Source organism: Aulostomus chinensis, chromosome 9, assembly GCF_037954235.1.
Source record: "Aulostomus chinensis isolate RoL2024-O1b breed Wild chromosome 9, RoL_Achi_v1.0, whole genome shotgun sequence".
NCBI classification, from domain to species: Eukaryota; Metazoa; Chordata; class Actinopteri; order Syngnathiformes; family Aulostomidae; genus Aulostomus; species Aulostomus chinensis.
The window spans coordinates 925,110-994,199 of record NC_141328.1 but is presented as its reverse complement, the minus strand read 5'-3'; the positions used below and the strand labels follow the sequence as shown (position 1 = coordinate 994,199).

The following is a 69,090-nucleotide window of genomic DNA, read 5'->3' as shown; positions in this document are numbered from 1 at the left end:
TTGAAGTGATTAACAATATCCAAAAGTTAAGAGTCCTAACTAAATAAGAGTTACTACGGTAACCTACCGTTGTCATGGAAATACTGTTGTACCACGTCCACCAGCCAATCAGCTTTCTGCTGCCCGTACACACCACCAAACCCGTTATCCACCGCAATCTGGGGGGGAAAAAATCTGACATTTATACTGCACTTGTCCCACCTTAACCCATTCACTATTGATGCCCCGCCCCCCTGCAAGGCCGCCTCAGACACGTAGCAGAAGGCTTTTACCCAGAATCCACCTCGTAGTCATGTTTCAAACTGACCAATCGAGGATGAGCGACGACGCCATGCGGAGCATTGGAGGGCGGCCAAGGCCTTGAGGAGTGCCTGGTTACGACTGCTGAGCTGGGACGCAACGTTCCGATCGAACAGGTGATCGATACTCATGCTGAGATGTTTGTCTGTGCGTCGAAGAGTCAAATATAAAACTCAGTGTCTCATTTGTTTAACAGGAACCACGAAGCAACGTAGCACGCCTCCTGCTGAGGGTCGTGGGGGGTGGAGCCTATCTTTCCTGTCATCAAGCAAGAGGCAGAGTCTCCCAGACACATTGAAAACAGGCAAGTTATTCACACCTGTGAAACAATTTCTCTCCAGGTAGCCACACCTGCACGTTACGGTTCTGCTGGAGGGAGCCAGCGACCCGGAGAACCAACGAAGGCCCAACAGAACCCTATCAGAACCATTAACCACGGGGCCAACACGACGCCCCATGACCAAGACATTAATTAGGCTGAATAACACCTGCGGGCGCCAGCAAGGGTGGTGGCAGATCATCAGGGAAACCCACCACTGGACCCAGATCCTTCCAGTCCCACCCACGACACGGTCACATGATACAGCTCCAATACTGACATAAGCAGGGCGGACTCTGAACGGCGAGGACACAACCGCTGCGTCCAAAATGCCACACCAAACCCCACACGCTCCGAGAGTCGACTGAGGTTCAGCGGTTGTAGTAAATCCCGATAGTACGCATCAATTCAGACAAACTACTCAGACTACACACACCACTTCCTGCTGCTGAGTTGTTACCATGGCAACCACTCCTATCACCGTAGTAGTAGAAGTAGCTGTAGTTGTAGTAGTAGTAATAGCAGCAGCGGTAGTAGTAGTTGTAGTAGTAGTAGTTGCAGCAGTGGTAGCAGTAGTAGTAGTAGTAGCAGTAGCAGCATCAGTAGTAGTAGCAGCAGTAGTTGTAGTCGTAGTAGTAGCATCAGTAGTTGTAGTCGTAGTAGTAGCATCAGTAGTTGTAGTAGTAGTTGTAGCATCAGTAGTTGTAGTAGCAGCCGTAGCAGTAGTAGTTGTAGCAATAGCAGTAGTTGTAGAAGTAGTAACAGCAGTGGTAGCAGTAGTCGTAGTAGCAGCAGTGGTAGCAGTAGTAGTTGTAGCAATAGCAGTAGTTGTAGTAGTAGTAGTAGTAGTAGTAGTAGCAGCAGTGGTAGCAGTAGTAGTAGTAGTAGTAGCAGCAGTGGTAGCAGTAGTAGTAGTACTAGTAGCAGCAGTGGTAGCAGTAGTCGTAGTAGTACCAGTACCATCAGTAGTTGTAGTAGCAGTAGTAGTATCAGTAGTTGTAGTAGCAGTAGTAGTATCAGTAGTTGTAGTCGCAGTAGTAGTATCAGTAGTTGTAGTCGCAGTAGTAGCATCAGTAGTTGTAGTAGCATCAGTAGTTGTAGTCGTAGTCGTAGCATCAGTAGTAGTAGTTGTAGTAGTAGTAATAGCATCAGTAGTTGTAGTAGCAGCAGTAGTAGTTGTAGTAGTACTAGTAGCAGCAGTGGTAGCAGTAGTCGTAGTAGTAGTAGTACCAGTACCATCAGTAGTTGTAGTAGCAGTAGTAGTATCAGTAGTTGTAGTAGCAGTAGTAGTATCAGTAGTTGTAGTAGCAGCAGTAGTAGTTGTAGTAGTAGTAGTTGCAGCAGTGGTAGCAGTAGTAGTAGTAGTAGCAGTAGCAGCATCAGTAGTAGTAGCAGCAGTAGTTGTAGTCGTAGTAGTAGCATCAGTAGTTGTAGTCGTAGTAGTAGCATCAGTAGTTGTAGTAGTAGTTGTAGCATCAGTAGTTGTAGTAGCAGCCGTAGCAGTAGTAGTTGTAGCAATAGCAGTAGTTGTAGAAGTAGTAACAGCAGTGGTAGCAGTAGTCGTAGTAGCAGCAGTGGTAGCAGTAGTAGTTGTAGCAATAGCAGTAGTTGTAGTAGTAGTAGTAGCAATAGCAGTAGTTGTAGTAGTAGTAGTAGTAGTAGTAGTAGCAGCAGTGGTAGCAGTAGTAGTAGTACTAGTAGCAGCAGTGGTAGCAGTAGTCGTAGTAGTAGTAGTACCAGTACCATCAGTAGTTGTAGTAGCAGTAGTAGTATCAGTAGTTGTAGTAGCAGTAGTAGTATCAGTAGTTGTAGTCGCAGTAGTAGCATCAGTAGTTGTAGTAGCATCAGTAGTTGTAGTCGTAGTCGTAGCATCAGTAGTTGTAGTTGTAGTCGTAGCATCAGTAGTTGTAGTTGTAGTAGTAGCATCAGTAGTAGTAGTTGTAGTAGTAGTAATAGCATCAGTAGTTGTAGTAGCAGCAGTAGCAGTTGTAGCAATCGCAGTAGTTGTAGAAGTAGTAACAGCAGTGGTAGCAGTAGTAGCAGTAGCAGCATCAGTAGTAGTAGCAGCTGTAGTTGTAGTCGTAGTAGTAGCATCAGTAGTTGTAGTCGTAGTAGTAGCATCAGTACTTGTAGTAGTAGTAGTAGCATCAGTAGTTGTAGTAGCAGCAGTAGTAGTTGTAGCAATAGCAGTAGTTGTAGAAGTAGTAACAGCAGTAGTAGCAGTAGTCGTAGTAGCAGCAGTGGTAGCAGTAGTAGTTGTAGCAATAGCAGTAGTTGTAGTAGTAGTAGTAGTAGTAGTAGTAGCAGCAGTGTTAGCAGTAGTAGTAGTAGTAGTAGTAGCAGCAGTGGTAGCAGTAGTCGTAGTACTAGTAGCAGCAGTGGTAGCAGTAGTCGTAGTAGTAGTAGTACCAGTACCATCAGTAGTTGTAGTAGCAGTAGTAGTATCAGTAGTTGTAGTAGCAGTAGTAGCATCAATAGTTTTAGTCGCAGTAGTAGCATCAGTAGTTGTAGTCGTAGTAGTAGCATCAGTAGTTGTAGTTGTAGTAGTAGCATCAGTAGTAGTAGTTGTAGTAGTAGTAATAGCATCAGTAGTTGTAGTAGCAGCAGTAGCAGTTGTAGCAATAGCAGTAGTTGTAGAAGTAGTAACAGCAGTGGTAGCAGTCGTCATAGTAGCAGCAGTAGTTGTAGTAGTAGCAGCAGCAGTGGTAGCAGTCGTAGTATTAGCAGCAGTGGTAGCAGTAGTAGTAGTAGTAGTAGCAGCAGTGGTAGCAGTAGTAGTAGTACTAGCAGCAGCAGTGGTAGCAGTAGTCATAGTAGTAGTAGCATCAGTAGTTGTAGTAGCAGTAGTAGCATCAGTAGTTGTAGTAGCATCAGTAGTTGTAGTCGTAGTCGTAGCATCAGTAGTAGTAGTTGTAGTAGTAGTAATAGCATCAGTAGTTGTAGTAGCAGCAGTAGTAGTTGTAGTAGTACTAGTAGCAGCAGTGGTAGCAGTAGTCGTAGTAGTAGTAGTACCAGTACCATCAGTAGTTGTAGTAGCAGTAGTAGTATCAGTAGTTGTAGTAGCAGTAGTAGTATCAGTAGTTGTAGTAGCAGCAGTAGTAGTTGTAGTAGTAGTAGTTGCAGCAGTGGTAGCAGTAGTAGTAGTAGTAGCAGTAGCAGCATCAGTAGTAGTAGCAGCAGTAGTTGTAGTCGTAGTAGTAGCAGCAGTAGTTGTAGTCGTAGTAGTAGCATCAGTAGTTGTAGTAGTAGTTGTAGCATCAGTAGTTGTAGTAGCAGCCGTAGCAGTAGTAGTTGTAGCAATAGCAGTAGTTGTAGAAGTAGTAACAGCAGTGGTAGCAGTAGTCGTAGTAGCAGCAGTGGTAGCAGTAGTAGTTGTAGCAATAGCAGTAGTTGTAGTAGTAGTAGTAGCAATAGCAGTAGTTGTAGTAGTAGTAGTAGTAGTAGTAGTAGCAGCAGTGGTAGCAGTAGTAGTAGTACTAGTAGCAGCAGTGGTAGCAGTAGTCGTAGTAGTAGTAGTACCAGTACCATCAGTAGTTGTAGTAGCAGTAGTAGTATCAGTAGTTGTAGTAGCAGTAGTAGTATCAGTAGTTGTAGTCGCAGTAGTAGCATCAGTAGTTGTAGTAGCATCAGTAGTTGTAGTCGTAGTCGTAGCATCAGTAGTTGTAGTTGTAGTCGTAGCATCAGTAGTTGTAGTTGTAGTAGTAGCATCAGTAGTAGTAGTTGTAGTAGTAGTAATAGCATCAGTAGTTGTAGTAGCAGCAGTAGCAGTTGTAGCAATCGCAGTAGTTGTAGAAGTAGTAACAGCAGTGGTAGCAGTAGTAGCAGTAGCAGCATCAGTAGTAGTAGCAGCAGTAGTTGTAGTCGTAGTAGTAGCATCAGTAGTTGTAGTCGTAGTAGTAGCATCAGTACTTGTAGTAGTAGTAGTAGCATCAGTAGTTGTAGTAGCAGCAGTAGTAGTTGTAGCAATAGCAGTAGTTGTAGAAGTAGTAACAGCAGTAGTAGCAGTAGTCGTAGTAGCAGCAGTGGTAGCAGTAGTAGTTGTAGCAATAGCAGTAGTTGTAGTAGTAGTAGTAGTAGTAGTAGTAGCAGCAGTGTTAGCAGTAGTAGTAGTAGTAGTAGTAGCAGCAGTGGTAGCAGTAGTCGTAGTACTAGTAGCAGCAGTGGTAGCAGTAGTCGTAGTAGTAGTAGTACCAGTACCATCAGTAGTTGTAGTAGCAGTAGTAGTATCAGTAGTTGTAGTAGCAGTAGTAGCATCAATAGTTTTAGTCGCAGTAGTAGCATCAGTAGTTGTAGTCGTAGTAGTAGCATCAGTAGTTGTAGTTGTAGTAGTAGCATCAGTAGTAGTAGTTGTAGTAGTAGTAATAGCATCAGTAGTTGTAGTAGCAGCAGTAGCAGTTGTAGCAATAGCAGTAGTTGTAGAAGTAGTAACAGCAGTGGTAGCAGTCGTCATAGTAGCAGCAGTAGTTGTAGTAGTAGCAGCAGCAGTGGTAGCAGTCGTAGTATTAGCAGCAGTGGTAGCAGTAGTAGTAGTAGTAGTAGCAGCAGTGGTAGCAGTAGTAGTAGTACTAGCAGCAGCAGTGGTAGCAGTAGTCATAGTAGTAGTAGCATCAGTAGTTGTAGTAGCAGTAGTAGCATCAGTAGTTGTAGTAGCATCAGTAGTTGTAGTCGTAGTCGTAGCATCAGTAGTAGTAGTTGTAGTAGTAGTAATAGCATCAGTAGTTGTAGTAGCAGCAGTAGTAGTTGTAGTAGTACTAGTAGCAGCAGTGGTAGCAGTAGTCGTAGTAGTAGTAGTACCAGTACCATCAGTAGTTGTAGTAGCAGTAGTAGTATCAGTAGTTGTAGTAGCAGTAGTAGTATCAGTAGTTGTAGTAGCAGCAGTAGTAGTTGTAGTAGTAGTAGTTGCAGCAGTGGTAGCAGTAGTAGTAGTAGTAGCAGTAGCAGCATCAGTAGTAGTAGCAGCAGTAGTTGTAGTCGTAGTAGTAGCAGCAGTAGTTGTAGTCGTAGTAGTAGCATCAGTAGTTGTAGTAGTAGTTGTAGCATCAGTAGTTGTAGTAGCAGCCGTAGCAGTAGTAGTTGTAGCAATAGCAGTAGTTGTAGAAGTAGTAACAGCAGTGGTAGCAGTAGTCGTAGTAGCAGCAGTGGTAGCAGTAGTAGTTGTAGCAATAGCAGTAGTTGTAGTAGTAGTAGTAGCAATAGCAGTAGTTGTAGTAGTAGTAGTAGTAGTAGTAGTAGCAGCAGTGGTAGCAGTAGTAGTAGTACTAGTAGCAGCAGTGGTAGCAGTAGTCGTAGTAGTAGTAGTACCAGTACCATCAGTAGTTGTAGTAGCAGTAGTAGTATCAGTAGTTGTAGTAGCAGTAGTAGTATCAGTAGTTGTAGTCGCAGTAGTAGCATCAGTAGTTGTAGTAGCATCAGTAGTTGTAGTCGTAGTCGTAGCATCAGTAGTTGTAGTTGTAGTCGTAGCATCAGTAGTTGTAGTTGTAGTAGTAGCATCAGTAGTAGTAGTTGTAGTAGTAGTAATAGCATCAGTAGTTGTAGTAGCAGCAGTAGCAGTTGTAGCAATCGCAGTAGTTGTAGAAGTAGTAACAGCAGTGGTAGCAGTAGTAGCAGTAGCAGCATCAGTAGTAGTAGCAGCAGTAGTTGTAGTCGTAGTAGTAGCATCAGTAGTTGTAGTCGTAGTAGTAGCATCAGTACTTGTAGTAGTAGTAGTAGCATCAGTAGTTGTAGTAGCAGCAGTAGTAGTTGTAGCAATAGCAGTAGTTGTAGAAGTAGTAACAGCAGTAGTAGCAGTAGTCGTAGTAGCAGCAGTGGTAGCAGTAGTAGTTGTAGCAATAGCAGTAGTTGTAGTAGTAGTAGTAGTAGTAGTAGTAGCAGCAGTGTTAGCAGTAGTAGTAGTAGTAGTAGTAGCAGCAGTGGTAGCAGTAGTCGTAGTACTAGTAGCAGCAGTGGTAGCAGTAGTCGTAGTAGTAGTAGTACCAGTACCATCAGTAGTTGTAGTAGCAGTAGTAGTATCAGTAGTTGTAGTAGCAGTAGTAGCATCAATAGTTTTAGTCGCAGTAGTAGCATCAGTAGTTGTAGTCGTAGTAGTAGCATCAGTAGTTGTAGTTGTAGTAGTAGCATCAGTAGTAGTAGTTGTAGTAGTAGTAATAGCATCAGTAGTTGTAGTAGCAGCAGTAGCAGTTGTAGCAATAGCAGTAGTTGTAGAAGTAGTAACAGCAGTGGTAGCAGTCGTCATAGTAGCAGCAGTAGTTGTAGTAGTAGCAGCAGCAGTGGTAGCAGTCGTAGTATTAGCAGCAGTGGTAGCAGTAGTAGTAGTAGTAGTAGCAGCAGTGGTAGCAGTAGTAGTAGTACTAGCAGCAGCAGTGGTAGCAGTAGTCATAGTAGTAGTAGCATCAGTAGTTGTAGTAGCAGTAGTAGCATCAGTAGTTGTAGTAGTAGTAGCATCAGTAGTTGTAGTAGCAGTAGTAGCATCAGTAGTTGTAGTAGCATCAGTAGCAGTAGTAGCATCACTAGCAGTAGTAGCATCAGTAGTTGTAGTAGCAGTTGTAGCATCAGTAGCAATAGTGGCATCAATAGTTGTAGTAGCATCAGTAGTTGTAGTAGCAGTAGTAGCATCAGTAGCAGTAGTGGCATCAGTAGTTGTAGTAGCATCAGTAGTTGTAGTAGCAGTAGTAGCATCAGTAGCAGTAGTAGCATCACTAGCAGTAGTAGCATCAGTAGTTGTAGTAGCAGTAGTAGCATCACTAGCAGTAGTAGCATCAGTAGTTGTAGTAGCAGTAGTAGCATCACTAGCAGTAGTAGCATCAGTAGTTGTAGTAGCAGTAGTAGCATTAGTAGCATCAGTAGTTGTAGTAGCATCAGTAGCATCAGTAGTTGTAGTAGCAGTAGTAGCATCAGTAGCAGTAGTGGCATCAGTAGTTGTAGTAGCAGTAGTAGTAATTCAGAATAGCCTACTCAGCACTATCATCCATCAGAATCTCTGTACCTGTAGCTTTTGTAACTTCAGTGCCCCGTCAAGTGACGACAACACAACGTCACATACTCTCGGAGTGACGCCAGCGCAACACCTACCGAACACCGTCGCATTGCATTGTGGGAGTTTTCTGCTTGACTCGTGTCCATCAATGCATGCTAAGCCATTTCTCCAGAGTAAGTGTGGACAGCGCGTACTCGTGAGTACACACTGACGCGCACTGTTTCTGCCCCTCAGGAGGGCGGCGTGTGGCGTTTCGGACGCGTTCTTCCAACTGCTTGTGCCATCTTGACGCGTCAAGCCGTCCCCTCCGGTATCGATCAGTCGCCAATCACATTTCTACTGCAGTTTATCTGCTCGGCGTGACGTCAGCAGGTAAGCTGGTCGGTAGAGACGCACGCGATAAGCCTGCTAGTATTAGCCTGTTAGCTTGTCTCGTGTAAGCGGTGAGGCTGTCGGCTTTCCTTGTGTGTGTGTGTGTGTGTGTGTGTGTGTGTGTGTGTGTGTGTGTGTGTGTGTTTGTCCACCTGGAGAACCGGCCAGGTGTGCAGCACCGCTCTCACTCCTTCCTTGAAAAGCTCACGCGATGCCGCGGAGGCCGCCATGTTGGATGTGACAGACGTAAGCAGTCGAAAGATGAGGGACCAGCAGGAGGAGGATCAGACTGGAGCAGCTGATCACGGAGGCGCTGTACGGCGTTTTCACGACTACGTTCATCACGTTTCAGTCAGTGACGTCAGACCCACCGTCGGTTGATAAAAGGCGGCTTGTTGATGACAATGCTGGGCCCTCGACTTACCTGAGAGCGATCGATGCAGAGTTTGATTTGTTGCTTCTTCCTTAAAGCATCGATTCAGTGGAACACACATTTATGTTTGGTAGCCTGGAACTGTTTGAATGCGGTGTTGACGTCACTGACGTGGTTAAACGTGTTTACAGACACTCAAACAGCACCGTCATGTGGGACGCGCCCAGGAGGTGAAGGCGTGAAACAGGGACGCCTCATGTCCCTTCACTTGAGCGCAGCCCTGGAAGTGTCAGTCAGAGTGGTGACTCGCCAACCGGCTGCTGACAGCAGTTTTCTTGAAAGAGCGACCAGATCCCTGAAGTTATCGACACAATCGATTGTTCTTCCAAGGCTTAAAGCTGAACCTTAAAAATGTGGTTCATTAGCGCCCCGTGACTCTGTGCTGACAGCTCGTGATGTCCAGTGAAACCAGCCGTGAGACACTCAGGTGCCCGTGTTGACCAGGAGGACGCCGCTTTAACGGAGCTCAACATCTGGAACCAGCTGGACAGATGCAAACCGCTCTGAAACCTCTGGTCTCAAAGGACTTCTCTGTTCCTGCTCCAGCCGTCCTGACAAAAATGGAAAGTCTCTCCAGATTCCTGGTCCCAGCCTTTTCTCTGCCTGAAGAAGCGATCAAACATACGAACCAGGTGACTTCAGGAACGTCCGGAACCGGAAAACAGAGGAGGAAGTTGAGTTAAAGGAGGGAGGACGGAGGTCCCAAAGCCACTGACCTGGAATGTGTCAGCGCTGCTATTAAAGTTATTTGGTGACGATCATTTAGGACGAGTCAAACCAACCCAAATGGATAAGGGGGGGGGGGGGGGGTTCCTCCTGGAACCTGATTGGATCTTAGAAAGCTGCCCATCAAACTCAGCCTTCCATCAACGAGAGCTTCATTCCCGAAAATGGCCTCCAGATCCACCTGAGCCCTCCGAGGACATCAGTCAGGAGCCGCAGGTTCATTCTGGAGGGAATAAATCACTTTTTATCCAACTGGTCAGAGACAGGAATCTGGTCAGAGATCTGGTCAGAGACAGGAATCTGGTCAGAGATCTGGTCAGAGACAGGAATCTGGTCAGAGATCTGGTCAGAGACAGGAATCTGGTCAGAGACAGGAATCTGGTCAGAGATCTGGTCAGAGACAGGAATCTGGTCAGAGACAGGAATCTGGTCAGAGATCTGGTCAGAGACAGGAATCTGGTCAGAGATCTGGTCAGAGACAGGAATCTGGTCAGAGACAGGAATCTGGTCAGAGATCTGGTCAGAGACAGGAATCTGGTCAGAGATCTGGTCAGAGACAGGAATCTGGTCAGAGACAGGAATCTGGTCAGAGATCTGGTCAGAGACAGGAATCTGGTCAGAGATCTGGTCAGAGACAGGAATCTGGTCAGAGATCTGGTCAGAGACAGGAATCTGGTACTGCACCAGTGACTTTTTATATCTGTGATACTGACGAAAACTCGGGAGAGGAACAAAAATACCCTCTGCATTTCTACCTGCGTTGCCATGGCGTCGCTTTATTTCCTCCTGGCGTTCCTTATTTCTGATTACCTAATTAGCATTTTTCTATAAACATGATTAGACATTCCAGCCTTGGGTTGCTGTTGATAACCCTCGTGGTCTCAGCGCTCCGCTCGTCCCACCTGACGGATGGATGGTTTTAGTCTCACCCTGGAGCCTCCGCAGCGCCACCACCAGGGGGCAGCAATGAGCCATAAATGTCCCGGTGAGAAAGAAACTGCAACTCTGCTTCTTAGTGATCCCTGTGTGTGTGTGTGTGTGTGTGTGTGTGTGTGTGTCTGGTTTTAATGAATTATTTGATTGTTTCAGCTTCTAGTAGCTTTTGTCCCTGGTTCCACCAGCGTCGTGGCGCTGCGCCCTCGTCCCTCCATCAGTGGTGCAGATCTATTGATCAGGTGTCAATCAGGAGCATCCGATCGATTATCAGATCACAGACTCATTTGTTTCAGGTGTCATCCTGCTGATGTCACGCGTCATGTGATGCAGGTTCTTCATGTCATGAAATATAATGAATGAAACCTGAAGCGACATTTTCACCAGTCGGTCTTTAATGAAACACAAGAAGAGAAAACAAGGACAGAAGGACGCACCCTGATTGGATGAACGATGGATGAGACACTTGTCTCCACAAACTAGGGCGGCCATATTTTGATCACTGACACCATCCTGGAAGTTCCCTCAACGATGGCTGCGCATCTCAACACCTAATGTTTGCCTCCTGTTGGCGGATGGAGAGAAAAACCCAGGACGGCCAGGACAGGACACGGAACCAGGATGTTTGGTCACTCGAGCACAAACACATCAGCGCCAATCGACGGTTCAGGTATTGGTGATAAGAAATCAATCAAACCCTTGAAAACAGGGCGACAGGATTTTTCTTTTATTGAGAAAAGACCGCACTTCCTGTCCCCTGCTGGGAGGCTACAGGCTCGATTTGATGCTTCAGAGGTTTAAATGCTTCCAGCAGGTGCGCACGGCCTACTTCAGCTGGTTGGGTTTCAAAATAAAACTCAAGTCTGTGTTTCGTTCAACTGAATGTCTTCAGTGTGAAAGTAAAACAGGAAATCCTGTCGCTGGTCACAACTGGAGCTTCTCAGCTGCAAAGAAACATCAATTCATCAAATCAGATCAATTTATTCCCATCAGCTGATGTAGCCGCATGGTTAGCATCAATGTGCTAGCTAGCTGATCCAGCTAACAACCACCCTGAAGCATCAAGTGCAGGAACGTCGTTTCTATGCCAACCTGAACAGCAGTGAGGTTTATGAATGTCGAGGTTCCAACAGACATGCCAGACACATGGAAGCGTCCCAAAACACCTGTTGTCATGTCAACATTCCTGTAATACCTGTTTCTCACTAGAGGGAAATAACAACCTGCCAGATTTTCAAAATAAAAGTCCAGAGAAAAGTTTATTTTTTGGGATGTATTGTGTGTGTGTTGGGTTGAGTTAGTGTTACAGTGAACCATGCAGTCTTCATGGTGATGATGTCATCAGATGCTGTGCAGGGATTGGTCAGCGTCAACCTGAGGCAAGAGAATAAACCACAGTGAGTGACGAGCCGTTCACACATCAGTAAACATTTAAAGGCGAAGTCTCCACGGTCGGTGTGATGTCATCATGGGCAGATTGTCCCTTTAACTCCTCCCACTCTTCACGGTGGATGTCATCATCATCATCCTTCCTATCCAGCAGCCAATAACAGCAAGTTTACGAACCATCAGATTCTGACTGAATAGATTCTTCTGTTCGTCACTACAACCGACACATGACCTCACACCTTGACGGCGGGATTCCGACGCCTGCTGGAGAACTTCGGAGCTTCGTCAGCTCAAACTGAAAGATAAAACTGGATCTGTCGTCTCCATGGAAACGTGTCTTTTGACATGTCCCACATGTTGAGTTCAGAGAATCGTCACATGAATTATTCATGGTTGATATCTGAGACGGGTCATTTAACACACAGCTGCAGACACACATCCTCCATCATCGGCAGCTTCCTGTCTGAAACGCCATCCAACAGGATATTGGAAATCAAACCTCCGTCTCGGGTTTACTCTCCCTGCTGATGCGCCCGATGGTTCGACTCCCTGCAGAGCAAGGCAGCACGGTATCAGCGAGGACGGAGAAGACCATTACAGCAAACTTGCGACCTCTGTGACACCCTGCGTCGACAGGAACTCGAACCGGCGGCCTGTGGCGACGCTGCTGCAGAGCCAAACTCTTGGCTGCTGCCTGAATCTTTAACAAGCAACTGAAATATTCAGCAACTCCTCCAGAAATATCTGCAGCAGCATCCAGATGTCAGGAATCATCTTCATCCTGAAAGCCAACATGCAAGACCTGCCTCCTGACCATATAAGGACATGAACCGCCCCCTAGCTGTCAATCATTCAGTGAAGTATCTAAAGAGAGAACATTTCAGCACAGTAGACACGATACAGGCACGTGGACTCAGGTTTAGACGGTTACTCCACCCCTTTAACACATTCTGCAAAGCATGCAGGGAGATGTAGTCCCTGGCCCTGAGCCTGTCCTCAGAGGGACTGACTGTCTCTGGTTCATTTTGTCACTGTGAGTTTAATTTGTTGTCATAGCAACAATGTGCAATGTTGGTTTTTTTTAAAAGATTGATTTTAATGTTGTACAAACTATGAATGTTATGAATTTGAAAAAGTATTTTTTTCTGAAGGCGGCCCGGTGGTGCAGTGGTCCTCACTGTGGCCCCCAGCAAGAAGGTTGTGGGTGGTGCAGGGGTCCTCCCTGTGGCCCCCATCAAGAAGGTTGTGGGTGGAGCCCCGGCTGCAGCACGGGGTCTTTCTGGGTGAGTCTCCATGTTCTCCCTGTTCCTGCTGGGTTCTCTCTGGTACTCCAGCTTCCTCCACAGTCCAAAGACATCAAGAGGGACCAGGTTAATCCAGACTCTAAATTGACCGTAGGCGTGGCTGGGAGAGCCAATGGTTGTCTGTCTCTATGTGTTGGCCCTGCCATGGACTGGTGACCTGTCCAGGGGGAAGGCTGCTGGGATAGGCTCCACCCCCACCACCCTCAACAGGAGAAGAGGGAGGGATGGAGGGATGGGTGGAGGGAAGGAGGGATGGATGGATTTTTTTCTGAATTTCCAACATTCAGAAAAGCCCATGAATCAGTTGCAGCCTCATTTCTTCATTGCAGAAAAAACCTACGTTGACGCGATGGCGTGAGGTAAGAACACACGACCACATAAGGGTGATACTATGTTTACACGCAGTTTTTGTCCTTTGATTGATTTCTATATCAGACATTAACCACTGGGTTTTGACGAACAAAAACACAACAGCAAATCGAAATCACACAAACGTTTCCTCGTCAGCGGCACAGGCGCTGCTGTTACGAGTCAGGTGACCAACATCAGGCGTGTGGTCCTACCTGCTGTTCGCGGCGCTACTGAGATCTGTCAGGCTCGATCTTCGTCTCGCCGTTCTGTTTCTCAGAGGATTTCTGAGACAGACGAGCCGCCTGGACGACCGCCTGCAGGACAGCGAGCGTCAGTGACACGCCACAACATCACGACATTCAAGACTGAAGCAGTGCTGCCACCTTGAAGCTCCTCTTCCTCTTCTGGACATTCTGCTCAGGGTGCAAGATGATGACGTAAACTTTGGGCAGGTAAAGCATCCCGAGAGACACAAATGCACTGAGGGACATGGACACGGTCAGAGTGGCGGTCTGGATGAACATCTGTGGAGAAAACGAGACAAGGACACAGTCGGGTAGTCCATGTAGGCCACACCTCCACCTGAAGGACATCTAGAACCAGCCAGAACTCCAAATCTGCCCTGCAGGACCAGATTGGCATCGAGCCGGGCCGGAACTCTGAGTTCAAGTCCAATTCAGCCAAATCAATCAGAACAAGACGAAAGAGCAAGCTTCCTTTCTCATCTGGTCAAATTTGGTTTTGTCACATGAATATATTTTATTTGACCTAAACTTTACAGCAGACCTTCAGAAGAGAACAGAGAACGTCACAATGACAGGGTCAGTGTGCTCAAGCTCTCGTAGCAGGGGGGCCCGACGCTGGACGCACGCGAGCTGCTGCTCACTGGAGGCATTCAAACATGGCCGCTCCCATCAGGCGCTCCCACCACAACTACGTTGCGGGGCTTTTGTGGGAATCCAGATGTATTCAAATACATTTACATGAGTGTATTAATTTAATTTCTCAAGAAACGCCAACATTTATGAGCCGTACATTTCTAATAGTTCATGAATGTTTGATGACGACAGATTCATTTAGTTCTGTTGGAGGTCTCAGTTCCGTCCTGAACCTGGTGTTCTAGAACCGATGCTTCACTCAGCCATGCTTCACCAGACTACACAAATTCACTCTCTCTCTCTCTCTCTCACACACACACACACACACACACACACAGAGTCTGAATGTGTTTCTTTGTAACAGAGATTAAAATGTGTGTGTTAAGCCATTAGACAATAGAGACCTCCTACATCCTCGTGGTTCTGTAATAATTCTCTCTCTCTCTCTCTCTCTCACAAACACACACACACACACACACCTCTGTTTGTTCAGTTGCTCTCTGATAGAACAGAAAAAGAAAGCAGCTTCTTTCATTTGCTCTTCAGCTGAAGAGGAGACGTGAAGACAGACAAGGACTGAATGTTATCTCTGGGACGCAGGAGGACACGACAGGACCAGGCTGGAAGCATTTACTCTCACATGACGTCTCATTTCAATCATGACTTTCCACCAATGACTCACTCCTCCACCAGGACTTCCAGTTGGAGCCAAAGAATCAAAACACTGTAGAATTCAGCAGGAACGTAGAGCGAGAACCCACACATGAGGCCAAAGTACCTTCTATTCTTGGTAACTAGCCACCATACAATGTAACCCAGGGAGGAGGTGCGTTTGTAGCCCAACAGGAAGTTAGAATGTAAGGGTTGAGGAATGTTTTTAGTCCTGCAGGAAGTGGTCATCTCCTGGTTACTCCACCAACAGGAAGTGGTTGTCTCCTGGTTACTCCACCAACAGGAAGTGGTCATCTCCTGGTTACTCCACCAACAGGAAGTGGTTGTCTCCTGGTTACTCCACCAACAGGAAGTGGTTGTCTCCAATGCTGCGTCCGAATTGCCAAGTAGGCAACGGAGCAACCCATGACCCACAATGCACCGCAGACGTCTTCTTCGTCACCTTAAAACTTGTGGACCCGCCACCTACAGTCTCCCATTCTTATGCAACACCAACATTTATAGTCATAGACGGGCGGCGTGGCTCAGGGTTAGAGTGTCCGTCGAGCAACCAAAGGGTCGTTGGTTCGATCCTCGACACCGGTGACCATGTTGAAGTGTCCTTGAGCAAGATACTGAACCCATAATTGCTCCTGATGAGTAGGTTGGCGCCTTGCATGGCAGCTCCACCATCAGTGTGTGAGTGAACGGGTGAATGAGACGACACTGTAAAGAGCTTTGAGTGCTGCTGAGGTAGAAAAGCGCTGAATAAAATTGAGTCCATTGTTGATGACTACAGGTGTGTTCACACCAAACGCGACGCGTGTGAACACACCTTTAAAGGTGCGTTAATGTGCTTAATAATAGAGAATGAGTGAAAGGTGCGTTCAGAGTGGAGTGCAGTACCACAGTCAGGCCAGCAGGTGGGGCTTTCGTTGGTGCTGTCTATCTATTTGCAGTATCTGTGCTCTGCCAGCAGAGGTCGTGCTTCTAGGGTGTCTGAATGGTGCCGCCGTGTTTAGGTTGTAGCAGGAGGCTGTAGCGGTAGGACGTAGCAGCAGGACGTAGGTTGCTACTTGGCAATTCGGACGCAGCACTGGTTTCTCCACCAGCAGGAAGTGGTCATGTCCTGGTTCCTCTACCAACAGGAAGTGGTCATCTCCTGGTTACTCCACCAACAGGAAGTGGTCATCCCCTGGTTCCTCCAGCAGCAGGGAGTGGTCATCCCCTGGTTCCTCCATCAACAGGAAGTGGTCATCTCCTGGTTCCTCCACCAACAGGAAGTGGTCATCTCCTGGTTCCTCCAGCAACAGGAAGTGGTTGTCTCCAATGCTGCGTCCGAATTGCCAAGTAGGCAACGGAGTAACCTATGGCCCACAATGCACCACGGACGTCTTCTTCATTGAACTGAGGAAGCTTCGGCCCCAAAAGGCAGCAGGACTAGACAGAGTGTGTCCCTGGCTCCTCCAGACCTGTGCTGCTGAACTTGGGGAGCCGCTACAACGGGTCTTCAACCTGAGTCTGCAGCTCGGGAAAGTGCCCACCCTATGGAAGACGTCATGCATCGTTCCAGTCCCTAAAAAGAACCGGCCCAGCGAGCTGAACGACTTCTGACCGATGGCACTAACTTCACACCTGATGAAGACTCTGGAGCGGCTCTTCCTCAACCCCCTCAGGCCTCAGGTGCAGCATGCTGAGGACCCTCTACAGTTTGCCTACCGGGGGAAGGTCGGTGTGGAGGACGCCATCCTCTACCTGCTACACCAAGCCCACTCGCATCTGGACAAGGGGAAAGGCTCATTGAGGATCCTCTTCCTGGATTTCTCAAGTGCCTTTAATCCGATCCAGCCCCCTGCACTACAGGACAAGCTCCTACAAATGTGAGTGGACCCTGGCCTGATTGCTTTGATCTCCAGTGACCTCACCGACAGGCCACAGTTCGTCAGGCTAAAGGACATCACGTCTGACACTGTGGTCAGCAGCATCGGTGCTCCGCAGGGGACTGGACTGTCCCCTATCCTCTTCACCCTGTACACCGCGGACTTCTGCTATAACTCTGAACTGTGTCACATCCAGAAGTTCGCAGATGACACAGCCATCGTGGGGTGTATCAGGGACAGTGAAGAGGAGGAGTACAGGTGCCTGGTGAGGAACTTTGTTGCCTGGTGCCACAACAACAGCCTGCACCTCAACACCTCCAAAACTAAGGAGCTGGTCATTGACTTTGGGAGGGACAGACCCAGACCTAGACCAGTTCTGATAGGAACGGAGGAGGTTGAGGTCGTACAGACCTATAAATATCTTGGGCTGTGGCAGGACAACAGGCAGGACTGGACGAGCAACACGAGGCAGCTGTACAAGAAGGCTCAGAGCAGGATGGACTTCCTGAGGAGGCTGAGAGCCTTCAACATCTGCAGGAGGCTCCTGTGGATGTTCTATCAGTCTGTGGTCTTCAGCGTCCTGTCCTACGCTGTGGTGTGCTGGGGGGGGGGGGGGGAGTGTGACGAAGGCAGACCTCTCCAGGCTGGAGAAGCTGATCAGGCGGGCCAGCTCAGTGGTTGGGATGAAGCTGGACCCTCTGGCAACAGTAGCAGAGAGAAGAACTCTGGACAAACTGCTGGACATCCTGGACAATGTCAGCCACCCTCTGCACACTGTCACCACCAGCCAGAGAAGCCTGTTCAGCCAGAGGCTGCTCCTCCCCAAGTGCAGGAGCAACAGACTGAAGAAGTCCTTCCCGAGCCATCAAACTGTTAAACTCCTCACTGGAGGGGGGGGGGCAAACAGAAGGACTGTAGGAGAGGGCTGAGCACCAATAACCTGCCCCGATAACAACCGGACACTCATGTGCAGTACAAGAGACTGTTTTTTATTATTATTATTATTATTATTATTATTGTGGCTGCATGGTGGTGCAGTGGTCCTCACTGTGTCCTCACAGCAAGAAGGTTCTGGGTTCGAGTCCCAGCTCAGGTATGGGATCTTTCTGTGTGAGTCTCCATGTTCTCCCTGTTCCTGCTGGGTTCTCTCTGGTACTCCAGCTTCCTCCACAGTCCAAAGACATCAAGAGGGACCAGGTTAATCCAGACTCTAAATTGACCGTAGGTGTGAATGTGAGTGTGAATGGTTGTTCGTCTCTGTATGTTGGCCCTGTGATGGACTGGTGACCTGTCCAGGGTGAACCCCGCCTCTCGGCCGTTGACGCTGGGATAGGCTCCACCCCCCGCGACACTTAATGTGTAGGAATAAGCGGAAGATGACGATGGATGGATAATTATTGTTACGACTGCTGCTATTATTATTATTATTATAACTATTGTTATATATTTTTTTATATTATATCATATTATATCATCATCGTTACTATTGTTATAATAACAATTAAGATCAATTAATATTATTATTCCTGTAACTATGCATATATACATAATCATCCAGGTACACACAGGCACACGCACATGTTTATATGCATATATATATATATATATGCATATATATATGCATATATATGTATATGCATATATATATGCATATATATATGCATATATATATATATATGCATATATATATGCATATATATATATGCATATATATATATGCATATATATATGCATATATATGTATATGCATATATATGCATATATATATATGCATATATATATATGCATATATATATGCATATATATATGCATATATATGCATATATATGCATATATATATGCATATATATATGCATATATATATATGCATATATATATATGCATATATATATATGCATATATATATATGCATATATATATATGCATATATATATGCATATATATATATGCATATATATATATGCATATATATATGCATATATATATATGCATATATATATGCATATACATATATATGCATATATATATGCATATATATATATGCATATATATGCATATATATATATATGCATATATATATGCATATATATATATGCATATATATATGCATATATATATATATGCATATATATATGTATATATATGCATATATATATGCATATATATGCATATATATATATATATGCATATATATATATATGCATATATATACATATATATATGCATATATATATATGCATATATATATGCATATATATATGCATATATATATGCATATATATATATATGCATATATATATGCATATATATATGCATATATATATATATGCATATATATATGCATATATATATATATATATATGCATATATATATGCATATATATAGTCTTTGTTTTCTCTTGCTATTTTTCGCTAAGGTTTCATTTATGTCTATTCTATGGTAACAGTGCTGTGAATGAATGTTTAGGAGAGTGCAATTTCCCTGGCGGAACATCCAAAAGGGATTAATAAAGTCTGTCTATCATCCCCTGGTTCCTCCACCAACAGGAAGTGGTCATCTCCTGGTTCCTCCACCATCAGGAAGTGGTCATCTCCTGGTTCCTCCCCCAGCAGCCAATAGGATCGCTCCATGTGATTGTGGTGATTGAACCAGTAAATCAGCTCTGGTGAACAAAAGTTGATGATCTTCCAGGTTCAGTTCATCAAGATCATCTTCACTAATGAACCCTCTGATGATGCTGGAAGCCTGGATGCTACGTTAGCAGTGCTAAGCTAACATCAGCCTAGGAAGGAGCGACACCAGGGTCACGTGACTTCAAGGTCACCATCAGTACATTTCAGGCTTCTTGTGTTTCCCCTGATGACCTTTAATGACCTCCATGACCTCTGTAGGCTCCTCTAGACTCTTGTTAGCAAACCAGGTTTTTAAGACTCCACCACTCCAACATCCACCAGTCTGGTGTTTACTGGTGGATCTGATGTAGAACTGAACCTCCACCATCCACAGGTCTGGTGTTTACTGGTGGATCTGATGTAGAACTGAACCTCCAACATCCACCAGTCTGGTGTTTACTGGTGGATCTGATGTAGAACTGAACCTCCAACATCCACAGGTCTGGTGTTTACTGGTGGATCTGATGTAGAACTGAACCTCCACCATCCACCAGTCTGGTGTTTACTGGTGGATCTGATGTAGAACTGAACCTCCACCATCCACAGGTCTGGTGTTTACTGGTGGATCTGATGTAGAACTGAACCTCCAACATCCACCGGACTGGTGTTTACTGGTGGATCTGATGTAGAACTGAACCTCCACCATCCACAGGTCTGGTGTTTACTGGTGGATCTGATGTAGAACTGAACCTCCAACATCCACCGGACTGGTGTTTACTGGTGGATCTGATGTAGAACTGAACCTCCACCATCCACAGGTCTGGTGTTTACTGGTGGATCTGATGTAGAACTGAACCTCCACCATCCACCAGTCTGGTGTTTACTGGAGGATCTGATGTAGAACTGAACCTCCACCATCCACCGGTGTGGTGTTTAATGGTGGATCTGATGTGGAACTGAACCTGCTAGTATCTCCAGCTGCTGGGAACCACACACCTGGTTTCAGGTCCCTGACTTGGATGCGAGGGAACCAACGTTCTACTACCATCACATTTGTTCCTGTGCTGCTCTGTTGTTGTTTCTTTCAGGGCTTCTGGCTGAGGTTCTCCCATCAAACATGGTAGCAGGAGGAAGGTCATTAGCTCTGCAAGCAAACATCTGATGTTACCGCTGGTGGTCTTGCGTAAAAACATGGATACAAAGACATCACGGAGCATGTGCAATCACCACGATGCTAAACTCCAGGTAATTTCTTGTTTTTTCTCAACGTGAGCAGCTGTGACCTGAATGAAAGGAGGCATCAGGAGGCGGTTGGCTGGCTACAGCGGCGTTTGCATCAGTGTGATTTGACTCAACAGCGTCAGGTTCTAAACCATGAAATGAGATGACAGCAGAGCAGCAGAGAACCAATGTCTCAGGTCACAAACACGCTCGGCTAATCCTGGGCTTCTGCAGGTGTTTTTCCTGGGATCCAGAAGCAGATCTTGGCAAGAATTCCCAGGAAGCACTGGGATGTAAATCTGCTGGATTCAACCTGAAAGAGGAGTCGCAGCTCTGCCTCGTTCTGCTGAATCTGAAAGCTGCTTTCTTCTTCTTTGTGTCCTCGATGCTTTCAGCTCTCAGATAAATCTCTCAGATCTGCTCTGCGCTGACGCGAGCATTTCCTGCTCGTTATTTGTGGCTTTTATTGCTTCCTTTTATCTCTTGGCAACTTTTTAACACAGCTATGTCTCTATAATTATGTCCCGTGTTGGATTATAATCTGTATAATCCAGCTGCTCCCCTCTGCCTGGAAATGACTCCACTTTGTTTCTAATTCTGCTCTTGTTCTCTCAGATCCATTAAGGACTCGTCCCTCCCTGAACTCAGCCTGAACCAAAAAACGTTTACTTGGAATTTGTGTCACATCAGACTTGAGGGACCAAAACTCTCATGAAGGTTCCGTACGATCGTCTGGTGAACTCGCCAGCCGCCGTTGCGTCTCTGTGAACCTGAAGATTCATCTAGTCGCCATTCCGGAGCTTTCTGTCACATCACATGATCGTCCTCAGCAGCCACCCAGCTGTCACGCAGCTAAAAGTGTTTACAGAGTCAAGTTTAGAATGAAATTTTAATCTTTGGGTTTAACCCTCTGAACTCCAGGTGTTTTTTTGTTCCTGACACATTTTAACTGCTAGGTCACTAAAAGTCCTGCATCTCCATAGCAACATGACTGTTAAAGGGGCTACGATAGCTGATCGTGATCAATATAGTAACAAAGAAGTACTTTAATGAGGTACTTTTCATGGTAGATAATACTGTGATGTTCCATGTTACTAAGTAACACAACCCACCATTGTTAACTTATCATCATGGGATCATGTGATCACGTGGTCATGGGCTTTTTTTCTGTTTGTAGGAGTGAAAAGTTTGTGGACTTTTTTCTATCTACTTTTTTGCCTTTTCCCTGGTTTTCTCTTCAATTGTACATCGCCATTCATTCTTTTGTCCTGGATGTTGCTCCGCCCCCTCTGTCAACTACTTTGGAGTCTTCGACTACATCGTTTCACCTGCAGGGAAGGAGTTCCACCAGCAGGGGGACAAAGCCTGGAAGGAGGCGTAGCTTCATGCTCTGGTTTTGGGCTCAGGTTTTACCTTCTCGGTTGACTGGGCGGTACCAAAGAAGATTGGTACGAAGGCAAGCCAGATGATGCAGGTGGTGTACATGGTGAAGCCGATTGGCTTTGCTTCGTTAAACGTCTCTGGGACGCCGCGGCTTTTTACTGCATACACTGTACATGTTACCTAGGAACACAAACAATGTGTTACCTTGCAACTCATGGCATCTGTGCTGGCAATGTCACAACTTCGATTGATACCAAATCAGTAAGTGGTTGACACATTACCATGAGTACAATACTGTAGCTGAGGCAGCAGATGATTGACAGGTCAGACATGTCGCACTTCAGAATCCCTCTGGCCAAGTCAGGATTTGGGGGGCGGAGCTCCTCGTAGTCAATAATGGTGTGAGGTGGAATGACAGCGAACCACACAAACACACCAAGGATCTAATACACAAACACACACATGAACCACATGATGATGCTCTGATAAAATCATACCAGGAAGTGGTTCCATTCCTGTGTTCTCACCTGGACAGAGATGAGGATGAAGGTGATGGCCAGCTGGGAGGTCGGGCTGATAAATTTGGGCGGAGTCACGGACCTCTTTCCCTGTTCAAAGATGCGGTAGATTCGGTTGGTTTTCGTTAACATGGCAGAGTAAGTGATGGCCATACCGAGGCCCAGCAGCAGCCGCCGAAATGCACAAACCACCACTCCAGGCTCAGCGATCATCAGGAAGGTGATCAAGTAGATCAGAAAGATACCTGAGAAAGGATGAAGGTAAATGACATCATCTTACTGCAGATGACAACGCTAACATATCAGCTTTTACCTCCCGCGATGGAAGCACTCAGGTCGTGTCATGTCAAAGTGATTTTTCCATTCAAAGAAATCTAGATGCAGCAATGGTGTTTATCTGCCAGCTACAGTGTCACTACACAGACATGATAACAGTTCAGCACAAAGGTCAGTAGAAATGTTAACCTGCCAGTGCAAAGGTCACTAGAAATGTTAACCTGCCAGTACAAAGGTCACTAGAAATGTTAACCTGCCAGTACAAAGGTCAGTGGAAATGTTTACCTGCCAGTACAAAGGTCACTAGAAATGTTAACCTGCCAGTACAAAGGTCAGTAGAAATGTTAACCTGCCAGTACAAAGGTCAGTGGAAATGTTTACCTGCCAGTACAAACGTCAGTAGAAATGTTTACCTGCCAGTACAAAGGTCAGTGGAAATGTTTACCTGCCAGTACAAAGGTCAGTGGAAATGTTTACCTGCCAGTACAAACGTCAGTAGAAATGTTTACCTGCCAGTACAAAGGTCAGTAGAAATGTTAACCTGCCAGTACAAAGGTCAGTAGAAATGTTTACCTGCCAGTACAAAGGTCAGTAGAAATGTTTACCTGCCAGTACAAAGGTCAGTAGAAATGTTTACCTGCCAGTACAAAGGTCAGTAGAAATGTTAACCTGCCAGTACAAAGGTCAGTAGAAATGTTTACCTGCCAGTACAAAGGTCAGTAGAAATGTTTACCTGCCAGTACAAAGGTCAGTAGAAATGTTTACCTGCCAGTACAAAGGTCAGTAGAAATGTTTACCTGCCAGTACAAAGGTCAGTAGAAATGTTTACCTGCCAGTACAAACATCAGTAGAAATGTTTACCTGCCAGTACAAACGTCAGTAGAAATGTTTACCTGTCAATAAGACATAGCTGAGCTCACGGCCTGATGCTCTAACAATTGGTGTGTCGTTAAAACGGATGAAGGTGATCACTACAAAGCTGGTTGCCAGGATACCAAGCATAGCAAGAGAGGCGGGGACTAGGGACCAGGGGGAGTTCCACTCCAGTTTGATGATTGGAGTTGGACGACAGGCGGTTCTGTTTGGAGCAGGACGCATGTCTGATGGACACGCCTCACAGGTAAATTCATCCAGCTGGTAAAGATACCCATCACAGAGCTGCAGACAGGCAGAGAGACAGACAGATCAGAATGATGGGTCAGAGAGACAGATTGATGATAGGTCGATGGACAGAAAGGTCACTCACCTCACAGTGCCAGCAGCAGGGGACGCCTTTCACCATCTTCTTCCTCTCTCCTGGTTTACAGGGGAAACTACAGATGGAGTCTGGGACTGATTTGTCTCCTCCAGACCACTGCATCTCCTCCAACTGAGAGACAGACAGGTGGAGGCAGAGAAACAGACAGCTGTTAATGTCAGAGCAGCTCAGGTTTTACATGGCACGTTGGGCCCAATCAGCATCTTACATTGAGTCGCAGGTTATTGGTCCACTGGCCGATGACATGGTAGCCAGGATGGCTGTGATTGGTCATCTGGAACTGGAAGATGTCGTAGCGCCCAGGAGCATCTCCATTCTCATTAAACAAAACACTGGTTCCTGCACTTCCTGTGGACGCAGACAGACAGATGAGACTACCTAAGTTAAGTTTACAGTCCTTGATGAGGATGAAAATGTCAAAGGAACCGTTGCAGAGGTCAGCCTCAGCATGACTGGAAGTTCCAAAACATCACAGCTCATTTCAAACAGGAAGTCTCTGGATCCCATGAAAATAAAAGTAAACTTTGTTTGCCGAGAGGGTGAAAGTCAAACTTGACCTACATTGAGACACATTTGGGTGTTAGCTGAGCTGCCAGGTTTGCTTCAGGTCCTTCTACATACAAAAGCAGCTCCGCCATCTTAGACAAATGTTTACAGCTAACGGTTAGCATTTGATGCTTGAGTTAAAATTCAGTCACAGAATAACGTTCACATTTCCAGTAATGACCACGTCCAAGTGTCCTTGAGCAAGACTCTAAACCCCTAACTGCTCCTGATGGCCCTGAGATGGACTGGTGACCCGTCCAGGGTGAACCCCGCCTCTCACCCAATGTCAGCTGGGATAGGCTCCACCCCCACCACGACTCTTATAGATTTGGTTCTGGATCTCTGTGAGGGGAACTGTCAACAAACACCTGACACTCCTGTTCCTCTTGGTGTTCTGTAGGCAAACTGGTTTAATGTCTGAAGAGACCAAGACAGAACACCAGCCATGTTTCATAACGTCCTCGCCATGTTGGAGAACGTGACAGGACACGGATCAACAGACACAGCAGACGCGAGACCACAGGAGCAGGTCAGAGGTCGTCCATCAGCTCCAAAGACACTTGAGTGTTTCCTCTAAAGTTAAAGTAAACAGGTGAGCAGGAAGACTTTCACCTGAGCCTTTCAGCAGCTGCTCACTTGAATTATTCACACACAAGCAATTCTAGGTGGTTTTCAACTCGTACCCCCGTGTGACTGGGGTCAGTACTGTTGTTGCTGATTGGTCCGACTGATGAGGTGATGCGTCGTATTCTGATGTTTATGACAACAATGACTGTTTCTCCATGTCCTCACTAAGATGGTGAAGAGAGCAGTGGTTCAAACACACGCCAAGTGCATTAACTGATTGTCGTTCAGCATCTCTGAGTCAAGAAAAACCTGCAGAAAAAATCAGAATCATAAAGAGCCGGCTGGACCTGGCGGTGGCGCCGACCTCTGCTGCGAGTTCTCCTACAGGCCTGTTTGACACTGCAGCGACTCTGAGACCTCAAATCACATTCACGGACTTCTGTTATATTTCCACGCAGGAAGTCAGATTCCTGCCAACCTTCAGAATATCTCCAGAACCTGCTGGGCCCTCAGGCTCTGGGATTGGCTACTTTTCCATTCACAAAAACCGCTTGCCTGACGAAGGTCAACCACTGGAACCCCGCACATGAACATAATTTGCAAGTTTGGACAGGGTGCATGAATGTCGTGATAAGGGACACCGCTGAAAGCATCATGTGCTACGTGAAGATGACCGAGTCTCACCGTTAAAGTTGACAGCTCGGATGTAGTCGAGCAGCAAGCGTCCCTCCACCGGGTCCATGTTGCTGCAGACGCCGGAGCTGCCAGGACACAGGTTCTGGTGCATATTGTGAAGCGCGTACGCCACTGCGTAGACCGCATCGATCACAAACTGGACCTTCCCCTCCTGCTCGTACGACGAGTCCCGGCCAATCCTCTCCTCACCTGGGTGGAAACATGAGTCAAGTGACGAGACACTAAGCACGCCGGCCCTGCCCCTTCAGATGTGCGCTCACCTGTGCATTTCTTCTTATCAGGGTCTAGTTTGATTCCCGGCCGGGTCAGTTTACACCTGAAGTCATCCTCCCAGAACTCAGCGAACCAGATGTTCCTGCGGTTGTTCTCAAGAGACCGAGACACAAAGTACTGGTCGAAGCCTGGACACACACACACACACACACACACCCTTATATTTACATCTGTGTGAGCTATTTCCTAGCCCCTAACCCTCACAACTAATCCCCACCCTCAAACCAAGCCCTGACCCTTGTAGTGGGGGTAGGGGCAGCCACTGCACCCTGGTCTGGGACCCAGAGCTCCCAGGTACCAACCTAGTCACCCAGACCTGTTAGCGTAGCCCATAACCCATGGTGGTGACGAATGTCAGTCATAACCCTGAAACAGTCCTTGAAAGTTGTGAGGATGTAGCAGATACAAGTACATGCACAGAATCAACGCGCGCACACGCACGCACGCACACACACACACACACACGCACACACACCCCTGTCATTACCGTCTATTGAGGCTCGTTTGGGCAGGATGGTGACGGCCCCCTCGGCAACGTCCTCCAGCTCCATGATCGGTGAACTCTTTGCTCCCCAGCTGTCTGATCCCACAAAAAGGAAGTGACCTGTCAGGTTGGCCCGCTTTGCTGCCTCCAGGACCCGCCTACCAGAGAGAGGGGAGTCATGTGACCTATAGTGATAAATAGACACGATTAGGGTTATTATGTGACTCTTACTTGATGTCGTCTTCGTTGGCGAAGATGATGACTCCTCTGGCGTTGCTCGTCTCCATCAGGCGTTTGATGATCTTATCGAACTCTCCGGCTGTTGGCTCACGAGGAATCTTCACTGACTGAGCGATGCAAACGCCACCTGAGAGATGGACACCTTGACTTCAACGCTTCATGTTAGAGATGCTTAAGATACCTGAGCAGCAGTGGAACTCTGACATGTCCAGAGACGCCGGGCCATCAGTGTTCGTGATATCAGAACACAAAAAACACAGACTAGACACCGTCAGCATGCAATGATAGTCCGTGTTCTACCCGACCTCTACCTGACCTCTACCTGACCTCTACCCGACCTCTACCTGACCTCTACCTGACCACTACCTGACCTCTACCTGACCTCTTCCTGACCACTACCTGACCTCTACCTGACCTCTACCTGACCACTACCTGACCTCTACCTGACCTCTTCCTGACCTCTACCTGACCTCTTCCTGACCTCTTCCTGACCACTACCTGACCTCTTCATGACCTCTTCCTGACCTCTACCTGACCACTACCTGACCTCTTCCTGACCTCTACCTGACCTCTTCCTTACCACTACCTGACCACTACCTGACCTCTACCTGACCTCTTCCTGACCACTACCTGACCTCTTCCTGACCACTACCTGACCTCTTCCTGACCTCTACCTGACCTCTTCCTGACCACTACCTGACCTCTACCTGACCACTACCTGACCTCTACCTGACTTCTACCTGACCACTACCTGACCTCTTCCTGACCTCTACCTGACCTCTTCCTGACCACTACCTGACCTCTACCTGACCACTACCTGACCTCTACCTGACCTCTACCTGATCACTACCTGACCTCTTCCTGACCACTACCTGACCACTACCTGACCTCTACCTGACCTCTTCCTGACCTCTACCTGACCTCTTCCTGACCTCTACCTGACCACTACCTGACCGCTTCCTGACCTCTACCTGACCTCTTCCTGACCTCTTCCTGACCTCTACCTGACCTCTTCCTGACCACTACCTGACCTCTACCTGACCTCTTCCTGACCTCTTCCTGACCTCTACCTGACCACTACCTGACCGCTTCCTGACCTCTTCCTGACCTCTACCTGACCTCTTCCTGACCTCTACCTGACCTCTACCTGACCTCTTCCTGACCTCTTTGTCAGAACTCTCTCAGTAGTTTGCAGTCAAATGCATTTATTCATCACAACGTGTTCACAGTGGGAGAAAACCTTCCACATTGTTACTGACAGTTCAATAGAAAAAAGTACAGAAAAACAGGAAGTGACACTACCAGCCTCCCTGGAGATCTGCATGAAGGCCTCCACGCCGCTCTCTCCGTAGTTGCCCTCCGAGGCCAGCGTGGACACGTAGTTCCAGCCCAGAGCCTTGACGATGTCCAGCATGGCCTGAGCCTGGTACGAGTCCGGGGGGACCACCCGAGAGAAGAAGTCGTAGCGGTTATTGTCACTGAGCTCCGGGGCCGTGGACGCGTAGCTGACCTGAGGGATCTGAGGGGGCAACAATAATCAATAATCCGTGATCAATAATCAGTGTGTGTCAGGAGGCGGTTGAGGTCTACCGACAGTAGAGAACTGTAGACATCAATGATCCCTGGAAGCAGATCTGGATCTCCTCGTTTCCTAATTATTTTCCTCAAAAAAGACCCCCCCCCCCCACACACACACACACGCACACAGGGAGGACCTCCTAAAGAACTCACTGATTTACTTCCTGATGGACCAGGAAGGTGCCACTCACCTGCCGACATGTTGCCATGGTTACCAAACAACACCATTCCTTCACTAACAACCCTGTTGAGTTTGTGTCAGCTAGGGGTCACAGCCCCCCTCAGCCGACTGGTCAAACTGGGACCACTGGTGCTGCCAACAGCAGCAGAGGAGCGCCGGCGGAACACGGCAAGAGGATTAACGTTGTGTAACCGCCGCGGTGAAAGTGTGTCAGAGCTTGAATCAAGTGAATAACAATCACATTAACCCACAACACCGTGAGTGTGTGTGTGTGAGTGAGTGTGTGTGTGTGCAGATTAATAAAGGACTCCACATTAACAGGCTCCTAAAAGCAGACTTGGTTATGAGCGCCATCATCACTGGCAGAGAGGCGCGTCAGTAGAGCAGGTTCAGGTTTGGGAAGCAGGGGGCTGACATCACCACACCTGCTCCCGGAGGCTTCACACCTCCCACGGCACCAAGCAGCAACGCTGTTCTCAACTGGAAACCTGCGTGACCAGCAAGGTGCCGCCATCTTGGAGAGCCACCTCCACCTTCACTATGATGTCAAAGTACCTGAAGAACTGAATATTGAGGACTTGAAAACTTACTCAGAGAACCCAAGGCCTAGTCGAGCAGCGATGGGCGGAGCCTCACACCCCCACGGTGTGTGTGTGTGTGTGTGTGGGGGGGGGTGATGACTGTCGTGTGTCCGCTGTCTGCCTCCTCCAGGGAAACTGACAGGTACGCTTGATCCACTCAGCATGTGTGACACCTGGTCTGGGAGGAGGACAGGTGGCGATGTGACGCATCTAACCCTACAGGTCATGTGTTCCTCTGTGTCCAAGCTCCGCCCCTCTCCCAAGTTTGGTGAAATATCAACCAGGACCCAACTGGCAGACAAACACCACTGAAAACACGAGCAGGAATGATAAGAAGTTCTCCAGGAAGCAGACAGAACACACAGCGCAGAGTTCCTGAACTGATCCCAAAAAGCTGCGATTTCCTGCCAGGAAGCATGGAGTCACACGAGTCTCTAAGGAACCGGAACTCCAAAATCCAGCAATAAGTGAACACCATGACATCATCAGATTAATTACAACATCTAATCCACGGTTCCTCCACCTTTGTTCAATCATCAAGAACGTATCAGAACCCATTCGAAGGGAGTTCCCCCGCCATCAGCTACGGAAAACTGAACTGTCGAAGTCGGCGGAGCCGATGACATAAGAACAACAGCAGTTGTTTGTAATACCTGTCACTACCAGAAGATGGAGACAAATGGTCCGCAATATAGCTTAAACTTAAGACACACAAACACACACACACACACACACACACACACAGTCATTAAAAGCTTTCATTAGAGAGCAGCAGCCATGCAGACACAAACTGCTTAACACATTAATCCAGCGTCCAGACTGTCCGTCCCTTCATCTGTGGTTCTCTCCTGTTCTTCCTCTCACGCTTGCTCCTCCATCTCTTGACAGCTGTCCTGCGTCGCCGTAGCATCCTTGATGCTAACTAGCTGAATGTTAGCGTTCTCTCGTCCACAGGTGATGAGACAAACCATCCAAATTTGGCCAATCGACTCAGAAACAGAACACAGGTGACAAGTCTTTCGCCGGCGTGCAGCTCCACACACAAAACACACTCGACGCCATCTGCTGGAGTTATGACCACGTTTGATTCTTAGCGTGAACGTCCCGACATCTGTCACGAGTGACAAGACGCTGTTGTGTTGATGGGCCCTCAAATGGCCGCTCAGCGTGTTGTTTTGATTCCTTGGTAACTCATTACAGCACGCTAAGCTTTGAACAGTTAGTTAAGACTTCATCAGGCACTAGTTAACAGCTAATTAACAAGTCCAGGCATCATTGACTAATGGTGTTAACAGGCTGCAGCAAAGATGGAGAGAAGAACTGTGGGAGGTTGGGGGTGAAAGAGCATCAATAAACAGCCCATTTATCATGAAGTTCTTCTTATCCAGCACTTCTATAGAACCGAGCATTATTCATGCCCCGCCTCTTCTCACCCAGCTGCTCGCCAGCGTGCCACTAAATACGCTCACCCATTCTTCCCAAACATCACATTCACGCCAGGTTCTGAAAGGTGGATTATCTGCTTTGAGTGGTTTAGAATCAGAATTTGATCCATTTGCTCTCAGAACATTTGGAGAATCTGGACAAGTTGCATAACTAAATCACTTGTTCACATTCAAGTTAGCAGAGCGCTAACAGGAAGTAGCCAGTTGTTTCTGATTGGTTGACTTCAGATGTGTGGTTGGACTGGCGTTTATCTGGTATGATGACAAATATTCATCCCAGGTGTTTGATTTGTAGGTGGATAGTAATAAAGGAGATCTTACAGCTCATCGCTGTTTTACCTCAAAGAGTCGGAGGATGTTGGCCACCATGATGGACACGGAGCTGGCCGAGGCGCCGATCACACCCACCACCCGCTCAGGTTTGCGGATGATCGGCGGCTCTCCGTTGGAGCAGCGGATGTCTGACGTGTCCTTCTGGATCAGCGCCTGGACGAAGGTGAGGGACTGCTCCAGGGCGTAGGTGTCTCGAGAGCACGTGTCCAGGATGCGAGCGCCCAGCGTGATGTTGGGCAGCAGCTCGGGGTCGCTGTTGATCTGGTCCAGGGCGTACAACATGGCCTCCATGCGGTGGATACCCTTCTCCTTCTTCAGCTCGCCACAGGGCAGACCGTGAGGTCCGCGGGAGTGAATGGGGAACAGGCCCCCGAGTGTGATGTCACCCGTGATCTTTATGGAGTGGGGGTGGAAGTGCTGGTGGGACGCGTTCACCTGGGACACCGGTCCTCCAATCGCCAACCAGAGGAACAACAGAAGGCGGAGCCACAGGAATGACTGCCTGGTTGTAATCCAGAGCCACGGGTCAGGAGGATAATGATGATGGAGGAGGAGGGATGGGGGGGCGGTGCCTGGTGATGTCATTCTGACCTGCCGTTCAGTAGATTATCTTCATCCTGCAGTCTGAAACCAATCAGTTAGTCAATTGATCAATAGGTCATCACCCAAACACTCGTGTTACAGAAGAGTCTGATCCCTGGCACGCTGATGACTACAAGTCTGATGTCATATTCACCAAGATTTACATCATGAATTGAAACTGTTTGTGCTGCTCCTCCAGAACAAAGAACAATCCCACCTTTTACGTTCATTTGAAGACTTTGTCCAGGTGAAGTGTAAGTAGCCGCTGCACTCGCTGCTAACTGCTAGCATGCCTCGCGACCACCTTCAAGAGGAACTCTGTCTTGGGGGTGCTGGCTATGTTTAGCTACTGCAGGCGCCAGTAGCCGCTAGCCCGGATGTCCCTGTGGCAGTTTACATAACCATGTCAGCCCTGTGTGCATGCTAACATGAGCTGCCACAGCCAGCGACTATGATAACTTCCCACGTGTAGGCACTGTGGCGACGTGCACGCTGGTGACGGTCCTCAACACCTCTCGCTGCCCAGTGGTTCTGGGTGCCGAACACCGATTCTAACTGCTCAACCACAGATGCCCAGAATGGCAACACACACTATTGTCCCTGCTAGCATAGCTCACTGCGCTTGTCCTCCACTTTCTGACTTAGAAAAAAGAAGAACTTTGAGTCAGTGACATCAGCGGGATGCTGCAGGATGATTCACTTCCACTCTCACGCATTCTGTTGTTTCAAGGCTCCTATTTTCAGCCATGTCACCACTGCAACTGATTTCTGATGGGAGGAACTGAGGGTGGTACAACTGTCCCTGGTCTCCCCCACCACAGGTATGAGTTATTCATATGTAAAACTACAGCAGCTCACGCCTAAATATCTTTAATAATTGACACCATGACTTTCCATTCCTTGTTTTATTCATTCAGCTTGTGATTTTGTGGAGGCGGCTGATCAGGATGAAGAGCGGTGGTTTTGAACACCCAACATGTTCATGGTGGTTCTCCAGCAGCTTCTCTGCCAGCGGCTGCAGGTCATGTATTTTCCATAAGCTTCAGCATCACAGTTGAATTGATCAGTTCTGTCCATCATTTGTTCCTCCCTGAACCCTCAGCTGGAGGCTTAAACATGAATAAATTAATCTGACCACAAATTTAACTCTCATTTCTGTTCCAACACTTAAAATGAGAAGCACCAAGCGGCGGTTTTCATGAGGAAGAGACTTGTTTGTTGGTAACGCAGCTTTTTCATGAAATATTAACTCCACTTGTTCCATTATTCTTGTACAGGAGCTGCAGACAAAAATAACTGACTGGACACAATTAGCTTTTAAAGTTGAGTGAAATTAGTCAGGAACACAACCGCAGGCTGATTCTCATTGAAGTCCATCCTCCTGTGGGAGAAGACCTGGTGAAAGCCTTCAGCTGCTGACACACATCTGCCGGGTCAATTAAATCTCTCCGGATCCTAAGATCGCGGACCTGCTTCATTAACCGCCTAAAAAGGTTTCAGCTCTCGGGACATGAGAGGGAAACTTACCGGAGGAATCGCACCCCCGCCCGGCTGCAGGTCCGCTCTGCTGCCGGGGAGAAAGTTGCCGAGACTCCGGTCCTGTGGAGGAGGAAGACCGGTCCGCCTGCGTCTCTGCCGCCAACTGAGCCTCTCTCATGGTCGCCGGCTCGCTGGTTGAGCTCCGAGCAGAGCATCGTCTCCGCCAGCACCTCTGACCAGGTGACGGGGCGGCTCGCAGCGCCCTCCAGCGGTGTTGGAGGGGGAGAACACGTCACCTGTTCAGGTTGGATCCGTCCTTCATGACGTCAGAAACGTTACCATAGCGTGTTGTTGCACATGAACATGGGATAAGTATGGAACCCATTCATGACGAAACCGAACCTTTATGACGAGAGACGTCCTCCAAATAACTCAGATTCAGAAAACTTTATTTATGCCGGTGGGGGGCGAGGAAGGTTTGTTTGTTTTAATGACATCATATCTCCAAGTGACCTGGACCCGAAACTGTCAGAAGAACAAAGAAAAGTGAGGGAGCCGATCTGCAACCTGGGAGCTTAAGAGGGTTAGCGTTAGCTAAATAGAGAGGAGAGGCATGTCTGTAGTCCAGCAGGAAGTGGTCATCTCCTGGTTCCTCCACCAACAGGAAGTGGTCATCTCCTGGTTCCTCCACCAACAGGAAGTGGTCATCTCCTGGTTCCTCCACTAACAGGAAGTGGTCATCTCCTGGTTCCTCCACCAACAGGAAGTGGTCATCTCCTGGTTCCTCCACCAACAGGAAGTGGTCATCTCCTGGTTCCTCCACCAACAGGAAGTTGTCATCTCCTGGTTCCTCCACCAATAGGAAGTGGTCATCTCCTGGTTCCTCCACCATCAGGAAGTTGTCATCTCCTGGTTCCTCCACCAACAGGAAGTGGTCATGTCCTGGCTCCTCCCCCAGCAGCCAATAGGATCGCTCCATGTGATTGTGGTGATTGAACCAGTAAATCAGCTCTGGTGAACAGAAGTTGATGATCTTCCAGGTTTAGTTCATCAAGATCGTCTTCACTAATGAACCCTCTGATGATGCTGGAAGCCTGGATGCTACGTTAGCAGTGCTAAGCTAACATTAGCCTAGGAAGGAGCTACACCAGGGTCACATGACTTCAGGGTCACATGACTTCAAGGTCACCACCACTAGTTCAGTGACTTAGAGATGAGCGAACCATCATAAATGATTCCAGGTTTAGAACTCGTTCCAGATCCTGTGGGGAGAACAAATGCAGAAGACACTTTGAATCCATCAGCTGGCTCACGTCAGAATAGCAACGGTCCAGGTGTTTATATGATGAGATGCTCACAGCTGCTGTCAGGGGGAGGAGCTACAAAGAACCATCTGACTCTAAGGTTACAAAATCCTTGGTGTTTAAGGACAAGTGTGTGTGTGTGTGTTCCATGAGTGTGTCCCAGTGAGGACATGTCCAAGGTACAAGTGTGATCTGTAGTCAAGTCACACGTAGACTTTTATTTCTGGCAACTGAGCGGCGAGCTTGGAGTGACGGCGTCGCTCAGGAATGTTCAACACAGGAACAAGTAAATACAAATCAAACAGAAGTCCCGCCTCTGATTAGTAGGCCCCTCCCATTGGTTCTGACCATCCACCAATCAGCTGCTGCTGTGACTCTGGCAGGCAGCTGATGTGCGGTCTGAGTCGTTTGCTCTCCGGCTGCTCTGATTGGTCAGCGTCTCTGAACCCATCAGCTGTTATTTGATACTGCACAGTCGCATCCATGTGACCCGGAGATTTAAATATGGCTGCCAGCCGCTGTGGCCCCGCCCAGTGCAGTAGAAGCCTGATGGTGGGGGCATGGCCCCAGCTCTCACCCAGGGCCGGAACAAGTTGCGATTGGCCACCACGTAGACGTGTGGTCATCTGATTGGTCATCACAACAGCGACATCATGACGAGTGGCCATGGCAATGAGCTGCTGGGCAAGGCCATTGAGCAGGCGTGTCCTCTGTGACAGATCCTCAAAGGGCTGGCGGAATGGGAACGCCACGCTGTCGATCACCAGGAGGCGGACCTTTGGGTGCTGAGACAGGAAATCAGGCAAGAGATGGATCTCAGCAAGCAGTTCCACGTAGTCATGACAACGCACCTGAGAAACAGAACAGACCAATCAGGTTCAGGGGCACTGAGACCTGCTGCAGAATGAAGCCACACCCATCAGGTGTGAAGGCAGCGACAGCGAATCAGCAACACTAAATTATTCACATCACTACGTACAAACTTCCAGTTCAAAATGGCGCCCCGCAACGGAGCTATATTGAGTCATTTGGTGATGCAGGCGAGATGCTGTACTTGATCTGATCAGAACTCCATTCAGAAAACCAACATTTTTTAAGTCGTTAGCTTGTTGTCATGGCAACAGACCTAACAAATGATAGTGTCATATTTTGTCCAAACCGCATTCATGATGTCACCACCTCAGTATGAGTTTGATCTGGGTGTTACAGTTTAATCAGTCAAATCTATGTCAATGATGAGGACTATGATGGCGTTGATGATGTCATGGACTCAGACATGATGGCACTGATGATGTCATGGACTCATATGATGGCGTTGATGATGTCATGGACCAATATGATGGCATTGATGATGTCATGGACTCAGGATGGCATTGATGATGTCATGGACTCAGGATGGCACTGATGATGTCATGGACTCAGGATGGCATTGATGATGTCATGGACTCAGATATGATGGCATTGATGATGTCATGGACTCAGATATGATGGCATTGATGATGTCATGGACTCAGGATGGCATTGATGATGTCATGGACTCAGGATGGCACTGATGATGTCATGGACTCATATGATGGCGTTGATGATGTCATGGACCAATATGATGGCATTGATGATGTCATGGACTCAGGATGGCATTGATGATGTCATGGACTCAGACATGATGGCGTTGATGATGTCATGGACTCAGACATGATGGCGTTGATGATGTCATGGACCAATATGATGGCATTGATGATGTCATGGACTCAGGATGGCATTGATGATGTCATGGACTCAGGATGGCATTGATGATGTCATGGACTCAGACATGATTGCGTTGATGATGTCATGGACTCAGACATGATTGCGTTGATGATGTCATGGACTCAGATATGATGGCATTGATGATGTCATGGACTCAGACATGATGGCGTTGATGATGTCATGGACTCAGACATGATGGCGTTGATGATGTCATGGACTCAGACATGATGGCACTGATGATGTCATGGACTCATATGATGGCGTTGATGATGTCATGGACCAATATGATGGCATTGATGATGTCATGGACTCAGGATGGCATTGATGATGTCATGGACTCAGACATGATGGCGTTGATGATGTCATGGACTCAGACATGATGGCGTTGATGATGTCATGGACTCAGACATGATGGCGTTGATGATGTCATGGACTCAGGATGGCACTGATGATGTCATGGACTCATATGATGGCGTTGATGATGTCATGGACCAAGATGATGGCATTGATGATGTCATGGACTCAGGATGGCATTGATGATGTCATGGACTCAGGATGGCATTGATGATGTCATGGACTCAGACATGATGGCGTTGATGATGTCATGGACTCAGGATGGCATTGATGATGTCATGGACTCAGGATGGCGTTGATGATGTCATGGACTCAGACATGATGGCGTTGATGATGTCATGGACTCAGACATGATGGCGTTGATGATGTCATGGACTCAGACATGATGGCGTTGATGATGTCATGGACTCAGGATGGCACTGATGATGTCATGGACTCATATGATGGCGTTGATGATGTCATGGACCAAGATGATGGCATTGATGATGTCATGGACTCAGGATGGCATTGATGATGTCATGGACTCAGGATGGCATTGATGATGTCATGGACTCAGACATGATGGCGTTGATGATGTCATGGACTCAGGATGGCATTGATGATGTCATGGACTCAGGATGGCATTGATGATGTCATGGACTCAGACAGGATGGCATTGATGATGTCATGGACTCAGACATGATGGCGTTGATGATGTCATGGACTCAGACATGATGGCGTTGATGATGTCATGGACTCAGATATGATGGCGTTGATGATGTCATGGACTAAGCCATGTCGCCTGCGTTGTGGTATTTCAGACATGGTTGATGATGGGTTTTAATATGGCAGAAATACTCTTTCTGAGCACGAAGGGCAAATTTACTACGTTATTCACTCCATTTACTGCAGTAACCCTAACCCTAACGTGGTAAAAGTATGCTGCCATGATGACCGGTCATCATACCAGAAACATGTTGGACAGGATGGTTTCCATGGTGAAGGTTGTCATGGCGGCTTGTTGTTCTGTGTCCTCAGCCAACAAGGAGCAGTGCCGCACAGCAGCAGCGGCGATGTCAACGACCCTCTGGACCAGGAAGCTTCCTTCAGTGTCGACGTAGACCACCTGACCTCCGAGACCGCCGAAACACACTGGCACCTGAACATCCACGGCCAGCTGCAAACTGACATCATCAACACATGCAGGTCACATGACCAACTTTTTGCATGAGTGGGTGTAGAGAATGAGGTACGCGTGGGTCTCACCACAACTGCGTCTTCCCGACTCCCGGCGCTCCACAGATCTCGGTGGTCTTGCCGACAGGAAGCCCCCCTCCCAGTGCAGCATCCAGCTGTGAGGAGAAGGTCACGATGCTCCTCAGCTCCTCCTCTTTGTGCAGGAGATCAAGGGCGGTGAGTGACGCTGTTCCCCCTGCATCGCCTCGCTCCTCCCTCCTGACAGCCTGCAGCACCTCCAGCGCCTCCTGCTGGGAGAGACCAGCCTCTGCAACACAGATGCAGCCAGCAGCTGAGACCAGTTCCCCTCTGACATCAGCCAGCACAAGTACACAACAAAATGGCAGCTAAAGCGCTGCAAGTCAATGGAGATGGATCCATACATCAAATCACGCTCCAGAAATGACCCTTTAGCAACCATTACTCTCAACATCAATGAACCTGCCAATCACTGATCAGCTTCAACCGATCAATCACTTCTCAGATGTCAAGAAAATGTGACTTGCTCGTCACCGTCCGCCATCTCCTCCCATCTGTCCAAAGGCCAGGACTCCTATACTGTCACTGGTGGGAGAAAAGCAACAAAACTCCATATTTAAGGTTCGTGGAGCTAATTAATAGATGATCAAAGCAATTGGTCATTTTGTTTAATGATTGATCAATGACTGCAACTCCACATTTTGTCACTGCATCGTTACCACAAAACACATCGCGAAATACTGCGATATCAGGATGGTTTATCGGCCCATGAAGCTGCGACGATCTGATCGACTATCAATGATCTGATCAATGATTTGATCAACTATCAATGACCTGATCGACTATCGATGATCTGATCAATGATTTGATCGGCTATCAATGACCTGATCGACTATCAATGATCTGATCAATGATTTGATCGACTATCGACGATCTGATCGATGGCGCCTAACAACTGCTAATTCATCCTGTCGCTCGCGCGGCGTTCAAGGCGCTCCGGAATGTCTGGAAGCAAAAACGCCTGCTCTTCTGAGGGGAGTTTGCGGGAGCACCAGTGAATGCAGAGCCCCGAGAGCAGCCGGACTCGGACTCGGACTCGTACCTCGGCCAAGTTGAAGCGGCTTGAGGTGAAGCAGGTCCGCAGTGGACTGGAAACCAGCGCTGACCAGTTTCACCTTCATGCTGGGACCGAGAGACAAACTGGAGACCGGTCTCTGCATCTCCACCGCTGACATTTAGCATCAGCTTCAGCACTAGCTTCCGCTTAGAAACATCCCGCCAAGGCACGTCCCCGGTAGTCCCTTTCACAATAAAACTTCCTCATGCATTGATGATCGATGGTCTCTGTGAAATGATTGAATGCTTGAAGAAATTAAAATTATATAAAATATCCCCTTAAATGCACAATATAAAGAGGTTTCGAGGTTTTTTTATTTTGTAAAGAGAGAGAGAGAGAGATGCCCTAAATTTGTGCGGAAAAAGTTACTGAAACTTCTTAACTTAACGTGTGAATTGTTTTTCAATGATATAGGAGATTATCTTGTTAATCTTTACAACATTTTGTTATTTTAGTTTTCTGTATGTTGTTACAGACTGTTTCAAGAGGGAAATATTGAGGTTCACAAATTGAGAAAATGTGAAAACATTGTGTTTAATTTTATTCTGAAGGTGTCACAGGAAATTGTACGTCTGCACGCTTGTAGGACTGTCGTCATTGAAATGCGACAGCACATGAGACGCAGCAGCCGTCGTGGGTTTTTTTTTAGTTCGTGGAAAATTTGAACAGAAGGTGAGATTCTTTTGATTCCAACTCTTTTATCCACATAAAGAAGAAACGCTCGTGTTTAATTTTGAAAGAGGAACATCCGGAACAGATTCTGTCAGTTTGCAGATCAGGACATAAAAAGCGCATCCAAGCAGTCGATCGATCATTGATCAGGTTTTTGATCAAAAACAACAAGCTTAGGACTTAGTTTGATGTCATTTTAATTATTAGGTTCGATCAATAATTAATTTATAAAATTACCTTTCTTATTATTTACAACTCGAACCTTTAGCAGACTTAAAAAAAACCAAACATCTGAGCTTGATTTGTTTGACTCGAAGTACAGGAAGTTTGTCCCAGCAGGGGTTCTCAACGCGGGGTTTGGGGACCTCCGTGGGTCCTTGAGGGTCTTCAGACACGTGATGACCTGTGATGGTCGCATGAACACTCAGCTGGTTCATACGCGTCAATCATGTTCTGGAGTTTGATTTGAAATGCTGATGAACGGATCTTTGTTCTGTTCCTAAAGAGATGAAGAGGAGATTGGAAGAGGAAGAGGAGACAGGAGCTTTGGGTCAGATGGAGGAGGGAAAAGAGGAGGAAGAAGATGACGAGAAAGGAGAAACTTTTGTAGGTAGAAGCAATGATGATGAAGTTGCTGCTTGTATGACCAAGAAAAGGGGCAAAGTGACTTCCTGTTCAGACAGGAAGTGCATTCCAGGAATCATCTATCTGGGTCACATTCCTCCAAGGCTCCGCCCCAAACACCTGAGGAACCTGCTGGCAGTGTACGGAGAGATCGGACGCGTCTTCCTGCAGCCTGAAGGTAGCATCTCTCCTCTCACCAGTTCCTTGTCCTCTCTTTGTGGCAGCTGATTGATCACTGTGTGTTGCCGCTGTAGATGGCCAGGTGAGGAAGAGGAAGAAGAAGTCTGGTCTGAGGAGGTGTGACTTCACGGAGGGATGGGTGGAGTTCCGGGACAAACGTGTGGCAAAGCAAGTGGCAGCGTCTCTCCACAACACTCCCATGGCCACGAGGAAACGCCAACCATTCTCCTCTGATCTCTGGTGCATCAAGGTACTTTCTGCCCAGCAACAGCTGACATCATATTCAGACTCAAGTCCTTGTGGAATCAAACTCTTGGTGCTGATTGTCACTTCCTTGTCAGTACGCGTCCTGACAACTGCGACGTTCTCAGGAATATCGGCAAATCACTTCTCCTCGCAAAACCTGTGGTTCTCTGGTCTCCAGCTCAGAGACCTGAAATCACCAGCAGCTGGAGATACTGGCAGGTTCAGGTCTACATCAGATCCACCAGTAAACACCAGACCGGTGGATGGTGGAGGTTCAGTTCTACATCAGATCCACCAGTAAACACCAGACCGGTGGATGGTGGAGGTTCAGTTCTACATCAGATCCACCAGTAAACACCAGACTGGTGGATGGTGGAGGTTCAGTTCTACATCAGATCCACCAGTAAACACCAGACCGGTGGATGGTGGAGGTTCAGTTCTACATCAGATCCACCAGTAAACACCAGACCGGTGGATGGTGGAGGTTCAGTTCTACATCAGATCCACCAGTAAACACCAGACCGGTGGGTGGTGGAGGTTCAGTTCTACATCAGATCCACCAGTAAACACCAGACTGGTGGGTGGTGGAGGTTCAGTTCTACATCAGATCCACCAGTAAACACCAGACTGGTGGGTGGTGGAGGTTCAGTTCTACATCAGATCCACCAGTAAACACCAGACTGGTGGGTGGTGGAGGTTCAGTTCTACATCAGATCCACCAGTAAACACCAGACTGGTGGGTGGTGGAGGTTCAGTTCTACATCAGATCCACCAGTAAACACTAGACCGGTGGATGGTGGAGGTTCAGTTCTACATCAGATCCACCAGTAAACACCAGACCGGTGGATGGTGGAGGTTCAGTTCTACATCAGATCCACCAGTAAACACCATACCGGTGGATGTTGGAGGTTCAGTTCTACATCAGATCCACCAGTAAACACCAGACCGGTGGATGGTGGAGGTTCAGTTCTACATCAGATCCACCAGTAAACACCAGACCGGTGGATGTTGGAGGTTCAGTTCTACATCAGATCCACCAGTAAACACCAGACTGGTGGATGGTGGAGGTTCAGTTCTACATCAGATCCACCAGTAAACACCAGACCGGTGGATGGTGGAGGTTCAGTTCTACATCAGATCCACCAGTAAACACCAGACCGGTGGATGTTGGAGGTTCAGTTCTACATCAGATCCACCAGTAAACACCAGACTGGTGGATGGTGGAGGTTCAGTTCTACATCAGATCCACCAGTAAACACCAGACTGGTGGATGGTGGAGGTTCAGTTCTACATCAGATCCACCAGTAAACACCAGACTGGTGGATGGTGGAGGTTCAGTTCTACATCAGATCCACCAGTAAACACCAGACCTGTGGATGGTGGAGGTAAAGGAGCCTACAAAGGTTGTGGAGGTCATTAAAGGTCATCAGGGGAACACAAAACGGTCAGTTCAGTCGTTCTGTGTCAGGTGATGATGACAACATTTGTGTTGTTCATCAACTTTATTCAAATCAGCGCTGACGACAAAGTACCAAGTCCATGAACTCTGTCAAGGTCCAGAAAGGTTGCCTTTGAAAAGTCTGTGTGAGTCTTCTGGACTGCGAGCCACTGTTGATGTCCCTCCACATCCCAGCATGCACCTGGCTACGGGAGCCTATCGCTAAGTGTGTGTCTGTATGTTTAGTACCTACACAGGTTCCAGTGGACTCACCTGAGCGAGCGGTTGGCGTACGAGCAGACGGTGCTGCAGCAGCGACTGAGGACCGAAGTGTCTCAGGCAAAGAGAGAGACCAACTTCTACCTGAACAACGTGGATAAGAGCGCTCACCTGGACAAGCTGAGGAGGAAAAGGAAGCGAGACGGCCAGCAGGTAAACCTCATGACACAGTGGCGATATCTCACCTGAGAGTTCACGCAGGCTTCAACATGGCTTTGATCGCTTCCAAACTGTACTTGTCCTCATCAGATGGATGAGAAGAACTGGGACTTCACGCAGCGTCAAACTGAAGACGAGATCCAGAGCAAGAAGAAGCAGAAAGCTGCCATGACCCAGAGGGACCTGGACAAGTCCCGCCTGCTACACCAGAAGAGCCAATCAAACGTCTCCCTGCTGGCTAAAATTTTCAACTCCAATCAATCGTAGCGGCTGATGGGTCGTAGCTGTCTGTGGGCGGATCTCACACCCGCCGTGACGAATTCACGCCACTCCTTCATGCTCTGCTCCAGGGACTCGCTGGAGGCTGGTTAACTGAACATTAGTCACGTGACTTGTCTGTCAGTTGCTGCCATCTTCACCGAGCAGGTCCAGTGGTTTCCATGGAAATGTGATGGCGTTGATGGGCCAGAGGCGAGCGTGTTTATAGAGGCCAGCAGGTGTCGGTCCTCACTGGCTGCTCCAGGTGCCGTCAGAAAACGTCACCAACATAAATTCCTGGTTCGCATCCATCAGCGTCCTGATGTTTGATTGAAGCGTGACCCTCGTCCCTGACCTGCAGGGTGGGGCAGCAGTGGGACGCCCGGTTGTTGCTGTCATCATAATGATCATCATATTGATCATCATAATATTGATCATCATAATATTGATCATTATGATGATCAATATGATGATGATCATCATACTGATCAATATTATGATGATCAATATGATGATCATCATCATATTGATCATTATGATGATCATCATAATGATCAATATGATGATCATCATCATATTGATCATCATACTGATCAATATGATGATGATCAATATGATGATCATCATATTGATCATCATAATATTGATCAGTATGATGATCAATATGATGATCATCATAATGATCATCATACTGATCAATATGATGATCATCATAATGATCAATATTAGTGATGATCAATATGATGATCATCATAATATTGATCAGTATGATGATCATCATAATATTGATCAGTATGATGATCATTATGATGATCATCATATTGATCATCACTAATATTGATCATTATGATGATCATCATACTGATCAATATTAGTGATGATCATTATGATGATCATCACTAATATTGATCAGTATGATGATCATCATCATATTGATCATCATACTGATCAATATTAGTGATGATCAATATGATGATCAATATGATGATCATCATGATATTGATCATCATAATAATCAATATGATGATGATCAATATGATGATCATCATAATGATCATCATACTGATCAATATTATGATGATCAATATGATGATCATCATATTGATCATCATACTGATCAATATTATGATGATCAATATGATGATCATCATAATGATCATCATATTGATCAATATTAGTGATGATCAATATGATGATCATCATAATGATCATCATACTGATCAATATTATGATGATCAATATGATGATCATCATAATGATCATCATACTGATCAATATTAGTGATGATCAATATGATGATCATCATATTGATCATCATAATATTGATCAGTATGATGATCATTATGATGATCATCATACTGATCAATATTAGTGATGATCATCATACTGATCAATATGATGATGATCAATATGATGATCATCATAATGATCATCATACTGATCAATATTAGTGATCATCATCATACTGATCAATATGATGATGATCAATATGATGATCATAACCCTTCTGACCTGTACCCTTGAAATTCCAATAAAGTTTTTCTGCTGGTGAACAAGCGCTCGCCGGCTGCTGTGAGCTGACAGATTTTAGACGCCGTCTCTGGCGCTGCAGCTGGCGGTTCCTTTAGCAACCCAGTAATCTATCGATGGTTCTGGTGATCAATCAATAATCGGATAGGAAGTATTAGTCTTGTCCGTACTGCAGTTTTTTCAATTATGTTACTCTGCTTTATTTAAGAGCAGTGGTTCTCTGCTGAAGAGGAAACAAGTCTGGATGGACAAGAGTGAAATGCTCATGTAAAAGTACTAAATAACGTTCCCTGTACTTTGACTCTTCTTACTGTACTTTTTCCTGAAGTACCAACGGTCCTACAGGGTTCACCAACGCGCCGCCTTCCTCGGCTCTTAGGTTGTCTGTTTAGTCATCAGCAGCACCAACAAGAGAGAACAACAAAAGCAACACAAATGTGGATTTTTCAATAAAAGGAAATAATTTTGATCGTAATGAGGTATTTTTACATTGTGGTATTCATGCTTTACTTCAGTAAAGATCTGCGTTCTTTTTCCATGCCAACAGGTCTGGGATCAGTGCTCCAGACTCAGTAAATGGTCTCTTGTCATGGCGGCCTGCTCATCGAGACACGGCCCCACACCAGTTTCTGTTTCTGGAGATGCGCTCCTCCCTCCGGCCTCTAGGAGGAAACTCTTCATTTGCTCAACTCTCATGAGATTTGTGTGGTTGTTTCTACTAAAATAATCAAACTCGGGACCTTGGGGGGTCTCAGGTTCCCTTCTCGACACGACGCCCTCTGTCTCCGTCAAACTCATGACAGACAGCAGGGGTTCACTCACACGCGCGCTTGATGTGTGTGGACACTCAGGTTTGACATTTAGATTTTTTCAATCAGTCAGAGGATGACAGTGTTGCCGACTGATGAGTGATCAGTCGGCCCTCCTTCCTCCTCACCTGTCGCTGCTCTGAGGAGGTGTGACAGCAGCCCAGACTCTCCTGTTTAGCCGTTTACACCTGGGTTGGGTTGATGATGTCATTCACCACCACGGCCGTTTCCTCTGTTTTCATAAATGTCAGATTGAAACGAGGCTTCTAAGAATTTCAGTAATCAAATTACTCGAAGAATGCAATGTCATGTTTGACTGTTGGGAGGCGCTGGATCCTACACACGGCACCTTTAAACCCATCATCACAGCGGTCCAGCTGACGCGACCCCTCAGGACCTGTCACTCAGACTTGATGGAAAAAGACAAAAAGGATGCATTTCAAAAAATCTGAATTTCAAAACTTTACTACCAAACTTTGATACATGAATCTGGAATTCATAAAAGTAATTAAATTACAAACCAAAAAAAAATGAAAATGTCAGTGTTTTAAAATATCCTGTCATTTGTTGACTTCTTTTCCATGAACAAAGGTGATCTGTTCAGGTGAGGCGGCTTGCGGTCCGAGTGTGTTTGAGTTGCTGAATTATTTCTGTTTGAGTGGATTCAAAGACTCCCAGCTGATCCTTGACTGAACAGATTCTCTCTGTTGAGAAAGTCACGTCATGAGTTTAGGCAGAAGATGTTGAGGTCAAAGTTCATCGACCCTCATGGAGCTGTGGGTGGGTTTGGATCTCTGGACCTGGATGAGATCCTGATTCTGAACCCTCCCCATAAAACGGTGGAACAGAGAGAGAACAGGTTGACGGAGTCAGCGGGCCCGGGGCCAGGGCACCGTGTTGTGACGTCATTGGCGGTGCGGTGAGTGGCTCTGTCAGCTCGAAGCGCAGCAGCAACATGGCTGCAGATTATTGGGAGCCAGAACAACCCGAGACACTATCAGGCTGAACCGAGCCGAATATAACCCGGGACAAACCGGGACGAGTCCTGTCGGTGAGTAGCACGAGCGCAGAGGTTCACGTTTTACCGGAACACCGCTTCTGTTAGGAATAACGGTGTGAACGGAGCAGCAGGTCCGGCGATAAAGCTGCTCCGCCTCCGCCGCTATTTATAAAACGCTGATGACATTCACTGCAGCAAATAGACGGATCCCGCTCCCCCACAGCGGCACCCAGAAGACCAGACGACTCTCACCGAGCACCGGCGGCGGAGGACGTAAATACCAGCAGCTAGCTGCTGCTACTTCTGGCTAGCAGGCTGGAACACAGCATGAAGGGTTATTTATGGTCAGTGACATCAGCTAAAGTGTTCACGCATTGTGACGTAGGAGCAGTACCAGGCAGTGACGTCACATAGCTGCCAGGGAGGTAACCTGCCAATCTGGCTACGAACATGAGCTATCAGGTAGATAGCATGTGAAGGGGCTGCTAGCATGTGTGAGGGTCAGTCTGACTGTGATCGGCGCCAAGGCAGAGAAACCAATCACCTCTGGATGTGGGTGCGGGTGTCCAGGTGCAGGACCTGTCCCTCCCCACCTGGATACATTCACAGAGCCTAACCTTCCCTCCTGTGTCCAGGTGTGCAGTCGACACTGGCTGCCCCACACCCCTCGACATCTCGGCCCCCCCTCATGGAGAGGATGAGGAAGATCAAGAGGCAGCTGTCACTCACCCTGGGGCGGGGAGGGGCTGGGGGAGGAGACAGGACTCTGGCTGAAACCATCAACCAGGAGGTGACATCACACAGTGACTCAGGTAACACACTCAGGTGTTGTGCTGGAAGTAAGAGGTGATTCTCACGCTGTAAACTGGACACAGACCTGTACCTGGTCCCAACTGGTCTGGATCTCAGAGTCGTCTGGTTATTTTTTCAGCGTTTTAGCCGTGAGGTCTCTTTGACACCTCGTACGGCAACAAAACAAAACTCAAAACATACAACAATGAATCAACAACTGACAGAACTTCCTGTCTGAGAAACGCTGCTAACATGCTAACATGCTGCTCATACTGAACCACAATGAGAGCTGGAGAAAATGTGCTAGCGTGCCACTACCTCTCACCGTTCTATATGAGAGTCACAGCTAGCATGCTAACAGACAACTCATGCTAACCCTCCTGCGTTACAGCTTGTGCTAACGTGCTAACAGACAACTCATGCTAACCCTCCTGCGTTACGGCTTGTGCTAACATGCTAACAGACAAATCATGCTAACCCTCCTGTGTCACAGCTGGTGTAAACAGGCTGCTCACAATAACCTTCCTGGATGACAGTTGCTGCTAACATTTTACTCTTGCTAACTCCCATGTATGAGAGCTGGTGCTGAAATGCTGAAATGCTAACAGGTTGCAAACGCTAACTGGAAGTCAGTAGTTCAGTTCTTAGACCAGAAGGGTAATAACCCCCACCCAACCTCAGACACTTTTCAGTTCCAGATAAATGGACCAATCCCTTCCTGCCAGCTGACTGGTTGATAGCATGTATGATTTGATTGGCTATCTGATGAACCTGTCAATCAATCAGCAGTGCTGATGTGTTTATACTTTTTATCATTTTTTTCTTCAACCTATTTTTGTTTTCTATCCTTCTCCATCAACCAATTACCACCCTGCCTGTCTCCTCAACTCCTCCCACCTCTCCGTCCTACCCCTCCCTCCTCTTCAGAGGCGGGGGCGCTGCGGAGCTCATCAGCTGGAGTGAAGGTCAGAGGGTCGTCCTCCTCGGTTCAGTCTCTCCTGCAGTCATACAGCAGCTCACTGAGGCGCCCTCGAGGTCTGGGCCGCAGCCTGAGCTCCTACCTGAACCGCAGCACCAGACTGGGTACTAATACTGCATTTACACATCATACTACTACAAACCACACTAAAGTGTGCAACCACAGCACCAGACAGAGTATAAGTACAATGATGGGAGTATTCTCTCTTGTCTTCTCTGATGATGGCTGCCTGGGTTGTGTTTATGTTAATGACAGACCTGGCTACTCTCTGAGACTACAGCAGTAATACTATGTCCTCAGTACTGCTGTGTGTGTGTGTGTGTGTGTGTGTGTGTGTGTGTGTGTGTGTGTGTGTGTGTGTGTGATCAGAAATTGTCCATGAGGACATGAAGATGAGCTCAGATGGAGAAAATGACCCCACTTCGTCTTCAGATGATGTTCAGAGTCCGGTCAGAGTTCGACTGCGACCCAAGAAGATCTCAACGGAGGTGTGTAGTTCACCCCCTGTCCTGTAGAGGGTGCCACTTCACAACTGAGGTTATGTCAGAGCACTCACATACTGGATATACACATAATATTCACAGAAATACTCACACTTACTGCTGAAACGCACAGACCTGTGTGTGTCTACAGAAGTACACACACAAACCTCCTGAACAATATACATACAAATGCTAACATACAAGTCACACGATCAATGACATCATCACGTGTTGATGTGTGGCAGGTTGATATTTCTTCTCTCTTGGGTTTAGGACATTAACAAACGGCTGTCGTTGCCGGCTGACATTCGTCTTCCAGACGGTTACCTGGAGAAGTTTAATCTGATTGGTCCAGCGCTGATGGAGCAGCCAATCAGCAGGCGGCTGCGCAGAGTCTCTCTGGTAGGCGGAGCTTCGTCTGGCTCGCCTCCATGTTGGTGTTTAGTTTGTGTTGTTCACTCTCTCCCCCTCTTGTCTGTTAAGTCAGAGATCGGTTTTGGAAAACTGGAAACATACATCAAACTGGACAAACTGGGAGAGGTGAGGGCATGATGTCACAAACGAGGTCCCTGGAGGTCTTCCAGGGGTCGACAGCTATTTTCATCGATGAAGACGGGGGCTGTTGGTCTAACCTGTCTGGGTCTCACCTGTCTCTGTGTAGGGGACCTATGCCACGGTGTATAAAGGTCGCAGTAAGCTGACTGAAAACCTCGTGGCTCTGAAGGAAATTCGTCTGGAACATGAAGAGGGCGCTCCGTGTACCGCCATCAGAGAAGGTACGGCAGCACCAAGGAGCAAAAAATAACAAGAGATGGCAAACTTGGAACGAACGCCCACTGAGACTCAAGGATGAACTGTAGTGCACTAAATAATCCACCGTCCTCACACTGGTAGCGCATGTAGGAGGCAGGCAGATCCGATTTGATCAGCCTGAACAGCACCAAGCAGATCTCCCTCAGGTTCCATTCAGACTTCTGTAGGTGCGTCTCAGTCTGGACGCTCCAACGGGATTGCAGGGAGACATTTGTGTCTCATAAACTGCTTCTCCACCTGAAGTTAGTTTTTATCTTTTTATTGGCACTTGTGGCCACCTGCAGTACCTTCACACCCCATCAGGGGGTGTAACAGTTACAGAACATGTGTTTCTTCTTCCTCAGTGTCTCTGTTGAAGGACCTGAAACATGCGAACATCGTCACGCTTCACGACATCATCCACACACAGAAGTCCCTCACTCTGGTGTTTGAGTATCTGGTGAGACACACACAGTCTCTCTCTCTCTCTCTCTCTCTCTGGTGTTTTCAGTCTTCAGCAAGTTTCCTGTGTTCTTATGTTTCAGGACAAAGATCTGAAGCAGTACCTGGACGACTGTGGGAACACCATCCACGTCCACAACGTGAAAGTGAGTCAACAGTCCCAGTTACAGTGAGACAGATGACGGCGGGTCCACCTCGGGACAGAACGTCCTCGAGACGCGACCATCCATTAGGCAGGAGGACTTGTTGCGCTCTGGTCTCAGTCACTGGTCTGAGCGAGCTGGTTTTGTCTCGGCAGCTCTTCCTGTTCCAGTTGCTGCGAGGGTTGTCCTACTGCCACCGCCGGAAGGTTCTCCACCGAGACCTGAAGCCCCAGAACCTTCTGATCAACGAGCGTGGAGAGCTCAAACTGGCTGATTTTGGTGAGTTGCTGCTTCCCTGAAGAGAACAGGTGCACTTCTAGCTCCTGTGGGCGTGGCTAATGCATGGCTTTTAGTTGCCGTGGTCAGTGATGTAATATCATGACGTAACGTGCTTGCTTGTTCAGGTTTGGCCCGAGCCAAATCCATCCCCACGAAGACGTACTCCAACGAAGTGGTGACGCTGTGGTACCGCCCACCGGACATCCTGCTGGGCAGCACCGACTACTCCACGCACATCGACATGTGGTCAGTAACACGCATGGGGACATTTGTTGTCTTGACAGGAATGTTTGTCCTCTGTAGGAAACAATCCAGTGTTCACCAGACAACTGGCATTCTTCTGTTTCTGTCACACATCATGAGGTCCATGTGAAGTCCTAACGTCTCCGTGTGTCCGGGTGTCCATGTGTCTGTGGGTAGGGGCGTCGGATGTATCTTCTATGAGATGGCGACTGGTCGGCCTCTATTTCCCGGTTCTACAGTGGAGGAGGAGCTTCACTTCATCTTCAAACTGCTGGGTGGGAACCAGTGTATGTACCAGAATCCCTGTGTCACACACTGTTGGTACATTTGTATTATTATGTGTTCTGTGTGCAGGCACTCCCACAGAGCTCAGCTGGCCTGGAATCAGTTCTAACGAGGAGTTTGTGGCTTACAATTACCCACAATACAGAGCTGAGAGACTGAGTAACCACACACCCAGGTACACAACTGCACCGCACACCCAGCTACACAACTGCACCGCACACCACAACTTAATGTGACTTGATTATTGTGTGCCTGCGTGTGTGTGCGTGTGTGTGTGTGTTCAGGCTCAGCAGTGAGGGGGTGGAGTTGTTATCAAGGTTCCTGCAGGTCAGTAAATATGTCTGTGTTTGTGTTCAGGTTATAAACCAAACTAAAATGGCCGTGTGACCTTAACGTGACATGGCATGTTGTTGGTGTTGCATTTGTGTTACTTTAGCGTGACATTAGCATGTCCTCAGTTTTCTAGCTTGGTGGTTGCTGCAGGTCAGGGGGTCATAGCTCCTCCTCTTATTTACACTGGTCTTTCTTCAGTTTGAAGGGAAAAAGAGGATCTCAGCTGACAGGTCCATGACTCACCCTTACTTCAGTAACCTTGGTAACAGAGTGCTGACCCTCCCCGACAGTAAGTTCAGATGGTCGTTGAACTTATTTGATCCTGATGACATCACAAACTAACTAAGGCTCTGATGCTCGTTCAGCGACGTCCATCTTCAGCCTGCCAGGAATCGAACTGGAGAAAGAAACCATCCGACCGCCTGTTCCTCCTGACCCAGGTGAGTCTGTTGGGTCATAGGTCATGCTCCTGACCCAGGTGAGTCTGTTGGGTCATGCTCCTGACCCAGGTGAGTCTGTTGGGTCATGCTCCTGACCCAGGTGAGTCTGTTGGGTCATCGGTCATGCTCCTGACTCAGGTGAGTCTGTTGGCAAACAGTAATTCTCCTTAAGTGACAACGTTCCTTCGCTGCTGGGAGGAGTCAGACTGAGCCTGCTTAGTTATCAGAGCGGGCGACTTCTCGTTAGTTAACGTGAATGTGTATTTTCGTCACGTGGCTCCTGTAATATTCCAGATGTTATCAGAGCAACTTCAAAGGTGACACGAGTCATTTTGTGGAGGGTGTTGTGCTCAACATAATTCACCGTCTGACAGCGGAGAGCGTGAGGAGGGAGGAGCCTAAAGAGGAGCCTCTGACATCATGTTGTTGCTTGCTCTTCTTGTTCTTTGGTTCACTGTGTCATCCTTTGGGCAGAGTGCTGTGATGGTTATAAATTTCAACATAAATCTGTTTTGTGTTTTGGTTTTTTAACCAGTGAACAGTCCAACCAGGAGGCGGAGTCTCCTTTTCTGACATCATCATGGATGGGTGGTCCGGTGACGATGGACTGATACAGTGATGAATGTTTGTTTCCTAACTGCTGCTGAAGAAAACCTGAAGGGAGAAAATCTCACTGAGATGTCGAGTGTCTGGATGCAATAATGAATCCATCCGACCAGTCAGAGAGCACATTGCTGTTGCTAATGGCAACGGGGTGTGTGTGTTTGGACGGCTGCTCAGAGCATCAGTGAGGGAACAAGTGAATGTGACAACTGTCTTCCAGATCAAACACGTGGACATCAAAGTTTCAAACTCATCCAGTGGAGCTGTCGTCATCAGCTGGGTGGCGACCTGAAGCCTCTGCGGTGCTTCCTGCTCACAAACACCATCTAATGTCAGTGCTGTCTGCCTTCACAGTCTCTGACATCATGATGACATCACAGAAACCCTGGACTCCTGGACAGACACCATGTGCTACGACTGTCATTCACTGTATGATTTCAGCTCATTTTGGACCCCATTCTTGAGCCACACGACTCAAGTAGATCTCCCAAAGGCCACGCCTCTTTTCTCACTGCACCTGCATCAAATACAGCAATACTGTGTGTCACCATGGCAACAGTGTGTTCCTGCCTGGCTAGCAGTGTTGCTAGCCTAATAAACAAACAAACTGCAACCTGCCTCTGAACACTCAAACTAACCTTGGCGGACAATCGTCTGCAGCCAGAATGATTTTTACAAACGAGTTGAGACGAAGCAGCGTTTCTGATATTCAACAGTGTTTGACCAGCGTAGAGGATGTGAACACATGAATGTGTCAAAGCAGAAAGAAACATCAGCATGGACCAGATGGGAAGTGCTAGTGAGACGGACACCTGGAGACAGAGACGGACACCTGGAGACAGAGACGGACACCTGGAGACAGAGACGGACTCCTGGAGACAGACATCTGGAGACAGAGACGGACTCCTGGAGACAGAGACGGACTCCTGGAGACAGACATCTGGAGACAGAGACGGACACCTGGAGACAGAGACGGACACCTGGAGACAGACATCTGGAGACAGAGACTGACACCTGGAGACAGAGACGGACACCTGGAGACAGAGACGGACTCCTGGAGACAGACATCTGGAGATAGAGACTGACACCTGGACACAGACATCTGGAGACAGAGACTGACACCTGGACACAGACATCTGGAGACAGAGACTGACACCTGGACACAGACATCTGGAGACAGAGACTGACACCTGGAGACAGAGACAGACATCTGGAGACAGAGACGGACTCCTGGAGACAGAGACCTGGAGACAGAGATGGACACCCGGAGACAGACATCTGGAGACAGAGACGGACACCTGGAGACAGACACTGACACCTGGAGACACAGACGGACACCTGGAGACAGAGACTGACACCTGGAGACAGACATCTGGAGACAGAGACTGACACCTGGACACAGACATCTGGAGACAGAGACTGACACCTGGAGACAGAGACAGACATCTGAAGACAGAGACGGACTCCTGGAGACAGAGACCTGGAGACAGAGATGGACACCCGGAGACAGACATCTGGAGACAGAGACGGACACCTGGAGACAGACACTGACACCTGGAGACGGACACCCGGAGACAGACATCTGGAGACAGAGACGGACACCTGGAGACAGAGACTGACACCTGGAGACAGACATCTGGAGACAGAGACTGACACCTGGACACAGACATCTGGAGACAGAGACTGACACCTGGAGACAGAGACGGACTCCTGGAGACAGAGACCTGGAGACAGAGATGGTCACCCGGAGACAGACATCTGGAGACAGAGACGGACACCTGGAGACAGACATCTGGAGACAGACGTGGAGAGGACAATGACTTTAGGATACAGATGTTGTGATGCTGACTTCTCTGAGCTGAGGACAGACGACTTGTCTCTGAATGTTGTTGAAGCGGCGTTGGAAGCTGTGATGTCAGGACGCCGGTCGTGGCTCTGAGGTACAATCACAGTACTGAGTTGCAGTTCTAGTACTGTGTTTTGTTTCACTACAACAAAGTGTTATTTATTCCAAAGGGAGCCATGTTCTTTTCGGAACCAGAGACAAACTGGTTTCTGCTGTTTTGCATGTGAGTGAGTATATACAGCAATACTGATGAGTATTACATTACTGTAAATATACACATGAATACTGTAGATATGTCCCGAGACTCTGCAGTACTGTACGGTAGTAGAGCGGCCTTGCAGTATGGGTCAGGTGACCAGTTTGATGTTCTTCCAGTCACAGATCTGAATGAAACGTGTCAGGATGCAGGAGCACTGGAGCTGAACAGGATCATTCTGAAGGCTGTGATGTCATCACACAGCTGTGACTGACCGTGCTGTGATGTCATCACACAGCTGTGACTGACCGTGCTGTGATGTCATCACACAGCTGTGACTGACCGTGCGCGTCCTCTGGGCTCGCGCTGCTCATCAGGGGTCTCTGTCAGTTTATTTCCTAGTTTTCTTTTTGTTGCAATCACAGTTTAGATTTTAGAGGAGGAGAGAACAACGTGATGTCATGAAAGCTGTAGTGACATCATCACGGTCTGTCCTCAGGGGACAGAATGGCGCTTCAGTCCAGTCGCTTTTCTTAGGGTTAGATTTGAAATTAATTAAATCATGAATTTAGGTCAGACGCATCATCAGGGTTGGGTACAACATGGTACTTTTAAGAGTACTGCGTGTACTACGTGGAATACCAATTCCCATTAAATCTTTCAGTTTAACAACCTGCGACTCGTCAAACGTGACGTTCTCTGCAGTACTTGTGCTGCAAATGTAGGGTCACCGACAGCGGAGTCATGGTTCTGTTCTGGTTCTGTGTCCCATCATCCAGGATGATGTTATCACTCCGCAACTGTTCGGTTCTCACCAAAATGTATTTGTTCCATACAGCAGAACCCCAAAAAATGATGATCTTTTCTACTTTTTCCTACAAACGGTGACGGCAGCCATACAAGGCGCTCTGGTACAGTAACCTCTGCTCCCTCTCTTAGTCAGATGACGTGACCGTGGTGTAGAGGAGCGCCAACGCCATTGACATGCGTTCATACATGCGTCATCGCTTGCGCCCCTGTTTTATGAGGGGAAGCGGCTGAAGACCCCCCAGCAGCCTGGTGGGGGGGGAACCAGGGAGGCGATGACGGACGTCTACACTGGCGGTCTTAGCAGGTGCTGAAAACATCTCTGACGAACAAAGGGTGCATTCTGGGGGCGTGGCTTATTTTGATGTTTGGGATGCAACTCATGCTGGGGGCGGGGCCTTTTCTGCCAGCTAGTATCAGGTAGATTGTCTTGTGTTTTATTTTTTCAGGGTCAGAAGTGTTAATATATGATGAGTATTTTTCTATTGCCGCCATCCTGGCTGGTGTGAATTTCTTTATTATTTGTGAGGAAAAATCTGCAGTGAAGAAGAAGTAGTAACGCTCATGAAGGATGGCGAGTCGTCATCACGAGCGGACTGATGTGAAACGCCATGTCTGTGAGAAACAGGAAGTGCACGTGAGAAGAAAATTGATCAGCAGAAGAGAATTGCTGTTTATTAGAAGGTTAATATTAATTGGCATGTCTTGATAATTACCAATGTTTAACAGAGTGGTGTTTTATGAATCAAATGTGATGTAAAAGGTGATGTAATGGGGCGGCGTGTTGATGGGCGCGGCCCCGCAGAGGTTTACCGTGTGTTGACGTGATTCTGCTCCAGATCAAACGTGAAGTCTAATCTCTGATGAGCGATGAGGTTCGTGCAGCAGTCCATCATCGCTCGTGAGGGAAACGGATCATGAATGTTGTTCTATTTTTACCAAATGAATCCAGAAGCGGCGCCGCTGATCCGCAGTGACTGACGTCTCACAATTCTGTCCTCCAACACCAGAGAGGAAGAAGGTTTGCGGTCAATCGGACGCTGTTCTCTCTGCTTTTGTAAAGGAACTTGCGTGTTGTGGAATGACAGCAAAGTTCTCTGCAATATACCGCACTGCATGATGGGATTCTTCCAGACTTCTTCAGGACTGTTATTCTTTGAAGATTCTTCCTTCTCTGCCAAGGAGCCCTGGAGAACCCACGGTGTCTCGTGAACGAGCCGATACTTGAATATCAACTGTATCCAACTGTCCTTGTGTTCACTATTGTACTCTGGAAATATTTACGTCATAGAAGTATTCATTAAAATTTTCTATTTATTTGCAGTGTTGGCGGTGGTTTTCAGGGTTTAAACACAGCAGGATGTGATGTAATGACTTCCCCAGTGACCACGAGTGTTCGAGTCATATTTCACCTAAGTTTGATTGAGCTCCTATTGCAGGTCATGTGATATCACCTCACGCCTCGGCGTTCAAAAAGATGTTACTTGGACTGAAAGATGAACTGATTAGATTGATTTTTTTCAGGTCAAAGGTCACTGTGGCTGTACAGTGGAGTTCCCACACTGGTTAGTGCATCTGTTTTATATTCATAAGGAACATTCAGCTTCTGTTGAAATACTTTCCATGTCAGTGAAATCAACAGAGCCACAGCCATCAAGAACGTTGTCACGGTCCAAGAGGAAGTTTGCTCGTCAGAGTTGAGGAAGTGGTCATCTCCTGGTTCCCATACCAGCAGGAAGTGGTCATCTCCTGGTTCCCCCACCAACAGGAAGTGGTCATCTCCTGGTTCCCCCACCAGCAGGAAGTGGTCATCTCCTGGTTCCCCCACCAACAGGAAGTGGTCATCTCCTGGTTCCTCCACCAGCAGGAAGTGGTCATCTCCTGGTTCCTCCACCAGCAGGAAGTGGTCATCTCCTGGTTCCTCCACCAGCAGGAAGTGGTCATCTCCTGGTTCCCCCACCAACAGGAAGTGGTCATCTCCTGGTTCCTCCACCAACAGGAAGTGGTCATCTCCTGGTTCCCCCACCAGCAGGAAGTGGTCATCTCCTGGTTCCTCCACCAGCAGGAAGTGGTCATCTCCTGGTTCCTCCACCAGCAGGAAGTGGTCATCTCCTGGTTCCCCCACCAACAGGAAGTGGTCGTCTCCTGGTTCCTCCACCAGCAGGAAGTGGTCATCTCCTGGCTCCTGCACCAATAGGAAGTGGTCATCTCCTGGTTCCCCCACCAACAGGAAGTGGTCGTCTCCTGGTTCCTCCACCAGCAGGAAGTGGACTCTCCTGGTTCCCCCACCAGCAGGAAGTGGTCATCTCCTGGTTCCTCCCCCAGCAGCCAATAGGATCGCTCCATGTGATTGTGGTGATTGAACCAGTAAATCAGCTCTGGTGAACAAAAGTTGATGATCTTCCAGGTTCAGTTCATCAGGATCATCTTCACTAATGAACCCTCTGATGATGCTGGAAGCCTGACGTTGCTTCTGTCCGTCATCTCAAAGGCTCTATAAAGTTGTTATAAATATTACATCCTGGATATTACATGAATGCAACTGGCAGAGAGGTACAGCCTCCGGGTGCTAATTCTCGTTAGCAGCAGAGTGGCAACATAAGCTGGTCCAACAGCTCCAGCTGCTGCAGCAGAGATGATTTATCAGAATCACCTGCTGACGGTGTGGCTTCAACAGCCGACGGTGGACGGATGAACAGAATGTTCCAGGTCAAGAAGGTGTAATCATGAATGGATGTATTTGTATTCAGTGCTCCACATAGATACCAGAACCTGAAGACATAGCACTGATGGAACCAGACAGGGCCCAAGAACAGGGCCTTGAGGCGTGCCGACTGGCAGGGCCGGACAAGGACCCTCTCATGAGACCTGATGCGAGCGTTTCAGGGTCAAATCAGGTTTGATGAAACATACTGGCGTTGTTCTTGTGAGCCGTGGAGACGTGTTGGAGCTCAGTTGATGGGGTTTTAGCCGTCGCCAGCTTGGCTTTACACGACCAGGTCACAGTGCTCGGTGGCTGAGCGGTGGGATGGGAGCCGACTGAGTAAGTGTTCTATAGCTACAGACTTTGACACACCCAGCTGTCAATCAGAGATGCTTTTATGATGATAAATGTTATTTGTACAGCAGCTCTAAAACAACAGCTTAACCAGACAAAAGAAAACAGATTCCTCTGAGGCAGTTTGACGCTCCGCCGCTGCCACATCCGCCCTGATGCCAGAATGACCAGAAGCTCTCAACAACGTTACATAATGTGGGCGGAGCTTCCATACAAACAACAGGGGGCCGGTGAGTCTCAGGTCGAACCTGTTTGGGCTTACATCTGCTACCAGGTTTGAAGAGGGCAGCTTCTAGTGCCGCCATTGGGGAACTGCAGCAGCGTCACCCTGGACCTGCGGTGGACGGGACCTCACGCCTGCGTTGTACAGCGAAGCTCCACGAGTACAGGACTTGTTTAATTCTTAGTTAATTGGTGAAAAGTAAGAAGTAATTTGCACAAAAGTTGTGAAAGCCGTCCCCGTCCCGTTTCTTCTGCCACACTTGTTTAATTTGTCAGAAACAAATTAAGTAGTCATTTTCATCAATTTATTGTTTTACTACACAAACATCCAGGTGATTCTTTGTTTTCAATTTGACTGAATAAAAGATGAACATCTTAATCTACAACCTGGAAATACAAATGGGGGGGGGGGGCTGGAATGTGGACTCGCATTCCTCTGAATGTTTGACTCAAACGATTCAGTTTCTGTCTCACAGAGAGTCGCTCGCTACAACAAACCAGTGTCGAACTGAGGAAGAAATCCCTCCTATGTCTGCCAGACAGAAATGTACTTTAGGTGCTGGGACAGACGTGACGCCGCAGGCCGGATGCCCCGGGCCGGACGCCACGGGCTGATGAGCGGTCCCACAGATAGAGAATGAGCCTAGCAAAGAGGAAACAGGCTGTATAAAGAGTGTCATGTTGACTTTTCTGTCAAGGAGAACGGCTGATGACGTCATGGAGCCTCGTGCTTATTTTAGATGTTAACAGGATTACATCATGAGGACAGGGGGCGGAGCCTCACAGGGCAGACACAGACATTTTTTCTGTTCCATCAGTGATTCAAGACACTGAACTGATGGAATGTTGAGGAGGGTGATGGTGACCGTACACAGAGTGGGAGGAGTCTTCGCATCGCCATGCACCCTCTTTAACAAGGTGCTGCTATCAATTTAGGGAGTAATTTAATTATTTTACTGAAGTAAAATATCAAATATTTAAGGTTCTGAAAATGAAAGTCACTCTTTGAAGTACATTTCTGAGTAATTACTCTTTGTGTAACACTAATAACTGAACAGAATGGGACAGGACAGAGCGGGACGGGACAGAACAGAACAGAACAAAACAGAACGGGACAGGACAGAATGGGACCGGACAGAAAAGGACAGGACAGAACGGGACAGAACAGAACAGGATAGGACAGAACAGGACAGGACAGAGCAGGACAGAACAGAATGGGACAGAACAGGACAGAAAGGGACAGGACAGAACAGGATAGGACAACAGGACAGAATGGGACAGGACAGAACTGGACAGGACAGAATAGAACGGGACAGGACAGAGTGGGACGGGACCGAACAGGATAGGACAGAACAGGACAGGACAAGACAAGATAGAACGGGACAGAACAGAACAGGACAAGACAGGACAGAACAGAACAGAACAGAACAGGACAGGACAGGAAAAGTAACATGAGTGTAACCTGAGTGTAACCTGAGTGTAACATGAGTGCAACATGAGTGTAACGTGTGTGCATCCTGAGTGTAACCTGAGTGTAACCTGAGTGCAACCTGAGTGTAACCTGAATGTAACAGGACAGACCGGGACAGGACAAGACAGAACGGGACAGGACAGAACAGGACAGGATGGAACGGGATGGGACAGAACAGAACAGAACGGGATGGGACAGAACAGTACAGGACAGAACGGGACAGAACAGGATAGGACAGAACGGGACAGGACAGAATGGGACAGAACAGAACGGGACAGGACAGACCGGGACAGAACAGAACAGGATAGGACAGAACGGGACAGGACAGAGCAGGACAGAACAGAATGGGACAGAACAGGATAGGACAGAACAGGACAGGACAAAACAGAACGGGACAGGACAGAGTGGGACGGGATGGAACGGGACAGGACAGGACAGAACAGCACAGGACAGAATAGAACAGGACAGAATAGAACAGGACAGGACAGAACAGGACAGGACAGGACAGAATAGAACAGAACAGGACAGAACGGGACAGGATAGGACAAGACAGAACGGGACAGAAAAAAACAGGACAAGACAGAACAGAACAGGACAAGACAGAATGGGACAGGACAGAACAGAACAGGACAGGACAGGACAGAACAGAACAGAACAGGACAGGACAGGAACAGTAACATGAGTGCAACATGAGTGTAACCTGAGTGTAACCTGAGTGCAACCTGAGTGCAACCTGAGTGTAACCTGACTGTAACCTGAGTGTAACGTGAGTGCATCCTGAGTGTAACCTGAGTGTAACCTGAGTGTAACCTGAGTGCAACCTGAGTGTAACCTGAGTGCATCCTGAGTGTAACCTGAGTGTAACCTGAGTGCAACCTGAGTGTAACCTGAATGTAACCTGAGTGTAACCTGACTGTAACCTGAGTGCAACCTGAATGTAACAGGACAGACCGGGACAGGACAAGACAGAACGGGACAGGACAGAACAGGACAGGATGGAACGGGATGGGACAGAACAGAACAGAACGGGACAGAACGGGACGGGACAGAACAGTACAGGACAGAACGGGACAGAACAGGATAGGACAGAACGGGACAGGACAGAACGGGACAGGACAGAATGGGACAGAACAGAACGGGACAGGACAGAACGGGACAGAACAGAACAGGATAGGACAGAACGGGACAGGACAGAGCAGGACAGAACAGAATGGGACAGAACAGGATAGGACAGAACAGGACAGGACAAAACAGAACGGGACAGGACAGAGTGGGACGGGATGGAACGGGACAGGACAGGACAGAACAGCACAGGACAGAACAGGACAGAATAGAACAGGACAGAATAGAACAGGACAGGACAGAACAGGACAGGACAGGACAGAATAGAACAGAACAGGACAGAACGGGACAGGATAGGACAAGACAGAACGGGACAGAAAAGAACAGGACAAGACAGAACAGAACAGGACAAGACAGAATGGGACAGGACAGAACAGAACAGGACAGGACAGGACAGAACAGAACAGAACAGGACAGGACAGGAACAGTAACATGAGTGCAACATGAGTGTAACCTGAGTGCAACCTGAGTGTAACCTGAGTTCTGAGTGTAACCTGAGTGTAACGTGAGTGCATCCTGAGTGTAACCTGAGTGTAACCTGAGTGTAACCTGAGTGTAACCTGAGTGTAATCTGAGTGTTCTGAACACATCCATCTGACCTGTTCACCTGTGTGAACCTGCAGTTGTCCATTAGTGTTTAAGTGTGGCCAGTAAAAACCTGCTCACATTCTCAAGCTTTCTGGTCAGGTTTTATTCCTCACAGGAATGTGCAAACTTTTTCCAGCTACGCATTCTTGGTATTTACCTGCACTGGAACAGGTTTGTACTGGGATTTATTTATAGACTCTCCAACTGAAAACATAGCTGAGCACGCTGGTGCGAGACCTGCCACCCACTCATCTCACAGGCCTGAAGGTCTTCCAACACACACACACACACACACACACACACACACACACACAAAGATTGTCGTGGTTAAATGAGGTGCCCTGCCTTGCCCTGATGTTCGGCTGTTACAGTGCAGAGTTGTGACCATATTGAATCTGAATGTAACACACGCGTCTCAGCAGGAGATGAGTCACAAACCGGTTCTCATTGTAGGACATCAGTCAGTGACCTGAATCCACTCCAGGTCTGAGGTTGATATCCGCTGAAGATGGTATTATGATGGTGTAAGGTCCTGTGACCCCCTCATTGAATTCAGGCGTTCCAGTCACTTCCATGGCCACAGGTGTGTGGAATCAAGCACCTGAGAATGAAGACTGTGAAAGAACGGGTCGCTGTCAGGAGCTCAGAGAACTCAAGCGTGGTATCATAATCAGAGGCCACCTGCTCATTAAATCCATTCCTGAAATTTCAAGGCTACTAAATATTCCACGGTCAAATGTCACTAGTATTTCAACACAGTGAAAGTTATCAGGAACAACAGCACCTCAGCTGTGACGCAGTGGGTCACAGAGCGCAGAAGTCGCCAACCTTCTGCAGAGTCAGTGGCTACAGACTGCAGATTCAGATTCGCTCTAGAACAGGCCGCAGAGGGCTTGAGTGAATGAGCTTCCTTTGCTGAGCAGCTGCATCCGAGCTGACATCCCTAACTGCATACAAAGCGTCGGATGCAGTGGTGTGAAGCACGCCGCCACTGGACTGGAGAGCAGTGGAGTGGTGTTCTCTGGAGGGATGAATCACGCCTCTGTTTGGCAAGTCTTGGTTTGGCAGCTGCCAGGACAGTACTTGCCTCACTGCATTGTGCCAAGTGTAGAGTTTGCTGGAGGGGCGAGGGTGGTGGCTCGGCCCCGTAGCTCCATGAGAGGAACTACTATGCTTTAGCAAACCAAGACATTTTGGCAATTTCATGCTCCCGACTTAGTGGGAACAGACCCTGAGGGACAGACCAATCCTGTTCCAACGCACCAGTTCACAAAGCAAGGTTCTCATGTATGAGCCGGTCTGGTGTGGACCTGACCTCAACCCCACTGAACACCTTGAGGATGAGTTAGAGCTGAGACTGGGAGCTTCCTGATGTCACAAATGTGAACGAGCCAAGATTCCCGAGGATGCTCCTTTACCTTATGGGATCCTTCCCAGAGGAGTTTTTTGTGTGTGTGTGTGTGTGTGTGTGTGTGTGTGTGTGTGTGTGTGTTTGTTTGTGTGTGTGTGTGTGTGCGTGTGTGTATGTGTGCGTGTGTGTGTGTGTGTGTGTGTGTGTCTGTCTGTCTGTCTGTCTGTCTGTCTGTCAGCATTGCTGAACTCCACACCTGCATGTGTGTGCCATTTTGCAATTTGGTTCAGTTGTGAATGAAATGATGAGAATCCTGCTGGACTGCTGCCGTCATGTCATAACCATGACTAAACACACACCACATGCCACACACTATTTTTACAAGGAGATGAGAGTATAATGAGGAATTTCTTAAACACACACACACACACCCAAAATAAGTCACATATTTTGTGACCTCTCATGAAGTAACACCACTTTTCCTGCTAAACTAGCTGTTTAAGCTCCCTGGTCGATGGTGACTGTCACGCGGTCGTCACGCGTGGATCTCTAATGTGGCCGTGTCCTTTATTATTCTTAGTACCAGGAGATAATCAGGTAGTATATATTAGCTCAAGGCTTGCTAGTTAGCTAGTTGTGAGTTAGCTTAGCTGCCCCACTGGCAGGAGCTCACCTCTCTGACATCCTGTCATGTTGAACCACTACAGACACATTAAAGCTGGCGATGTAACGACTGAAACAAGACAATTGAACAGTCTGGCCACACCCCCTGCTAGCAGCACATGCTAGCAGGCCAGATCACTCTCAGCTTCTGTTCACCACACAGTCAGCAGGGGCTCCAGGCTGGACCACCAAACCTGGACCCCTGTCACCACATCCTCAGCTAGGACGTCGAGTCGGGTCAGGCACGTCAGCTGGCCTCTACAGCACTACATCAGTGACATCAGCAACCAGCTCGCTGGCTCACTGACGCGTTGGTTGGGCTGCTTCATAACAACATTATAGTCATTGTATCATTGAGGTCTGTTTTTAACAGATGCGATCACAGTGAACACACACCTTCCTCATCTTCATCTTCCTCAGCTCGACCAGGCATTGACCCGATCAGGAAATGGGACACATTCACTGACATGTTCCTATCCAGTAGTGGAGCAGCGTCTTCATGTCGTTAGAGGACCGGGTGACGTCGGTCCATCATCAAGCCAAAGCAAACACCACCAGCGCTTGACAGCATTCTTCACTGCCATGACAGTCACGATGTCTCTCAAGTGTCACTGTTCGCAGATTTGTTTTCTTAGTTCCTTTTCTGCTTAGTTTAACGGGTGTGAATACAAAATGAAAGAAGAACAATAACCTGTCTGCCTGAGCCTTGAAGTTTCCAAGAGGATCTAAAGGGGGACGTGGGTAGGAGACGCTTAACATGTTTGACATTCTCTGACTCAATGTCTCAGGACTGAGGAGTGTCTCGCCACTCAGTCAGCACTCTCATGTCCACCGTCGCCCACAAGCAGCATGCAGCAGACACAGAACCTGCCCCACTTGACCTGGTCCAGTCCAGTCAGGTTTCTGTGTGCCCACGAATCCATTCATCCATCCCTGCTGCCTCTGTCCTAGTAGAGCCGGAGTAGAACCTCCCTCCTAGTAGAGCAGGAGTAGAACCTCCCTGCTGGTAGAGCAGGTGGAGAACCTCCCTCGTAGTAGAGCAGGAGTAGAACCTCCCTCGTAGTAAAGCAGGAGTAGAACCTCCCCCCTAGTACAGCAGGTGGAGAACCTCCCTCCTAGTCGAGCAGGAGTAGAACCTCCCTCCTAGTAGAGCAGGAGTAGAACCTCCCTCCTAGTAGAGCAGGTGGAGAACCTCCCTCCTAGTAGAGCAGGAGTAGAACCTCCCTCCTCGTAGAGCAGGTGGAGAACCTCCCTCCTGGTAGAACAGGAGTAGAACCTCCCTCCTAGTAGAGCAAGAGTAGAACCTCCCTCCTAGTGGAGCAGGTGGAGAACCTCCCTCCGAGCAAAGCAGGAGTAGAACCTCCCTCCTAGTAGAGCAGGTGGAGAACCTCCCTCCTAGTAGAGCAGGTGGAGAACCTCCCTCCTAGTAGAGCAGGAGTAGAACCTCCCTCCGAGTAGAGCAGGTGTAGAACCTCCCTCCGAGTACAGTAGGAGTAGAACCTCCCTCCTAGTAGAGCAGGAGTAGAACCTCCCTCCTAGTAAAGCAGGAGTAGAACCTCCCCCCTAGTACAGCAGGTGGAGAACCTCCCTCCTAGTAGAGCAGGAGTAGAACCTCCCTCCTAGTAGAGCAGGAGTAGAACCTCCCTCCTAGTAGAGCAGGTGGAGAACCTCCCTCCTAGTAGAGCAGGAGTAGAACCTCCCTCCTCGTAGAGCAGGTGGAGAACCTCCCTCCTGGTAGAACAGGAGTAGAACCTCCCTCCTAGTAGAGCAAGAGTAGAACCTCCCTCCTAGTGGAGCAGGTGGAGAACCTCCCTCCGAGCAAAGCAGGAGTAGAACCTCCCTCCTAGTAGAGCAGGTGGAGAACCTCCCTCCTAGTAGAGCAGGTGGAGAACCTCCCTCCTAGTAGAGCAGGAGTAGAACCTCCCTCCTAGTAGAGCAGGTGTAGAACCTCCCTCCGAGTACAGTAGGAGTAGAACCTCCCTCCTAGTAGATCAGGTGGAGAACCTCCCTCCTAGTAGAGCAGGAGTAGAACCTCCCTCCTAGTGGAGCAGGTGGAGAACCTCCCTCCTAGTAGAGCAGGAGTAGAACCTCCCTCCTAGTAGAGCAGGGGGAGAACCTCCCTCCTAATAGAACAAGAGTAGAACCTCCCTCCTAGTAGAGCAGGTGTAGAACCTCCCTCCGAGTAGAGCAGGTGGAGAACCTCCCTCCTAGTACAGCAGGAGTAGAACCTCCCTCCTAGTGGAAAATGTTTAGAACCTCCCTCCTCGTGGAGCAGGTGTAGAACCTCCCTCCTAGTAGAGCAGGTGGAGAACCTCCCTCCTAGTAGAACAGGAGTAGAACCTCCCTCCGAGTAGAGCAGGTGTAGAACCTCCCTCCGAGTACAGTAGGAGTAGAACCTCCCTCCTAGTAGAGCAGGAGTAGAACCTCCCTCCTAGTAAAGCAGGAGTAGAACCTCCCCCCTAGTACAGCAGGTGGAGAACCTCCCTCCTAGTAGAGCAGGAGTAGAACCTCCCTCCTAGTAGAGCAGGAGTAGAACCTCCCTCCTAGTAGAGCAGGTGGAGAACCTCCCTCCTAGTAGAGCAGGAGTAGAACCTCCCTCCTCGTAGAGCAGGTGGAGAACCTCCCTCCTGGTAGAACAGGAGTAGAACCTCCCTCCTAGTAGAGCAAGAGTAGAACCTCCCTCCTAGTGGAGCAGGTGGAGAACCTCCCTCCGAGCAAAGCAGGAGTAGAACCTCCCTCCTAGTAGAGCAGGTGGAGAACCTCCCTCCTAGTAGAGCAGGTGGAGAACCTCCCTCCTAGTAGAGCAGGAGTAGAACCTCCCTCCTAGTAGAGCAGGTGTAGAACCTCCCTCCGAGTACAGTAGGAGTAGAACCTCCCTCCTAGTAGATCAGGTGGAGAACCTCCCTCCTAGTAGAGCAGGAGTAGAACCTCCCTCCTAGTGGAGCAGGTGGAGAACCTCCCTCCTAGTAGAGCAGGAGTAGAACCTCCCTCCTAGTAGAGCAGGGGGAGAACCTCCCTCCTAATAGAACAGGAGTAGAACCTCCCTCCTAGTAGAGCAGGTGTAGAACCTCCCTCCGAGTAGAGCAGGTGGAGAACCTCCCTCCTAGTACAGCAGGAGTAGAACCTCCCTCCTAGTGGAAAATGTTTAGAACCTCCCTCCTCGTGGAGCAGGTGTAGAACCTCCCTCCTAGTAGAGCAGGTGGAGAACCTCCCTCCTAGTAGAACAGGAGTAGAACCTCCCTCCTAGTAGAGCAGGAGTAGAACCTCCCTCCTAGTGGAGCAGGTGGAGAACCTCCCTCCGAACAGAGCAGGAGTAGAACCTCCCTCCTAGTAGAGCAGGTGGAGAACCTCCCTCCTAGTGGAGCAGGTGGAGAACCTCCCTCCTAGTAGAGCAGGTGGAGAACCTCCCTCCTAGTAGAGCAGGAGTAGAACCTCCCTCCTAGTGGAGCAGCAGTAGAATCTCCCTCCTAGTAGAGCAGGAGTAGAACCTCCCTCCTAGTAGAGCAGATGGAGAACCTCCCTCCTAGTAGAGCAGGTGTAGAACCTCCCTCCTAGTAGAGCAGGAGTAGAACCTCCCTCCTCGTAGAGCAGGTCTAGAACCTTCCCTCCTAGTAGAACAGGAGTAGAACCTCCCTCCTAGTACAGCAGGAGTAGAACCTCCCTCCTAGTGGAGCAGGAGTAGAACCTCCCTCCTAGTACAGCAGGAGTAGAACCTCCCTCCTAGTAGAGCAGGTGGAGAACCTCCCTCCGAGTAGAGCAGGTGGAGAACCTCCCTCCTAGTACAGCAGGAGTAGAACCTCCCTCCTAGTAGAGCAGGTGTAGAACCTCCCTCCGAGTAGAGCAGGTGGAGAACCTCCCTCCTAGTACAGCAGGAGTAGAACCTCCCTCCTAATGGAAAATGTTTAGAACCTCCCTCCTCGTGGAGCAGGTGTAGAACCTCCCTCCTAGTACAGCAGGAGTAGAACCTCCCTCCTAGTAGAGCAGGTGTAGAACCTCCCTCCGAGTAGAGCAGGTGGAGAACCTCCCTCCTAGTACAGCAGGAGTAGAACCTCCCTCCTAATGGAAAATGTTTAGAACCTCCCTCCTCGTGGAGCAGGTGTAGAACCTCCCTCCTAGTAGAGCAAGTGGAGAACCAGCACATCTGAGACAGCAGAGATGAAATCCTTCCTTTACCAGCAGGAAGGTGGAGCAGATCCAGGATCAGTGGGGACGGATGTCTGCTTTGACCTGCTGAGGGGAGGGAGAGACAGAGGACAGGACAGAGACAAAGATGGAGAAGAGACAGACAGAAGAGAGAGGGAGTGGGAATAATGGTGGTAGTACTACTAGTACCAGTAGTACTGGTGGTAGTACTACTAGTACCAGTACTAGTAGTACTCATACCAGTACTACTAGTACCAGTACTACTGGTGGTAGTACTACTAGTACCAGTACTACTGGTGGTAGTACTACTTGTACCAGTACTACTAGTGGTAGTAGTACTAGTGGTAATACTACTAATACCAGTCGTACTGGTGGTAGTACTACTAGTACCAGTCGTACTGGTGGTAGTACGACGAGTACCAGTACTACTGGTGGTAGTACGACTAGCACCAGTACTACTGATGGTAGTACTACTAGTGGTAGTACTACTAGTACCAGTCGTACTGGTGGTAGTACTACTCATACCAGTACTACTAGTGGTAGTACTACTCGTACCAGTACTACTAGTGGTAGTAGTACTAGTTGTAATACTACTAGTACCAGTACTACTGGTGGTAGTACTACTAGTACCAGTACTACTAGTGGTAATACTACTAGTGCCAGTCATACTGGTACTGGTAGTACTACTAGTACCAGTACTACTGGTGGTAGTACTACTAGTGCCAGTACTACTGGTGGTAGTACGACTAGTACCAGTACTACTAGTGGTAGTACCACTAGTACCAGTACTACTAGGTGTCAGCCTGAGGCTCTGCAGTTCTGCAACCTCCTCCATCAGCATCAGTCAGGGGTCTGGGAGCTGAGAAGCACCAGGACTCAGACGAAGAAGTCCAGTTAGTGACCTGCAGCTGTGAGACAGGAAGGAGGGAGAAGCCCAGTGCATCATGGGAGATCCCTGCCAGTGTAGGCCTGTTATTTGTCTCCCTCCATATCAGCAGGACTTCCCCTGTATGAAGGTCCCTCCCCCAGGCCTCAGTCAAAGCTGTGAGGGGGAACAGAGGAGGAAGCAGTTGTGAATATTTCTGGCTCAGTTGCATTCCTGCAGATTTGCAGAGAAGTTTAATTAGCACCTAGTTTGAGGCGAAGTTTCCAGAGATTGACGTGTGGTGCCTGGAGCTCCGTCAGCTGGGTGATTCAGTGTCCCTGTTGCAGTATCACAGCTCCAACAGCAGACGTTGTCCAACAGAACCAGTCTGTCTGTGTCTCACTGCTTCAGGCAGCCGCATGGGTGGAAGTATGTTCTTTTTCTCTCATAATTATAAACGCGGGGTTCGTTAACTTACACAAGTCTGTCGGAGGACATTTTAGAGACGTTCAGGGGATGATTAAAATATTCAGAGAAAGGCTGAAGAGGGTCCTTATCTAATCTGAACCAGTCCAGTGGACAAGTCCTCCAGTGGACGTGCCAGCCCCCTGCAGGTCGTTGGTGGAACCTTCAGCGTCTGCCGCCCCTTTCTCAGCCCAGCACGGATCAGGGTTCTTTACTTAGTAGAACTTCAGAAATCCCTTTTGTTTTTGTTTTTCACTTTCATGTCTTCCTTGTACATACAGACATCAGGAGACTGCACGTTACCATGGCCATTAATCACACAACCTGGAGGCTGACGTGCTTGAGTTGAGGAGGCCCCGCCCCCACCTGGGTGTGAGCGCAGGGATGAAGATAAAAGGTGAGCAGGTGAGAGGTTGTCAAACCTCCCGCACAACCTGAGCAACAGCTGGATCTTTCTCATCCTCTTCATCACCGTCATCCTCCTCCACCAGACCTCTGAAGGTAAGAAACGCCGCTCACCTCCAGCGTCAGCAACCTCCGTCGACGGCACAGAACCACCAGAAAACAGCCAGAAAACAGCCAGAAAAACATCCGTTCACTGAGTCAACTGGTGGAAGTCAGGTCAACTTGAAAAACACTTCACACCACTTAAAAGAATACTTTGTTAAATATTTAAATACCTCAACCCCCGACCAGTTTGCAGTAAAATTTCCAAAGTTTTGTGTTTCCCGGTTTTCCAGAACAGATTTTGACTTTGTGGAGATGTTTGAATTCATCATCTTGGGAT

General features: G+C 48.0%; 6 protein-coding genes and 1 long non-coding RNA gene across 11 annotated transcripts in view; 4 read left to right on the top strand and 3 right to left on the bottom strand.

Moving 5' to 3' along the window:
• tsr2 (TSR2 ribosome maturation factor) overlaps positions 1–8,272 on the bottom strand; it is a 10,031-nt gene extending 1,759 nt beyond the window's left edge. Inside the window, exons 1-2 of one of the 2 annotated variants that reach the window (XM_086212937.1) lie at positions 8,117–8,272; positions 68–158 (exon numbers count right to left, since the gene is read on the bottom strand). In XM_086212937.1, coding sequence (XP_086069063.1) covers positions 68–158; positions 8,117–8,194 — 169 coding nt within the window. In that variant the 5' untranslated portion in view covers positions 8,195–8,272. Of the gene's footprint in view, positions 1–67; positions 159–7,687; positions 8,027–8,116 lie in introns of those variants that run through there. The other variant, XM_086212938.1, reaches the window with a different exon arrangement.
• Positions 8,273–10,443: 2,171 nt separating this feature from the next.
• On the bottom strand, positions 10,444–32,971 carry grm6a (glutamate receptor, metabotropic 6a). 2 transcript variants are annotated; one of them, XM_086212934.1, is made up of 16 exons: positions 32,812–32,971; positions 30,709–31,326; positions 27,887–28,103; positions 26,576–26,711; positions 26,348–26,502; positions 25,848–25,988; positions 25,576–25,776; positions 23,987–24,126; positions 23,767–23,889; positions 23,516–23,678; positions 22,254–22,489; positions 22,008–22,169; positions 21,757–21,906; positions 13,484–13,624; positions 13,313–13,414; positions 10,444–11,430 (listed from the first exon to the last, which is right to left on the bottom strand). In XM_086212934.1, exons 2-15 carry the CDS (start codon positions 31,285–31,287, stop codon positions 13,328–13,330), a joined length of 2,631 nt encoding a protein of 876 aa, XP_086069060.1. In that variant the 5' UTR covers positions 31,288–31,326; positions 32,812–32,971; the 3' UTR covers positions 10,444–11,430; positions 13,313–13,327. The 2 variants fall into 2 exon arrangements, with proteins under 2 accessions (XP_086069060.1, XP_086069059.1); XM_086212933.1 differs by having other exon boundaries at positions 23,414–23,678; positions 32,812–32,965.
• A 151-nt stretch (positions 32,972–33,122) lies between these two features.
• Positions 33,123–38,635, bottom strand: rad51c (RAD51 paralog C). Its single transcript, XM_086212936.1, has 4 exons — positions 38,464–38,635; positions 37,413–37,650; positions 37,114–37,330; positions 33,123–34,918 (listed from the first exon to the last, which is right to left on the bottom strand). Exons 1-4 carry the CDS (start codon positions 38,594–38,596, stop codon positions 34,388–34,390), a joined length of 1,119 nt encoding a protein of 372 aa, XP_086069062.1. The 5' UTR covers positions 38,597–38,635; the 3' UTR covers positions 33,123–34,387.
• Positions 38,636–39,063: 428 nt separating this feature from the next.
• abt1 (activator of basal transcription 1) lies at positions 39,064–42,843 on the top strand. Its single transcript, XM_086212509.1, has 5 exons — positions 39,064–39,150; positions 39,656–39,952; positions 40,029–40,204; positions 41,885–42,070; positions 42,167–42,843. Exons 2-5 carry the CDS (start codon positions 39,658–39,660, stop codon positions 42,341–42,343), a joined length of 834 nt encoding a protein of 277 aa, XP_086068635.1. The 5' UTR covers positions 39,064–39,150; positions 39,656–39,657; the 3' UTR covers positions 42,344–42,843.
• Positions 42,844–45,490: 2,647 nt separating this feature from the next.
• On the top strand, positions 45,491–54,109 carry cdk16 (cyclin dependent kinase 16). Of its 2 annotated transcripts, none has more exons than XM_086212931.1 (17): positions 45,491–45,724; positions 46,309–46,485; positions 47,393–47,548; positions 47,814–47,932; positions 48,200–48,328; positions 48,410–48,466; positions 48,588–48,702; positions 49,084–49,178; positions 49,264–49,326; positions 49,479–49,602; positions 49,728–49,848; positions 50,023–50,120; positions 50,200–50,305; positions 50,415–50,457; positions 50,662–50,752; positions 50,829–50,903; positions 51,439–54,109. In XM_086212931.1, the coding sequence occupies exons 2-17, from the start codon at positions 46,362–46,364 to the stop codon at positions 51,474–51,476; spliced, it is 1,554 nt and encodes a 517-aa protein (XP_086069057.1). In that variant the 5' UTR covers positions 45,491–45,724; positions 46,309–46,361; the 3' UTR covers positions 51,477–54,109. The 2 variants fall into 2 exon arrangements, with proteins under 2 accessions (XP_086069057.1, XP_086069058.1); XM_086212932.1 differs by lacking the exon at positions 45,491–45,724 and adding an exon at positions 45,866–46,017.
• Positions 54,110–58,052: 3,943 nt separating this feature from the next.
• Positions 58,053–61,309, top strand: LOC147255299 (uncharacterized). Its single transcript, XR_015117696.1, has 3 exons — positions 58,053–58,553; positions 58,694–60,987; positions 61,270–61,309. It is a non-coding gene; the product is annotated as an uncharacterized LOC147255299 (long non-coding RNA).
• Positions 61,310–68,708: 7,399 nt separating this feature from the next.
• LOC147255298 (uncharacterized) overlaps positions 68,709–69,090 on the top strand; it is a 13,433-nt gene continuing 13,051 nt past the window's right edge. For both annotated transcript variants that reach the window (XM_086212930.1, XM_086212929.1), the window contains exon 1: positions 68,709–68,804. The gene's annotated coding sequence lies outside the window, so the exon portion shown is untranslated. The remainder of the gene's footprint in view (positions 68,805–69,090) is intronic.

Bases quoted from the DNA above. Each gene is read 5' to 3' on its own strand.
- grm6a (XM_086212933.1), bottom strand. From the start codon at position 31,287: ATGACATCACCAGGCACCGCCCCCCCATCCCTCCTCCTCCATCATCAT. The intron at 22,490-23,413 runs GTAAACATTTCT...ATCCTTTCTCAG, and splicing joins CAGCTATGTCTTATTGACAG to GTATCTTTCTGATCTACTTG. The intron at 21,907-22,007 runs GTAATGTGTCAA...TTGTGTTCCTAG, and splicing joins GCTACAGTATTGTACTCATG to GTAACATGTACAGTGTATGC.
- rad51c (XM_086212936.1), bottom strand. From the start codon at position 38,596: ATGTCAGCGGTGGAGATGCAGAGACCGGTCTCCAGTTTGTCTCTCGGT. The intron at 37,331-37,412 runs GTGAGACCCACG...TGATGATGTCAG, and splicing joins GTCGGGAAGACGCAGTTGTG to TTTGCAGCTGGCCGTGGATG. The intron at 34,919-37,113 runs GTATGATGACCG...TCTGTTTCTCAG, and splicing joins TCCTGTCCAACATGTTTCTG to GTGCGTTGTCATGACTACGT.
- abt1 (XM_086212509.1), top strand. From the start codon at position 39,658: ATGAAGAGGAGATTGGAAGAGGAAGAGGAGACAGGAGCTTTGGGTCAG. The intron at 40,205-41,884 runs GTACTTTCTGCC...CTGTATGTTTAG, and splicing joins CTGATCTCTGGTGCATCAAG to TACCTACACAGGTTCCAGTG. The intron at 42,071-42,166 runs GTAAACCTCATG...TGTCCTCATCAG, and splicing joins GGAAGCGAGACGGCCAGCAG to ATGGATGAGAAGAACTGGGA.
- cdk16 (XM_086212931.1), top strand. From the start codon at position 46,362: ATGGAGAGGATGAGGAAGATCAAGAGGCAGCTGTCACTCACCCTGGGG. The intron at 49,179-49,263 runs GTGAGACACACA...CTTATGTTTCAG, and splicing joins CTCTGGTGTTTGAGTATCTG to GACAAAGATCTGAAGCAGTA. The intron at 50,306-50,414 runs GTACACAACTGC...GTGTGTGTTCAG, and splicing joins CTGAGTAACCACACACCCAG to GCTCAGCAGTGAGGGGGTGG.